Source organism: Tachypleus tridentatus, chromosome 13 (assembly GCF_004210375.1).
Source record: "Tachypleus tridentatus isolate NWPU-2018 chromosome 13, ASM421037v1, whole genome shotgun sequence".
Lineage (NCBI taxonomy): Eukaryota > Metazoa > Arthropoda > Merostomata > Xiphosura > Limulidae > Tachypleus > Tachypleus tridentatus.
The window spans coordinates 258,541,509-258,600,616 of record NC_134837.1 but is presented as its reverse complement, the minus strand read 5'-3'; the positions used below and the strand labels follow the sequence as shown (position 1 = coordinate 258,600,616).

The 59,108-nt window shown below is 31.7% G+C and overlaps 1 long non-coding RNA gene across 1 annotated transcript; it reads right to left on the bottom strand.

Moving 5' to 3' along the window:
• Window positions 1–545: 545 nt before the first annotated feature.
• On the bottom strand, window positions 546–28,861 carry LOC143240440 (uncharacterized). The gene is made up of 4 exons (XR_013021763.1): window positions 28,730–28,861; window positions 16,797–16,953; window positions 1,191–1,321; window positions 546–712 (listed from the first exon to the last, which is right to left on the bottom strand). It is a non-coding gene; the product is annotated as an uncharacterized LOC143240440 (long non-coding RNA).
• Between the last annotated feature and the right edge of the window lie 30,247 nt (window positions 28,862–59,108).

The following is a 59,108-nucleotide window of genomic DNA, read 5'->3' as shown; positions in this document are numbered from 1 at the left end:
ATCAATGGCCAAATGGCAAGTTATTGTTCATTGTTAAGCTTGAAACTAGAGAATACGCTATCTATATTTTGTCCACCGCTAATATCGAAACTCGACTTTTAGTGTCATAAACCCTGAAACTTACTGTTGAGCCACCAGGGAACTGCAAGGTCGCAGGAAGCTCAAGACGAATACATTTCTGTTATCTGTGATAAAAATTGACCTTATTGTCATATAGAAATATTAGGTTGACATGCTATTAAAAATATCGATAAATAATTATGAAAACTGTTTTACTGAATACGTGATGAAGTACCTCAATGAAGTACCTGAGGGCAAAATGTTCCAAGAAGATTTTTTTTTATAAATAAAGACAGGTTGAAAATACAAAATCTGGACCTTTTCCAGTTGTTTTGCAGAAAGTTCCTTGGCTTATAACTTCAAAATAAAATTAGAATTCGATTCCAGTGGTGGTACATCGTAGATACCCAATTGTGGAGCTTTGTACTTAACAACAAGCAAACTGCAAAACACAGATTTCGATAAATTTATTTATTATGATTGAAGACAGAGCAGATAAAAAAAATCACCATCGAGTGTCGTTTACGAAGTATGTGTATTAACAAAATGCCTCCCAGTGACTTAGCGGTGAGTTTGATAAGTTATAACGCTAGAAATTGGAGTTCGATCCCTTTTCTGAGAACAGCTTGGATAATTCTTTCTGTAACTCTACCTGTAACATAAAAGCAAGAAGAACAATTAATAAACGAAACAAATGCTCCAAAGTTACGGATATCTTATTTGTTTATTTGTAATTAAGAACAAATCTACACAATAAGCGATCTGTACTTTACTCACCACGGGTATCGAAACCCGATTTCAAGCAGTGTGAGTCCACAGACATACCGTTGTGCATCTGGGGGTACATTGTAAAGATCTACATGGCATCTTTGAAATGAAACATGTTCTGAGCTTCAGGTTCGAGATAAAAGTAACCTTAAAACCAGTTTAAATGAACCAAAGTGGTAACTAATCATAAAACTATTAAACTATAATTCCTGTTACTCTTATTTTATAATTTCTTTTGTACAAATGTTGCAATATTTTCAATTTAAATGAATTTGTTTAAGTCTATCAGCATTAGTAATTTCACACTGATAAAACCTGTCTAATAAATACATTATTATTGCAAATAAAACGTATTTTCGTACCTGAAAATGATAGTTAACGATACTGAACTGAAACAAATGAAAGTTGAGCTGTATATAAATCAGCTTTCGAAAGCTTCATGATATCATGTCAGTCATTCTCTCAAATCTCTAAATCTTTGGTTTAGCAGCTCCTGCGAACGAAGATGGATTGTAAGAATCTCGTATAAGAATTTTGCTTTAAGCAACACTTTAAAAAAATTTTTTTTTGTGGAGTTAACCTTGAGAGATCTCATTTGTACCCAAGGGATTTGGTGATCTGTTTTTTTAGATTAGATTCCTGTTATGGAATGTAGAAGACAAAATTTTCTCTTGAGCTTAGTGCAAACTTAACTCTTAAGATCAACACACCAATATAATTAATTCTCTCCATGTACCACAAAAAAAACGAAACTAACACTAAATAAACGAACACAATGTTCTATAGATGAATAAAAGCAACGAGATAAACTAACACTAACTAAACGAACACAATGTTCTATAGATCAATAAAAACAACGAAATAAACTAACACTAAACGAACGAACACAATGTTCTGTAGATCAATAAAAACAACGAAATAAACTAGCACTAAACGAACGAACACAATGTTCTATAAATCAACAAAAACAATGAAATCAACTAACACTAAATAAACGAACACCATGTTCTATAGATCAATAAAAACAACGATATCAAATAACACAATGATTGTTTCTGAATTCCGCGCAAAGCTATGCGAGGGCTATCTGCGGTAGCGGTACCTAATTTTGCAGTGTAAAACTGGAGGGAAGGCAGCTAACCATCACCACCCGCCGCCAATTTTGGGCTACTTTTTTTACCAACGAATAATGGAATTGACCGTAACAGTAGAATGCCCCACCGGCCGAAAGGGGAAGCATGTTTAATGTGACAAGGATTCGAACCCGTGACGTTCGGATTACGAGTCGAGTACCTTAACCACCTGACCATGCACTAAATGCATGACCCAATATCGTATGGAGCAACTAAAGCAACGAAACAAACCAGCATTATATGATAAATACATTATAATGATAATAAAACAGTGGTTCGACAGCATGTCAGTGTACTTTGGAGGCTGGTAATCGGATTTTATATCTGTAGTGGGTTGATCAGTTACAGTCCATTGAATAGCTTTGGTGTCAAACAATAGTAAAATCAAACCACGACTCGTATGTAATCCGAGGGTCGCGAGTTCGAATCCCCATCACACCAAACATGCTCACCCTTTCAGCCATAAGGGCGTTATAATGAGTCGGTGAATCCCACTATTCGTCGGTAAAAGAGTAGCCCAAGAGATAGCGGTGGGTAATGATGACTAGCTGCCTTGCCTCTAGTCTACTAAATTAGGGACAGCTAGCGCAAATAGCTCTCGTGTAGCTTTGCGCGATATTCAAAATAAAAAAAACAACAAATCAAACCAATAAGAAACTAAGATAAGAGACAAGAGAGTGAAACAAAAAACAACTTGATGAGCTTTGAAGTGAAGGAACTTGTTAACTTGCACTAAACTACACTCTCAAATAACAAGAGATTCGACAGGATTTTGGTAGTGTATTTCACACTGAAGTCTGAAGTCATATAGAAAGAAAATAATACAGTTATTGTGTTTAAAGCAAGCCAAGCTCAGAGAGAATGAAATTAGAATGAAGTAAATTTGTTTATTTGTTTTTTGAATTTTCACGCAAAGATACATGAGGGCTATCTAGGCTTTCCGTCCCTAATTTAGCAATGTAAGACTGCCAACTTTTGGGTTACTCTTCTATCAGCGAATAGTGGGATTCACCGTAACATTATGGCCCCCCTACGGGTGAAAAGGGAAGCATGTTTAGTGCGACGTGAATTCGAACGCGCGACCTTCAGAGTACGAGTCGAGCACCCCTAACCACCTGGCTGTGCCAGGAAGAGGTATTTGCTTCCGAAAATCTGAATTAGTAAGTAGGATCATGCTCTTGTTTAGATCAATTTCAATGTATTAATTGACAGCAGCGCCGCCTTAGATAGAGAAATTATAATCAAAAACAGAAAAATTGTTTATTTGTGATAGCTCAATTTGCCCATGTGAGTTCCCGTCGGCGACCTCACAAGGCCAATTTAATGGTCACTCTGACGCAACAGACCAGTGAGCAGACAGGCCGTCTAGATTTGCAGCAGGTGTACGGATACAAAAGGCACTAGCATTGTAGGTGTAAAAGATTAACACGGACTTGGTTCATATTAGTATAAACACAAGTAAATTTAGAAAACGTAAAGAAATTTTAATTTAAAGATATAGGAAGTTATAGTTTGTGGTCTACTGGGTTGTTTTATTTATTTATACTCGAATAAAACCTTGTGTGTATTTGGGCTAAACCAGCAGATCACAACTCCCTAGGATTCAGCTTTATCCGTCTCTAATTTTCAGTTACTGACTTAAAACAGAGTAGTCAATAAATAGTACGCACGGTCATGAGGGCTTGACTTTCAATTCTTACAAATTAAAGTGTGGCACATGTTCAGCGGCATCACGTCTCGAGCTTCGGTCCATTAAAGCTGGGTCCAATTATATTAATTTAATTCAAAACGGTCTCAGGATTAGCGAGTCTGTAATCCCCATGAATATAGGATTAGTAAGCCTGTAATATTCGTGATTACAAAATTGGCGAGTCTATAATCCTCATGACTACAGAACTAATAAGCCTGTAACTCTCATGACTACAGGATTAGTAAGGTTGTAATCCCTATGGTTACAGCATTAGTGTGTCTGTACTTCTCATGACTACAGGATTAGTGAGCATTTTATTCTCATGGCTACGGGATTAGTAATGCTGTAATCCCCAAGGCTACATCATTAGTGAACTTGTAATTCTAATGACTACAGGATTAGTAAGGCTGTAATTCTCATGGCTACAGGATTAATGAGTCTGTAATTTTCATGACTACGGGATTAGTAAGGCTATAATTCCCATGACTACTGGATTAGTAAGGCTATAATCCCCATGACTACAGGATTAGTGAGTCTGTAATCCTTATGACTACAGGATTAGTAAGACTGTAATCCACATGACTACAGGATTAGTGATTCTGTTAAGAAAACTGATTATTCCTAAACGATTTTTCTCATTCAGAAATATATATATATTCAAACATCTAAGCACGCCCTCTATATTCCTACACTCAGTTACACAACCCTCTTCAAACATGTGATCAGCCATTGGTCAGTTACCTCTTTCTTTCTTTGTGAACCTGACGATGACCGAAGAAGGTCGAAACGTTGTTCGCTCCTCTATATAAAAATTTTCTCAACCCAAACGAGCCGTTTTACACATAAATTTTACACTATAAGTGGGTTTTTCGTAATCACTGAAAACGTTTTCGTGTTGATTGGTTTTGTTTTTTAGAGCAAAGCCACATTAGGCTATCTGCTGTGTTCACGAGGGGAATCGAACTGCCAACTCTATCATTGCAAATCCGCTGCCCCACCGGGGTACTTGTTTGTTGAATATAGCACATATCTAATTGAAGGTAATCCAAGGGTTGCTCCTAATATTGAAGCGACACACTAGAAATCCATTGTTAACTCTTTACTAGCGAATTGACCAATCCATTATAGCGCGCCAACAGCTAGAAGGGCGAGCACGTTTGGTGATGGAATTCGAACGCATGAATAACAGATTTCGAGACGTGTGCCCTAACCACTAATCCAGGCTAGGTCCTATAGATAAAAAGCAATTATTTACTTTTTCAGTAGGGTTTTTGTTGGTTTTTCTTGTCCTTTAGATGCTAGATTTAATTTTTGTCATTACCTCACGCATTGCGAATAGTCTTACGCCACGGTGATCAGTTCCGAAATCACTTCTCTGAAACACAGCTCAAACTGTTGGGTAAACGTTCACATGAATTATGGGGCTCGTTATTCAAAGAAATACTAATTATAATTATAATAATTATACTTCTAATGTTTCATTATTAATTTAATTGTTCGAAACTTTCATTACTGGATTTTTTGAAAACAATTTAGCAAGCAAAGGCTGGTTTTGAAAATAGACAAAACAAGAAGAAAAAAAGATAAATGTTCATTTCCTCCCCTAAAGGCAACATAGACGTGCTGAAATACCAATTTTATCACGTGGTTAGAATTTTTATAGGTGACAAATAATTTTCATATAACTATGTAATTATCCACAACCTACTAATTAATCAAACAAGACAGAAAATAATACGTGTAGCCACGGGATATTTTCTGTCATTATCATAAAAGTATGTAACTGTTTCTTTTAAGATGAAAAGTTCTAAACTTGTTTTGGTTTGGTTTGTTTTTCCATCAGCAAAAGTGAAATTCAAGTAACACATTTGGCCTACTTTATACATAAGATATCTTATTCAAAACAAAAGGAATGTTCATAGACAATACTTCCAAATATGGTCCATCTATCTAATTTGTTATAAGTAAAGGAGGAAATCTTAGATTACACGTTGAGAAACCGATTTTAAGATATAAGAGCGAATTTATGTCAAAGTGTAAGAAATAAATGCTACCATTATTCAAATACCTATTAACTGAATCAGATATTAACTTTAGCTGGCGGTGTTGCTGCGGTTTATTGACCTCTTTGTATATCATGCATTCTAAGTTCAGTACACCAATAAGTAAATAAACACACACTCACACCAGAAATGGTTCGAGGCTACTTCTGGTATTTCAGTAGATCTTCCCTTATGATGTTTAAGGCATGTTAAACGCCGTATTGAAAAGATCTAAAATCTGGGTCAGTAATTCCTATGACTACGGGATTAGTGAGTTTGTCATTTTCATAAATACACAATTAGTGACTCTGTAATTCCCATGACTACAGGATTAGTGTTTGTTTTAGTTTTTTTTTTAATTTCGCGCATAGCTACACGAGGGCTATCTACACTAGCCGTCCCTAATTTAGCAGTGTAAGACTAGAGGGAAGGCTCTAGTCATCACCACCCACCACCAATTTTTGGGCTACTCTTTTACCAACAAATAGTGGGATTGAGCGTGACATTATAACGCCCTCACAGCTGAAAGGGAAAGCATGCTTTGTGTGACGGGGATTCGAACCTATGATCCTCGAATTACGAGTCGAACATCTTAACCACCTGGCCATGCCGGGCTTCAAGATTAGCAAGTTTGTAATTTTCACTACTACAGAATTAGTAAGTTCGTAACTTTCATGACTGCAGAATTAGTGAGTTTATAATCTCCATGACTGATTCAACTATCCGACTCCTGGAGACGAAATTGTATGATGATGTTAAAAAAACACCAACAACAATTGGTTCTTTGGGACGATAGAATTAATGTGTAGGATCAGTTCGACCACAAAACTGTGATGTTTTGATCCTCAAGTAGTTGTTCTGTGACTCGGGCTGAAAGAATCACGTCTTGCATGGAGACCCCGTCTCTCCTGGTAAACCAGTCATTGGTGCGGTCACTCATAAGGTCATATCTGATATGCTAAGCAGTAGCAGCCATTCCTTCCCACGCTACTAGTAGTTGTTAGCTATCACCATCCACCACGATAACGATACCAAGCTATACGTGTAACGACAAAACCGTTTCGCTCGTGGTGTGGTTTTTAGTATTCTGTGATATTTATCAAGCTACACGTTAAAGGACAACCTGTTACACCTGTAAACATTGCCTGCCTAATCTTAACTTAAACTTTAACAACTGACACCTCAAATATCGCACAATAACAAGCGTCGAAAATCAGATGTTTTATGATCTGTAAAAACAAATCATTCAAACATGGTTCAATGAACAGTTCTATAATTCCTCTATTCGACAACAAGACAGACGTATTTAAAACTATATGAAGTCTTTATAAAAAAAAACTGCTACTAGCACGGAAATACTGCACTTTGTGGTGTGTGTACAGAACCACCACCAACTAATGTATTAACGTCATTCGTTTAATCTGTAAGAGGAACAGTATGCACAAAATGGATTAAACGATCAGGTCATGGTGGTCATTACTAAAGTTTAGCCATAATGTTGAACCGTGAACCACCAGTTAGCATCATCCATTGCCTTAAGGCGGCTACTCTTAATATATAGTGGGATTGACGAATACTCTTATAACGCATCGAGTTGAAAACTTAAAGCGTGTTGGGTTGCACCAGTTTCGACTCCGAGATCTTCGGGTTTTCAGTACGATACGATGACCACTAGGCCAGGACTGAACTTGTTTATAACAGAAACTTGAAACTAATACATTTCAATATTTAGTTTCATTCATCATCAATATCTATCATTGGATTTGTATAAGTTTATTTATTGCGTCATTTTTACAAAACTTTCTGTCATACCTACCTTTGTAAAACAGGGATATAGTAGTAGCATAATTTCAAGATGCGTATAAATCGGTAGTCTGTGGACTTACAGCGTACAAATTCGGGTTTCGATACCCGTAATGGGCAGAGCACAAGTAGCTCATTGTGTTGCTTTGTGCTTAATTTCAAACAAGTCCCCCACGGTGAGACAGTGGTAAGTCTTCGGACTTACAACGCTAAAATTAGGGGTTCGATTCCCCTTAGTATCCACAAAAGATAGCCCGATATGGCTTTGCTATAATAAAAGATACACACACACAAACAAACAAATAAAGACGTATAAGGCCCGGCATGGCCAAGCGTGTTAAGGCGTGCGACTCGTAATCCGAATGCCGCGGATTCGATTCTGCATCACTCTAAACATGCTCGCCATTTCAGCCGTGGGGTCGTTATAATGTGAGGCCAATCCCACTATTTGTTGGTAAAAGAATAGCCCAAGAGTTGGCGGTGAGTGGTGATGACTAGCTGCCTGTCCTCTAGTCTTACACTGCTAAATTAGGGACAGCTAGCGCAGATTGTTCTCGAGTAGCTTTGCGCGAAATGGAAAGACGAACAAACTATAAGTCATTAAACTTAGCACTGACCTGCAAGGTGATTTTTATTTCAAACGTAAGTAAGGAAATACCAACATTACGTTGCCAACGTAGAGGGAAGGCGAATTAAGATTTACGAATAGTTTTGTTGTTTTTTTCAGCTGTCAAGAACAATAACCACATTGTACTGAGGGAGTTTATTGTTTTATATTCAAATTAAAGACCCGGTCTCTTTTGAACTTAACATTAAAACAGCAGTTTACAATGTACAGACACCCCTCTGAGTGAAAAATGTGCGACACGCCTGAACAATTAATTCTCTGTCACAAACCATGGACCTACCAGTAAGATTTAATTCGTGGTAATCGTCATTACTTATCCCAGAACGGCTCTCGAACAACGGGTTACATAAAACATTTGTCCTTGCTTTATTTAGTAATTTAAATGGTTACAGAGACGTATTATTCATATACGTGGGTATAAAGATGGTATAGGCCCAAAAAGAAATGTCATATATATGCGTAGACAATTTGTAATAAGCACGTTACATCCTCATAACTTAACAAGGATTAACACACAAGCTGATGTTCAACGGAGCGTAAGCTTCGTTGCCACGGGCGGGTTTTATAAAATCCCTGGAACATTTGATCGTGTTTCTTTACTTGCGAAAAAAATGTTATCTCTAATTATACTGGAAATAATATTTTAAATTACATAAATTCTTGAAGGTTTTTTTCTTTCTTCATGTTTTGTAAGAATGATTGATAAATTCATTCTTTGCTATCGATGTTCAAAGATTTTCATGTCGTTTTCGTTATTTATGGAGCCACAATATAACGAGCTATCTGCGCTATGTTACTTTAAAATTTCATAATTTAATTGTAAAAAAAACAACAACATAAGCGCATCGGTAGTTCTCCTTTTAACACTTTGTAAATACTTAACAGATGTTAATAACGTATTTGTTAAACATTTATAAAATGTGAACTGTAGATAACTGTAAAAGTTTATACAGCGGCAGTTCAAAAGACTTATAACCTTAAAAAACAGGTTTCGATACCCGTGATGGGAAGAACACAGATAACCTATTGTGTAGTTGTGCAATTAACAACAAACAAAACCAATGACTCAAATCCAAGAGAGCCAATGCAGTTTCCCCGTCGCACCAAACGTGCTCGCCCTTTCAGCCGTGGGGGCATTATAATGTGACAGTCAATCTCACTATTCGTTGGTAAAAGTGTAGCCCAAGAATTGGCGGTGAGTGGTGATGACTAGCTGCCTTCCCTCTTGTCTCACATTGCTAAGTTAGGAACGGCTAGCCCAGATAGCCCTCGTGTAGCTTTGCATGCAATTCAAATCAAGCCAAACCAATGCAGTTAGTAATTTATATATTTATAGATTGAACGATTTATTATAACAATACCCAGTTGTAGTCTATCCCGAAAATGCGCATGTGCAAAACGGATATAATTATACTTCCGAAGACATTTTGCAGAACAGTATATTACTTTGACCACAAATGTTTTGCGGGCTTCTGCTATTCAACACATATATAATAGTATTGTTTGTTGTATCTCCATGTAACTACTTATCTTCATAAATATGGTGGCACTGTATACTGTCTGTCGTGTCACTACTTATCTATATAAATGTAACAGTACCGTCTGTTGTCTGTCCATATAACTACTTATATATATAAATATACTGCAGTGGAACCCCTCTAAGCGGCCACCCCTCAGATTCGGCCACCCCTTGAAAGCGGACATTCAATCACAATCTCTTTTTTGTTTACATAATCCCTAATTACGTACAGTAGAACCCCTCTAATCAGGCCAGTTTGTCTCAGTCCCGAAGGTGGCAGCTTTAGAGGGGTTCCACTGTAGTAGTGTCTGTTGTAAGGATATGTCACCACTTTTCTACATAAATATAATAGTACTGTGTTGTCTGTCCACGTAATTACTTATATATATAAATACAATAGTACGGTCTGTTGTACACGAGAACTGCCAGGACAGCTAGCGCAGTTAGCTCGTGTGTACCTTTGCGCGAAATTCTAAAACAAACAAACAAACAAAACAAACAGTATAAAATTCTTTGAGACATAACTTTGGAACGCTATATAAAATGGGCCGCATCAATCCCTAAACGCTGCTGGCGAAATGAAAAAAAATACTTAGAATTCCGACCCGTCCTTGTCAAAATGTAGAATCTAGAAATAAAACCGCATCAGTCCTAAAGAGGCCTTATTTATCAGTTGATACAAATCTCAACCTGACGTCTCTGGTTTATAAAGCATGAGAGATCGTGAATTCCACATTATTTTCATTCTAAGACATCATCGCTAAGGCGAAGTTGAACTTTAGAGAAACGTTATTTCGAAGTGAAGAAGGCCTGAAATCATGAATTATGTTTCACGAGAACTCTATTATTAGCGGAATATTTTCATGTGAAACACTTTGATAACAACCACATTAACGCTTTATTTATTTTATCGTGAGACACTGATATTAGCGTAGTATCCGTAAGTACTGACTTAAGTCGTTATAGTGCGCCTTAATTGGTCGGTTTGGTTTCAATCTGGCGCAGAGCTACACGGGGGCTATCTATACTAACTTTCCCTAATTTAGTAGTGATAGGCGAGAGGAAGGACAGCTAACGTCACCCACAGCCAACTGTAGGGTTACTCTTTTACCGACGAAAAATGAGACTGGCCTTCGCCTTACAATGCCCCCACGGCTGAAAGGGCGAGAATATTCGGTGACGTGGGTTCGAACCAGTGATTGACACATTATAAGCCAAGCGATCTAACCACCAGATTAATCAAGCCCCATAAACTAAATAGATGGTAGCGAGAGTATATTTAAGTTTGTTTTTTTAAGTTCATGGCAATTTTTGTAAAAAAAATATCTGTGTTTAGATGTGTGGTGTATTTTGTATATCCATTTTCATTCACTTGTAAGATACTAAACGATAAAAAAAAATAATATTGTTTATAGCACCTTAAGTTTCTTTAGAAAAAACACACCGCGAAATTCTGGGCTAATTTAATTAAAGAGAGTAAGTTGACTGTCGCTTTTATAACACTCTCAAACCTTAACCTTACGACAATGAGACGCGAGCCACGAATCTTCGAATTCACAGTCTGTCATGCTAAATACTAGGATACGCCTGACCCGTAGTTAATATTCAGCAGAGGTTAAGATAAAATTATTTTCAATTATTCATCGTTAGAAATCTATACAATGAGCTTTAAGTAGCATTAACATTTGAACTAGAGTGTGTGTGTTTTCTTATAACAAAGCCACATCAAACTATCTGTTGAGCCCACCGAGGGGAATCGAACCCCTGATTTTAGTGTTGTAAATCCGTAGACTTACCGCTGTACTAGCGGGGGGCGAACTAGGGTGAAACTTTTATATCTATAAATCTACATATTGCGTTAATAGAGATCTTAGCTTTTGAACTGGAATCAAGGTGATATACCTTAAGTAAAAAACTGCTGGTATGGGTAGAGAAAGTACAATGTAGAGGAGCGAGCAACGTTTCAACCTCCTTTTGTCATCGTCAGGTTCACAAAAAAAGAAGGAATTAACTGACCAATAGCTGACCACATGTTTGAAGGTGGTTGTGTAATTGAGTGTAGGAATGTAAAGGGCGTGCTTAGATGTTTGATTATATTTATTAATGCAGATATAAAGCTGTTCCTTTGCATTGGTTTATTTTGGGCTTGAGTTGTTGTATAAATACACCCTTGTGCAAATTAATTGAAACAAATGGTCATTTTACAATATTTTCAGCATGGCGGGCGGTGTAGGCTCGCTGGACCCGCTGATTTCCTTTAATAGTCATTTTTTCACACAGACGGTGTTATTAGCTGTATTGTGCAGTGCGGTCGATCTATTTCTGGGGTATATGATGAAATTTTGAGGAATATTACGTCATTCGAAATTGCGTTAGAAGGGCAAGGAGACCAGTCAAAAAACAACTTCTTACCAACTCAATGAATAAAAAACGGTATCAACGGTCTAAAATACAAGAACTAGACGCAAGAACAATGGAGGAAGGTGTTATTCAGTGACGATACTCATTTCTTCGTACAGGGTCAAAGAAGTCTGCATGTTCGCAGATCTCCAGGTGGGAAACTTCGAGAATCTTACATCAATCAGTTCGTAAAACATCCCTTAGAGAAGATATTTTGGGGCTTTTTCAGCTACTATGGGGCCGGAGGCTTACATATCGTAGAAGGTATGATGCGAGGACCACAGTACATCGAAGTTTTGCAGAGAAGAGTCATTCCAGAATTGAAAAAAGAGATTTCCAGATGGATCTGGCATTTTTCAGCAAGATCTGGCTCCGTGCTACACATTAAAACTTGTGAAAAAATTTTTTTACTACAACACGAATAAAGGTGCTGGACTGGCCTGGAAACTCCCCGGACTTAAATCCTATTGAAAATCTTTGGGCGATTTGTAAAGAAAGACTTCGGGGAAAAGACTGTACTACGAAAGATAAGCTAATTGAGGTGTGGTACCACGATCCAAATATTAGTAATGATTGCAGTCAACTCGTGGACTCGATGCCAAAGCGGATTTTGCGTTTGTTTATGTTTGTTTCTTTATTTAGTATTTGAGTGTTTTCTGTAGTTATGTTGTGTTTATTTGACTTGCAGTGTTCAAAAACGTGTGAAGGTGACTTTTTATGTTCTTTGAATCTGGTTTCCATTTTTCTACTTGTTTCTCCAATATAGAAGTCGTGGCAGTTATCACATTGTATTTTATAAATAATGTTGGTGTGGTGTTTGTCAGTGTAGTTTTTACATAGTATAGACCTCAGTTTTGTGCCTGGATTTTGAATAAATTTGGTATTAACTGGAATGTCATATTTTGTTACTAGTTTTTGCCAAATGTTGGTTATTTTTATGTTGATGTCGAGAATATATGGTATGCAGCGGTATATGGTTTCATGATTTTTTAAATCATGGGGTATATTTACTTTTGTCAGTTGATTTTGCTTTCTGTCTAGGTGTGTGCATATAATGTTTTCTACGGTTTGTGGAGGAAACTTATTGATGTTGATGAAGTATTGTTTTATTTTGTGTAATTTATCGTTAATTTTATCTGGTGAGCATAGTTTTATGGCTGTGTTTATTTGGTTTCTTAGTATGTTGAGTTTTTGTTTTGTTTCATGTGCTGAGCCCCAAGGAATGTATAGTCCAGTAAGGGTGATTTTTCTGTGGATTTCTGTTTTAAATTGTGTATCGGTTCTTGTAATTTTGAGGTAAAAGAAATGATATTTGATTGCTTTCTTCCTGTTCACATGTAAAGTTAATGTTGGGATATATAGAGTTAATGTGATTGAAAAAATTAAGTACGTGTTCTGTATATCTGAATCCCGCAACCGTATCATCTACATATCTGTACCAGTATAGTGGTGGATGTAATGCTGTGTTAATTGCTTGTGTTTCAACTTGCGTCATAAAAATATTGGCTAGAAGTGGTCATAGTGGGTTGCCCATATTTAGGCCATTTGTTTGTATATAGTTGTGGTTGTTGAACATGAAATTTGTCTTCATCGTTGTGAATTCTATGAGGGTTGCTAATTGGTTGCTGAGAATGTCTATTGATGGGTTTGGGTCTCATAGAATTCTAAGGCTATTTTGCAGGCTTCAGCGGTTGGGACTTCTGTAAAGAGAGATATGACATCGAAGCTGGCCTTTGAGGATTTGTGATTAAGTTGATTTGGATTAGACTTGAAATTGAAAGAGTCCTTGATGAATGAGCTGGCTGATGTTACATATTTGGAGAATGCCCATGCTATGTATTTACCAAGATTGTAATTAAACGATTCATATGTGGACATTATTGGTCGTAATGGACAATCTGGTTTATGAGGTTTGGGGATGCCGTATAATTGTGGTGTGCGTGAGTCGGGTTTACGTAGGTAGGAATAAAGTGTTTGTGAAATTGTGTTGGCTTTTTTCATTTTTACTAGTATTTTGTTTAGTTGTGTCTCGTGTGTCTTTGTTGGATTTGTGTGTATTGGTTTAAATTTGTTCGTGTCTGATAGGATGTTCTTCATTTTTTCGATGTATTCATTCGTGTTCATTATGACTATAGCATTACCTTTATCCGCTTTCAGAATTTTTATGTTTTTGTCTTGTTTTAGGTTTTTAATAAAATTAATATCTCTTTTTGTAAGGTTGTTTTTTAGTTTTCTGTTTTGTGAAATTATGTTGATGGTTGTATGAGAAAATTCTTTGAAAAAATCGTTTAAGATGTTGTTTTTAGGTGTTTGTGGAAAATATAAATTTGTAATTTTACCTGGGAAGTTTGGCTGTTGGATGTCAATAAAATTATCTAAGTTGACTTCTTTCTGTTGGTTCGTTTTTGGTTGTTTCTTTGTTTTTGTTTTCTGTAGAAAGTATCACAAATCTCCTGGCTAGGTCTTCTAAACATGTTTTGATTTCTATGGTTGGAATGTACCTAGGTGCTATTGCGAAGTTGAGTCCTTTGTTAAGTAGATGTTTCTCGTCAGTGTTTAATTATCGGTCGGATCTGTTAATTATGAGGTTAGTCAACGGTTTGTTGTGGTGTCTTTTCTGTTGTTTGCATCTTAGTTTTTCTAGTTTTTTGTTGTGGCAGATGTTTTTGTCTCTGTAATTCCTAGTGTTGATTTGGTTTATGTTTCGTTGTATAAGTCCGTAAATCTCTGGTTTAATGCAGCAGAAAAACTAGTAACAAAATACTACATTCCACGTCCTTTTAATAATGAGTGAGACCTGTTAGGCTCTTAACGTGATTATTCATATTTGTATTAAATCGTTTATCTGGACTATCACCATGTTTTATTTTGTTTTTTTAATACACAGGTTGTTTATTAAACATCTCGCCCGTGGTGGGCAGAGCACCGCTATCCCATTGTTTAGCTTTGTGTTTAACATCAAAATAACAACCATTAATTGTCTCGCACATATAGAAGAGGCCCCAGCATGGCCAGATGGTTAAGGGACTCGACTAGTAATATGAGGGTCGCGGGTTCAAATCCCCGTCACACCAAACATGATCGCCCTTTCAGCCGTGGGGGCGGTATAATGTGACGGCCAATGCCGTTGGTAAAAGAGTAGCTCAAGAGTTGGCGGTGGGTGGTGATGACTAGCTGTCTTTCCTCTATCTCATATTGCTAGATTAAGGACGGCTAACCCAGATAGCCCTCGTGTAGCTTTGCGCGAAATTGGAAAACAAACCTGTAGAAGGCTTAGGTAATTAAGCCGAAAGCTAGTGCATTGAGAAAACAATTTAAAACATAATGGAAACACTTTAAATGACGTTTAATTGTGTTTTATCACTCGGAGTGAAAAAAAAATACACAAATAGTTAAGCGATCATACAGTATTAGTAGAACATTGTATTCTCGTCTTTTATAATTCAGTTATTTACACGTCCAGTGTCCAACGCTGTGCTCCCCTCACTCTGTTATCTTTTATGGTAATCCTGACAAAGGTCCATCCTAAATTCCTAATGCATACTTGAATATTTGAGAGCAGTTTAACGCTTCATTCCATGTGTACTTTTGATAATGACGGAAATTCGTTTACTGGTGAGTTTCAGAACCTTGGGCTATTTAATGTTTTGAAATATTACACTTTCGGATTTTTTTTATGAGAAATTCGAATCCGTTTATTCAAACATTCATATCATAAAGACGTTTTAATATTGGGAATCTCGAATTTCCAAGACGGGGATATCCCCTTGTAGATAATGATTTTAGAAACCAAAGGAATGTGGATCATCTTAGGGTACTAAAACCAGTCAGAAAGAGACCTACAAAAAGTCGTACCATACAAGTGGTAAGCAAAATTCGACGTTTTATAACTGGTGAAGAACCACTCATACAAACATCAGGGGCAAAAGACGATCACATGCCTATGGCAACAATGCACAACATAGTCAAGAATAACCTCCACCTGTAAAAGCGACACAAGTCACGTATACACAAATTGCTTCCATGGCATATTCGTTCAACCTTTGCATACCATAAGCAGCTTAAGAGTGAAATAGATATTTCTGCTATTCTTTATGAAGATATACCTGTCAAGTTGCCAATGGATTCCTCATCAAATAGATACTGAGGGAATCATCATCCTTGTACGCAATATGACTTGTGGAATGTTAGCAGGAAACAACTGTGTGCTTTGTACATGAAAGCCTTAAGACGAACGTTTTTTCGCAGTGGGATCTACTTTGTATGGCTGTTGTTAAGTATGTTCAATTTATTCATTTAGAACCAAAAACCCACATGAAAACTGTAATTTTTTAAAAGAAAGAAGACAGCAAGTCTTGCTGTTTTTTAACTCAAGTGTATCTAGTTTCGTTAATTCAGCTACAATATTCTATCTGTTTAGATTGATTATAGGTGACATTGTGAACCGTATAAACCATTAGATTCTACTTAAATAAGATAAAATCTAAGAGAAAAATTCCTCCAAGCTCGTAAACCAGGAAGAAAAAATATTTACATTAAAAAAAAGACACTTATCAAAGCGATAAAAAATAACAAGAAAGTTATTTGTTGTAATCCAGCGGGGTGAAATAGTTAGAACAAGCTATTTATATTGCTGATTTATCTTTCTTTAGAAACACATGGTCAAAACTTGAAATATTTCAGCACGTGGTCTGAAGAAATAGCAGATTTGTTCCGTAATTTAAATTTGTTTGAATAAATATTTTTATGTTACCTCCTGGGTGTTCCAACCCTGTCGACCTGAGGTTCGGTTTCCTGACCTTTTCACAGCAACAGGGGTCCTCCACCTTCATCCTTGTGTCCTGATGATCCTTCTAGTCATTTTGATAAGCCTTTTTTTGTTCTATGTTAATGAGGAAAACTTTGCGGGGCTGTAAATAATAATGATAATAATTCCATTAAAACGTGTTGTTTCTTTAAACTCTTAAGAGTTTTAGAGTTTAGGCTTAAGAACAGATATATTTCTCAAAGTAGAAAAATTCAAGAATTTACACTGAGATCAATCAATGATAGTAACATAAAATTCGAGGGTATAGATAGATAGACAGATAGAAAAAATCAATAATTTTTCCCCATGTGGCATTCATAGGACAGTTAAACAAGTTCGTCATATTACTCGGAAACCAGAACTCAATGAAATCCACGCTATTTGACAATCACTTGTTAAACAACTTAAGAATGGCAAAATAAGCATACAGTAACACAGTGGTATAACGTCATACTAAACCTACCAAGACTGAGTAAAACAATCAACAAAACAAGTACTCACTAAAGTCTTAACAATGGTAAAGAAAGCATTACAAATCTTAATGTTATAACGTGATTTTTAAACCTAATTAGATTAGAAATGGGCAGTTTGAAAAAAACAACATATAGACTACTTGCTAAAAATTAATTAAAAACATATAAAGCTCAATGGTTGTTTGTTTTTTGTAATTTCGCGCAAAGCTACTCGAGGGCTATTTGCGCTAGCCGTCCCCAATTTAGCAGTGTAAGACTAGAGGGAAGGCAGCTAGTTATCACCACCCACCGCCATCTCTTGGGCGACTCATTTACCAGCAAATAGTGGGATTGACCGTTACATTTTGACGCCCCCACGGCTGAAAGGGCGAGCATATTTGGTGCGACCGGGATTGAAACCCGCGACCCTCGGATTACGAGTCGAACGCCTTAACACACTTGGCCATGCCGGGCCCTCCTGAAGAAGGTGTACAGAGAAACGTTGAATGTCTATTTAAATAAAAACATTTTGTCGTTATAAGGTTGTTTATTTCTATTATTGACACGTCTTAAATACACCAATATGTACTACAGAAATTAAATAATGAATTGCCCAATGTATTATCAAACCCACGAGAATGTAAATATTATTAGTAGAAGAATACTATAAAAATAGTTGGATGTGTTTGCCTAATGATGCACGGGATGCTTACTTGTTTTAGTACTAATAACAGTTTGAAGTTATAGTACCTATAGTTTCTAAATCACATTCTAGGTATTAGTGTGTTGTGCTGTCGTAGCCGAGAAAAAAGGCTTAACAACTTGTACTTTTATTATATGGTATCTGTAAGTATAATGAGACATGCATGTCAATTTCACGAAATTATCGACAAGTACGAAGTTTTATTCTTATTAAACGCAATATATCGTAACCCTTCAACCCCTGTGGTAATACAGTATTTCTAACAACACCAAACTCATTACAGGGTATCTCGAGTATAATTCAGTTGGATTTCGAGACATTAGCCTTTCAATTAGTTTTACTTATTCACGTAATCACCTATTACTATTATATGTTTGTATTAGAAGCTTAACCCTAGTGAGGCTTAAATAACATAGGGAAAACGGGAGGTAGACTAGTTTAACATTGTAATAAGTATATGTCCAAGTTCTCTACAATAAAAATGTTAATTTGTCTTGCTTTGTATTCTCAGCCCCTGCCTTGTTTGACCTCTCCACCCTCTTAAGAAATGCATCATCCTTTAAGGTAGTCTAATACGTTATTAACCAGGTCAAATGTAAACTCAAGAAGAAAATAAAAACCGTAAAATGTTTTTCATTAAACGAAGACCTCGTGTAGGACGCTTCGAATGTCACGTTTCTCTTGATTTTGTCTTTGTTACAGAACATCCATCATTACGTTTAGAAAGTTAATTTGTTTAGTTATTTGTTTAGCTCCTCCTCTATGAATATTTCTTTCTCTTCTATTGGTTAGTTGGCCCGGCATGGCCAAGCGTGTCAAGGCGTTCGACTCGTAATACGAGGGTCGCGGGTTCGAATCCCGGTCGCACCAAATATGCTCACTCTCCCAGCCGTAGGGGCGTTATAATGTGACGGTCAATCCCACTATTCGTTGGTAAAAGAGTTGCCCAAGAGTTGGCGGTGGATGGTGATGACTAGCTGCCTTCCCTCTAGTCTTACACTGCTAAATTAGGGACGGCTAGCGCAGATAGCCCTCGAGTAGCTTTGCGCGAAATTCAAAAAGAACAACAACTGTTGGTTAATTCCATTTTGCTCATGTGGTTTGTCAGACTGGGAAAGAAAAAACGATATTTGCGATACTTGTACATTTTTTTTAATGAATTGTGAACGAAATGTTTGTTCTCAAGAGTCAAATAAACTGTAATATGTTCAGCCATTAAGAGACTTTAGGCTAGTTGTTACATGAATTCCTTTGTTTCAGACAACTGTGGAAACCTGAACGAGGGCCACCTACGAACGAACGTCAATAATATTGAACTGATGAGACCTGAGGGAAAACAGCCACCGCAAACTCTAGTCTAATAAAATAGTGGGATTTGGCTGTCACTCTTATAGCGCATCAAATATTTGAAGTGATTTATTCCTTAATCATTTCACATTTAGAGAACGTCTAACGGAAGTGTTTGACAGTAACGTTTACATATTTTAATATTTTCATTCGAAACGTAAACTTTAAATGTATTTAATACTCATGTAGGTATGATTTGAATGTTGAATAAGGGAAGTGGCACTTACCTCATGTATACATAACTCTTGTACTTTATTATTTATATCAAACTACTTTGTTGCTATGTCCTTTGTTTTCAGAGAGCAAGAAATACTCGTATTAGTTTCAGAAATAAAATAATTTATTTTGTAACATACAGGGTGGCTCGTAAGTTCCTACCCATCCATATATTATTATGTTATATTCAATAATACTAATGATGAGTTGAAGGCAGCTGTTACCGCGGCATTTGGAACAATAACCACTGCTTTGTTGAGGAAAATGTCTCACAGAACATGGAGTCGCATAATATTATGTAGCGAGAATGAGGGACAGCACAAAGATACACTGGATACATAAGATATATGGATGGGTAGGGACTTACGGGTCACCCTGTATATAAATTTTAAACAATTCATTATCGTGTGAGGCTCGGTTAGGGGGTTGACTTGCAGTCTGAGAATTGTGAATTCGAGTCCCCGTCACATCAAACATGCACACCCTTTCAACCGTGAGGACGTTGCATTGTCATGATCAATCCCGCTATTCGTTGGTAAAAGCGTAGCTCAAGTGTTGGCGGTGAGTGGTGATGACTAGCTGCCTTCCATCTGATCTTACACTGCTAAATTAGGGACGATTAGTGCAGATAACTCTCGTGTAGCTTTGCGCAACAAAAATTATCGTGTTTGTTTTGTTATAGCAAAGCAGCATGGAACTATGCCTTGCCACCTAGGGAAATTGAACAACTGATTTTAAGGTTGTAAATCCGAAGACTTACCGCTGTCCCACCAATTCATTAACGTTTTAAAGCTTTTACCACGTGTGCCTTAAAAAAAAATAGAGTTAAGTGGAGAGAAGTGTAAGAAAGAACTGACCAACTAAATGGACGAGACGTGTTATACTGAAACATATTCGAAGCAGGATGACATCTGTCCATTATCACCTTCTCCTGGCTCTGGCTTGCAAGATCCAAATTTTAGTTTCTAGAAGAAAACGTGCCAGACCCCTGTTGTTTGGAAGAAGGATTTTGAGATTTGGAAGATAACAATTTAAAGCTTATAGGACTATATTTGGGAGGGGCTTAAAGAGGGCGTGGTTTATTTACTACGTCAATTAAACAGCAAAACCACAATGAACCATATATATGCTGTGTCCAGCGTAAGAAATAGAACCTCGTATTTTAGCGTTGTAAGTCCGTACATTTACTGCCGTCCCACCGGAGAACAATTCACAATCCGAACGAGGCAATCTTACAGTTAATTACAATGTTTCTGCTCTTAGTTTTAAATATAAATAAAAAATCAGAAAGAGGTTCCGGATTTCAGACCCTGAGAGGTCTGACACTAAATAAATGTATCTAGAATAAAATTATTTCCTTATATTTTCATTATTTTTCATCTGATTGCTTGGACGATCGTTTTGCAATTTGCGTGTCGCGAGTTCGAATCCTGTCGCCGAGTATGCCTTCCCTCTAGTCTTACACTGCAAAATTAGGAACGGCTATCACAGATAGCCCTCGTGTAGCTTTGCGAGAAATTCAAAAACAAAACAAACATTATAATGTTACCACAGCTAAAAGGGCCAGCATACTCGGCGACAGCATACCCACCGCCAACTCTTGGGCTACTCTTTTACCAACGAATAATGGGATTGACCGTCACATTATATCGCCCCCCCCCTGCTGAAAGGACGAGCACGTTTGGTGTGAATGGGATTCGAACCCACAACCTCGGATTACGAGTCGAATGCCTTAACCGAGCCCATTAAAATGTTGATAAAAAGAGTAGCCCAAGAGTTAACGGTGGAAGATGTTGATTAACTTCCTTCTCTTCAGTGTATTACCTCTAAATTGGAGACGACTAGCACAAGTAACCTTCTTGTAGCTTTGTGCGAAATTCTTAAATCATATCAAACCATTAATGTTGAAGTTGTATTAATGCGGTACTGTGCTTGAATCATGTATCCAGGAAAAGGCTTGTTTCAAAAAGTAAATAAAACTGTGTTAGTAAAGGCCGAGACTGGTACTTCACGGAGATCTGTTTGTTTGTTTGTTTTTGAATTTCGCACAAAGTTACTCGAGGGCTATCTGTGCTAGCCGTCCCTAATTTTGCAGTGTAAGACTAGAGGGAAGGCAGCTAGTCATCATCACCCACCGCCAACTCTTGGGCTACTCTTTTACCAACGAATAGTGGGACTGATCGTCACATTATAACGCCCCCACGGCTGAAAGGGCGAGCGTATTTGGCGCGACGGGGATGCGAACCCGCGACCCTCGGATTACGAGTCGCACGCCTTAACGCGCTTGGCCATGCCGGGCAGATCTGTTTGTAGTTAAGCACAAAGCTACATGATGAGCTAGCTGCGCTGTGCCGATCACAGGTATCTAAATCCGATTTATAGCGTTAAAAATCTGCAGACTTACCGCTGTGCCACTAAGGGCGCTTTATGAAGAACAAATACATTTAAATCAAGATCGATAGTGATTGACACGTAAGAAAACTCCTGCTTGCAAAGTCAAATATTCACATTACCTGAATATTCGTTCAACTTATTTCTGAACAGAATTAAAAATACGTTTGGACTCTAAATTATTAAAGTTGCGGTAGCGGGTAAATCAAATGGACTATTTTTATTGACTTAATATAAGGTTACGAAGTGGGTCATTCTCGCTCTGTCTACCGCCGAAAATCAAGCCCCAGATTTTAGCATTGTAAGTTCATGAGTTTACCGCTGACCCACAAGGGAAATCAAATATACAAGAGCATTGGAACTACTGGTAATTGGTGTGTTTTTATATTAGTCCTCATATATATTCAGAATCCATAAATATATCCTATAGGAATTATAAGTCACACAACTTTTAACATCGGTTTTTCATGGAGTTATCACAGATATAAACATATATAGAACACTTAAAGAGTTCATTTATAAATAGATGTTAGCTGAGACTGGTTTATCTATTACTATGTTAGGATAAAGGATAGATGTTCGAGCTCTAGATATGTTTCTAAACATACCCCTGATATTAACCCCATTTCGTATAGGTGGCGGAAACTGCTGATGAGGTGTCAGCAGCACAAAATTAGAGACCGCTATGCCTGAAACGCGAGACCTTATCAGGTAAAATGGCTTTCAGGCTTAGAACACCAAATGCTTAAAATTACGATGTCAACTGTACAAGCAGAATGCACGTGGAACTTGGTATAGCCTGATGGTTAAGACACTCAACTCACAAAAGTAGGATCACAATATCGAAACCCTTCGTCAACTCGCTCATTAGCCGTGGAGACGTTATAGAGCGCTCGTGCAATCAGTGAATGGAACTACAATTTCTAACAAAGATTATCGTAAGCAAAAAGAAAAAAAGAAACTTGAACTCAGAACTGTCTGCTTACACTAATAATCGTAGCAACGTATGATGGTTAACCCCACTGTTTGCTGGTAGAAGAGTAGCCAAGAAACGGTGTTGTTGATTATATATATAGTTACCTTACTTTCCGTCACTTCAGAATTATTGACGGCTAGAGTGTATAGAGTATATGTAGTTCTCACTGATGACGTGTACGTTACTCGAACATATAATTAACGGCTGGGCTAACACAAAATAGAAGTACGGTGTAATTTGGAAGAATCTTCTTCCAAATATACAAATATGTACCAGGTCATAAGTAATGTCCAAAAAGTTAACATAGAAAGTGCATCATCATTTCTGTCTTTGTAGAAACTTTAATGAGTTATATATGTAGTAGGACGTCTATAAAAATGTTCAGACAAATAAAAGAAACTAACCAAACTCCACTTTTTCAGATCATTAATCAAATAAATCCTTATGAAGATGGATGTGTCTGAGGAGCACATTAGGCATATAATGATTTATGAGTTTAAGAAAGGCAACAGTGCAGCAGAAACTACATGAAACATTCAAGGTGTTTATGGAGCGGAGTTCCATAACTTATGCGCCACGTTCAGGTTGTCCTGTTGAGTTTAATGATGACTTGCTGCTGGTTGCACTTGATGAAGATTGTGCTATAACAGTTGAAGAACTATCACAGAAGCTTAATTCAATCCATTCAACAGTTCACCATCATCTGCAACAACTTGAAAAGGTGTAAAAACTTTGAAAATGGGTCCCCCAAGAGTTGACAGATGTCAACATTAGAGCAAGAGTGGACACTTGCACTTCTCTGCACTCTCGTGAACGTAACTCACCTTTTTTGGACAGGTTAGTGATTGGAGATGAAAAATGGATATTTTATAAAAATGTTAAGCGCTGCAGACAATGGCTCAGTGCAGGTAAACTGACTACAGTGCAGCCCGAAATGAACCTCCACTCTAGGAAAGTCTTGTTAAGAATTTGGTGGAATATTGTTGGTGTGATTCACTTTGAGTTGCTGCCACTAACTGTAAAAATTACATCAGACTTCTATTGTCAATAGTTAGAGTGCTTGAATGTTGCACTGAAAGAAAAGTGGCCTGCTTTGATCAATAGTATAGGTGTCGTGTTACAGCAGGATAATGCACAGCTCCATATATCAAGGATCACATCTGTAAAGACTGAAGAACTGGACTGGGAGAAACTTCCACATCCTCCTTATTCTCCAGACCTTGTCACATCTGATTATCATCTATTCTGAAGTTTGAAGAACTATATTAACAGAAAAGAGCTTGGAACTCATGAAGATGTCAAAACTACCCTCTCTACATTCTTTTCCTCCAAACCCCAAGAATTTTATAGAAGTGGAATTCAGAAGCTTGTGAATCATTAGCAGGAAGTAATTAATAATAATGATGGAACATACATTATTGATTAAATATCGTTAGAAGCAGTTAAAATCCTTTCTCTTTTCTCAAACTAAAACCAGACATTACTTAAAGGATGACCTGTTATATGTATAGATATTATGTAGCTGATAGTCAGCATAATGGCAAAAAAGGTATATAAAAATTTGCTTTTTTTTAATTTTGCGCGAAGCTACACGAGGGCTGTCTGCGCTAGCCGCCCCTAATTTAGTAGTGTAAGACTAGAGGGAAGGCAGCTACTCATCACTGTCCCCGCCAACTCTTGGGCTACTCTTTTACCAAAGAATAGTGGGATTGACACGTCACATTATAACGTCCCCACCGCTGAAAGGGCGAGCATGTTTGGTGTGACGGGAATTCAAACCTGCGACCCTCGGATCATGAGTTGAGTCCCTTAACCACCTGGCCATGCCGGGCCGCTGTATAAAAGACAATGTTAAAACAATGTCGCTTTTGCTTGTTTGTTTTGTTATAAAACCCTAATAACTGATTGCATCCTTGCTTCGTGGGGAATAATAATTGACTTATTTAGCTGGTCAAGTATTTGTGTTTTTAAACTCAAAGCGAAAGTCAGTTCTAATAAAGTGGAAATATGCCCTGCCTCAGGGTATATTTTATCACCTGAAACAAACTAGCTCCTGTACATCGCCGGACAGTTTCCACGTGTCATACAAAAGGTTACGGTAATCAAGATAACCAACAGTGGACAGTGTAAGCGAAAGGCTTGTTAAAGAAAATGTGGAAATTTGCCCCATTTCTTGGACCTCTCATGCTCATCTTTTCACGTAAAAATCATAAGATAAGATATATCACGCACACCTTTAAACAGTTTTCAGTTGCCATAGCAAAAATGGACTATCTGAGCTTCGCTCACCACAGGTATCGAAACCCGGATTCTAGTGTTTTAAATCCGCAGATATATCGCTGTGCCACTAGGGGCAATTTTTAGAATCAACATTGTGTATTTTTTTGGGATTAAGCACAAAACTACACAATGGGCCATCTGTGCTCTGCCTAACACGAGTATCGAAACCCGGTTTTTAGCGGTGTGATTTCGCAGACATATCGCTATGCCACTGAGGGTTGCAAATGTTTCGGTACTGGACAACATGCTCAGGTTGGCGGTTAACATACACACATAATGGGTTATCTTTATTGTACCATACTAACTATTATATTCATATACGTGTGTAACGATAAACAGTGTGTTCTATACTCTGTTGTAAAGTAGAAAGAATCAGTTGTATCAGTCATTTTAATGTGAAAGTAACGTAACTGTTTACTTCAAATCTTCTGTCCCGGAAAAACAGCCCAAAGGTTACCAATTACACACATTTAAACCCGCACATTGGTTCTTTATCCTGAAAATAACAATGTTTTTCTTTAATAACCTTAGTTATTGCGAGAGGGCGTTTTATATGATAAAAAACGCCGTTACGAGAGATTCTTATTTGGGTTTCTAGGACTAAAAAACACGTGTCAAATTACCCTACACTTTATCATTTGAGGTCAGACTGAGCATAAGTTAAAAGGCGGCACGTACCACGTGGCCACATTTTTACAGCAAAAATTACAACGAACAGTATAACAGTTGGTTTGGGGACTGCCATATGTGTATAGTTTTTCTTATCAGTGAATTCGAGTTTAATAATGACCTCTGAACACGTGGTTGTGCTATACAGAGATCTGTTTCCAGCTTCTAGATATAATTGTTATTAATTTATGTCGAGAAATCTAATGGATGAAAATAGCTTATAAACAACCGCATTCAGACACTCATTGGTTGAACACTATTAGCTTCTTTCTGTTATTGGTAACACTAGTTAAGAGTTAGGTTAATGGAACATGCTAGTAGACACTTCTTGGTTGAACACTACTAGGTTGTTGCTGATGTTGTTAGCTGTTGGTAATTAGCGTGCTCGGGTTGTGAACCTCACGATTCATACTTCTCGATTTCTTGCCTAATAAAGGAGCTCTGCAGTTTTGGGTTGTAGAGGGCGCTATAAGATCAGATTCCAACATTTGTTCAGACAAGAGTAACCCTAACGTTGGTGGAGAGTGCTGCTGAACTATACGCCTTTCGTCTAATCTATTATTTCAAAAGTATGCACAGATGTGGGCAGTTGAGCAATAACAATATTTCAAGTCTGCAGTAGTTTGTCAGAAAATCCAACCAGAATCACATAAAGCTTTTGTATAAACTCTCTGTTTTACTGACAATTCTCTACACTTTTTGGGTTGTGCCATGAGAACAAAACTTAATATATAGTGTTAAACACTATTTTTTATCAAGGTTTATATGTGCAGTGCTATTAAACTGATTTCTTCAAGCATATACCGGTACGATATGCTAGCTTCTTTCTGTATAGTTAAAACACTACATGAAGTATCGTGACAGTTGTTTCAGACCATAAGTTTGATCAGTATGTTCATTCAAGTAGAACCCGTATGACGTGCTCTTGGTACAAGTATATGGGAATTCTAAAGATTGCTAAATGTTCTCACCCTGACTCATTCAGTTGTCAACATGGATCAGTTAAACATTACTATAATGTTGAAGTTTACATTATGTGATGACATGGAAGAATTAGCCACATATGATGAATATAATTACAAAATATTCTCTTGTCCTAACACCTTTGCACAGTTCTACAACAACAGTTACTACACATTAAAGTTGGTCTTTCATTTTAAATAATTGTGAGGAAGTCCATAGAGAAAAAGTTTCGTTGGTTGTCAGCAGGAAAGTTACATAGGAATTACTTGTGTTGTATTAAAAGTTACACAGGGACTACTTGTGTTATGTTAAAAGTTACATAAGAACTACTTGTGTTATGTTAAAAGTTACACAGGGACTACTCGTGCTATATTAAAAGTTACACGGAGACTACTTGTGCTATATTAAAAGTTACACAGGGACTACTTGTGTCATATTAAAAGTTACACAGGGACTACTTGTGTTATGTTAAAAGTTACATAAGAACTACTTGTGTTATGTTAAAAGTTACACAGGGACTACTCGTGCTATATTAAAAGTTACACGGAGACTACTTGTGCTATATTAAAAGTTACACAGGGACTACTTGTGCTGCATTAAAACTAATTGATGAGAGAGAATTTCGCTGGTCGACAACACCTACTGCTAGTTCTTTAGCTATTCTAATCAAATAACAGAATTTTTTAATCGCTCTTACAGGTCACCCAGAGGCTCAAAATGTAGAACATAATTCTGCAGCAATAAAATAGAAACCCTGGTACCCACTGTCCTACATGCTAACAACTTAGCTCTTAAACCTTAAACTCAGTTATTTTTATTTTATCTACATCGAAAATAAATTTGTCGGATAATTGATTATTTCAATAGCAACAGAGTAGGAAGAGCTAAAATAGTATAAACTCTAAAAGTTATTTGCTATTTTTTTCGTTCCAGGTGTCGCTCATGTGTTTCTGAATATTGGTCACTTATTGTGATTTACTGTGCTTGTTTGGTTGAAATTTCGCGCAAAGTTATTTAAACCATCTCTAATTTCCAAGTGATAAACTAGGGTAAAGACAGCTAGTCAACATCACTCACCGCCAACTCTTCGGATACTCTTTCACCAATGAATAGTGGGATGAGCTGTAACATTATAAAGTTCAAGCGGCTGAAAGGGCGAACATGTTCGGTGACGGGATTCGAGAGTTTGAGTAGAGCGCCCTCTCCTGTCAGCCATGTTATGCACGTAAATATGTTAAAGGTGAATTTTACAGAAAAAATAAAACTTTGCAGTCAAAAGAACTACTCACACTGATTAATTTTGCAGGTTTACATTTTTTATAAAAAAATATGTGCTAATAAATGAAACATAGAACTTGGTGCAGAAAGAGCCCTTTCCGAGCGGCAATCCGAACGTTTTAGTTTTTACGTTTCCCGCTGGGAAAATTACTGTGACGTAATAGTTGCCAAACAAACCGCCAACGCCAGCGCGTTGAATGTAAATAAACATGGCCAGTGCATACGGAGAAGGCCCGGCATGGCCTAGCGCGTACGGCGTGCGACTCGTAATCCGAGGGTCGCGGGTTCGCGCCCCCGTCGCGCTAAACATGCTCGCCCTCCCAGCCGTGGGGGTGTATAATGTGACGGTCAATCCCACTATTCGTTGGTAAAAGAGTAGCCCAAGAGTTGGCGGTGGGTGGTGATGACTAGCTGCCTTCCCTCTAGTCTTACACTGCTAAATTAGGGACGGCTAGCACAGATAGCCCTCGAGTAGCTTTGTGCGAAATTCCAAAACAAACAAACAAACAAGCATACGGAGAAACAGAGGCGGAGTCTGTTTTGACTTTGTGTTCTGAACAGTGTCGAGTAGCGCCATATCAATTCGAACCTACTCTGAACGAACCTAGAACAGTTACTTTTGACACAGATCTGACAAGTTCTAGTCAGGATCAGCACCTTCATCATCACTCATATGAACATCATCAGCATCTGTCACTTGTGATACAGAGGACTTCTTAGCAGCAGGTGATGATTCTGCAAAAATCAGTGAAAGAATTACATGTATATAAATAATGTACTGCTTACCAGCAATAGTTTATAATAAATAATCAAAATAATATTAACAAGACTATTCTGACTATTGAATATTGATAAATCATGAATGAAAATGTCATATTCATGTTCAAACTAACCTACCAGTACCACAAGCAAAATCTGTTGTTGGAAGACAGTCTGGGTAGCTACAGTCTTCAAGCCAGATGGAAACACCTGTACACCTCTGGAAACAGAATACCAGCCAGCCTGTGTCCGTCTTGGAATATTTGGGTATAGGCTAAAACAATAGGTTTTTATTTAGTATTGAAATAATAACATTCTTTCATGGTTAGATTCAAATTAATGTAAATAACACTATACATCAATTATTACAACTTATGAATGTTTAATCTAACAATCATGATCTACTCACAAGAGTCTGAACAGACACACTCTGAAATGAGTCAGCTCTAGAGTCTTGGCAGTCATCATTAGGGGTGGGCTGAATCACAACTTCCTCTACAGAAGTAGGCACTGTGTCATCAGCAGCACTTTCCTCTAAAACTGAAGATATAAAATTATATATTAAAACATCATGCTTTATGAGGTTTATGATATTTACATTTAATATCACAATGTCAAAGTACTGTGTTAAGATTAATTTTATTATGATGAGTTATGGAAATATGTTATGGAGTTTATATTTGATTTTTACAAATCTACATTTTTTTTAAATACATAACATGTACTTGATTACTTCAACATGTTATAAATTGAACATGATCTTACTTCAATTTATCTTGAAATGTTAAATTTCAAAAATGGAATTCTTCAAACTTTTCCATATTTAAAAATGATAGAAAAACATCTAGAGAATGATCTACCAGCTTTTAAACTTGGAATATACTCTATTTGGAATACATTTATCCATTGTCTAGACTAAGAAATCGAGATTTCAGTGACTTTCAGGTGCCACAATTTCAAAACACGCTCATGAATGTGAAATGTGTATGTCTAGTTACATTCTTCAAAAACTTGTACTTTTTAAATTGTCATATTATACTAGTTATTGTTTATAGCTTTATACTGTACACATACCTTTAAGTTTGTTCTTTTCGTGATGGCAAGGGATGGCTTCAGAGGGGTGGAACCTGTACGCTGCAGGTTGAGATCAGTCCTTAGCTCTACACGAGGAAAAATGGTGGGGACGATCCTGTCTACTGCCGATGGTTTTTTTCAGTTTCAACCTGCTTGGCTTGAAACCCACGGAATCCAAAACAGTAGAATCCGACACAAAACATGAGAGTTCAAAGTGATCTTGACAAAGCTTTGCATGGTATGAAGGTGTCCAGTTCTTCCTATTGACTATCCGCACCCACTGTCGCCACCTTGCCTGTTCCTTAAGGCTCCTTGCACGGAAACGAAAACAAGCTTTTGCCCGATGCCGAACCGTTTTTACAACCATAAGCAACGCAGTAAACCATGTTATCATAAAACAAACATAAAGTAGCAATATGAAGACAAAAAATAGTCTCACAAAGTATGTAATCCGAAAAGAGCACCGATAGATTTACATAAAACACCAGCACTGAAAGGAACAAAATGGTCGGCGCGCAACAAAGCGTGTTTGGCAACTATTACGTCATAGTTGTAAAACGTCACGGAAACAGCCGAACGACCGAGAGAAACTTGAGTTAGAGGACCCGCATTTTTTGTTTCATTTTTCACTCAAAAACTAAAAAACCACACAGGAATTATACCTAACCAAAGTACAGTTTCTAAGGCAATTATTAAATTTGTTGAAAATTCACCTTTAAGCTTTTTCAGATTAGTTTTATGGGTTTTACACAATTACTAGCAATAAATTACAATTTTCCTAACTGATGAAAGCCTTATTTTTGACCATCTTCGGTTAGGGCTTAAGTATTCACTCAGAAACTAAATTTTAACGAGTTTCATTAGAATTCTCTGCATCAGGACCACAAGAAACGTGGCACCAGGCCAGGAGTTAAAATATATTTTGAAAACTTAAGAAAAAGTTTGTGTCTTATATCTCTTTACACTAACAAAGAAAAAGCTGACAGTTTTGTTTGCTTCAGGATTTTCTAGTAAAACAATTCATGGAGTTCATGCATAGCTCTACCTAGCTTGAAACTGGTAGACAAAAGGGTGTGTGTATGTATGTATGTTTCCTTATAGCAAAGTCACATAGGGGCTATCTGCTGAGTCCAGCGAGGGGAATAGACAAAAGTAAAGCGGATAGTCAACAACACCAAATGGACTGCTTTTATCTGTTCAGCGAGGGGAATAGACAAAAGTAAAGCGGATAGTCAACAACACCAAATGGACTGCTTTTATCTGATGGAATACAAGGATTTGACTGTCTTTTCTACAACACACCACGGTCCCAAAATCCCAAGTAAATTTCTGCGGTAATGAATCATTAACCATCAATGTTTGTATTCACAATCCAGGCGTACTAACTCTTAGAATATGCTTGAATCAAATAAATACAGATGCTTAGGAAGTGTATTTTTAAAAAGTAAATGATTGTGTTTTATAACGTATAAACTTAAAAAAATTATTTGTAAGAATAGGCCTTAAAACATATATGCTACATTGTCTTTCTCAGTATCATTTGTTCAAAACCGAACAACGCTCTATCATAGCACTCGAAAGTTACTTACAATTTTCATATATAAATCTTTTTAAAAAAACCTAAAAATATTGAATTTCTAAGATGTTAATCGAGTATTTATTGATTAAATCTACTGTTAATAATGTATACAAGGTTAAATCATTTGATAAATATTTTACAAGATAAAAAAAATTTCGTGTTAGGATTGCTAATGAACAATAGCTCTCACACACGCGGTGTCTGTCAAACATGCACGCGCACATAAATCTAACGTCAGATGCCGAAAATTAATTTATTTTGAGCTCCATTCATTAATACGGCTTTCGTTGAGTAAGGCTACAAAGATGTCATAACGTTACCAAAAGGTTACATGATACATAGTAATAAAATTAGATTTACTTTGGATGTTTCCTCAGAGAAAGTTCTTACATCAAAAACCAATCAAACCTTTAAATTGCTTATTTTAAAGAAGGCTTTTTGTTTCTGTTTTTTGTTGTTGAACAGAACTCTACAAAATGGAATATCTGTGCTTAGTCCACCACGAGTAAAAAAACGCGACTTTTAGTGTCATGTCTTCAGACTTAACACTGAATTGTTACGGAGGCGTGTGTAATGTTTTTCCAATGTATTTATTATATTAACAGGAAGATTGCCTTGTTCTGCCTCTACAAACTCAATATGTGTTCATTAATGTAATCAAAAATAATTTCAAGTATTATTATGGCCACTTATTCAATAATTAACATTGTTTATACTAGTATTACTATGGCAAATGTTCTAATAATTAACATTGTTTATACAAGTATTATTATGGCAAATTTTCTAATAATTAACATTGTTTATACAAGCATTATTATGGCAAATGTTCTAATAATTAACATTGTTTATACAAGTATTATTATGGCAAATTTTCTAATAATTAACATTGTTTATACAAGCATTATTATGGCAAATTTTCTAATAATTAACATTGTTTATACAAGTATTATTATGGCAAATTTTCTAATAATTAACATTGTTTATACAAGCATTATTATGGCAAATTTTCTAATAATTAACATTGTTTATACAAGTATTATTATGGCAAATTTTCTAATAATTAACATTGTTTATACAAGCATTATTATGGCAAATTTTCTAATAATTAACATTGTTTATACAAGTATTATTATGGCCACTTATTCAATAATTAACATTGTTTATACAAGTATTATTATGGCAAATGTTCTAATAATTAACATTGTTTATACAAGTATTATTATGGCAAATTTTCTAATAATTAACATTGTTTATACAAGCATTATTATGGCAAATTTTCTAATAATTAACATTGTTTATACAAGTATTATTATGGCCACTTTGAAAATTAACACTGTTTATATAAGGCCTTCCGATCTGTGTCGTCACTTAGCAGCTTCAAACAGATCTTATTTTGGGAGTATTAACAAAACTTATATAATATCTCATCCATGACGTCACTTGGCGATGTTTAAAAGTATTCAACTTTAAATTGTCTTAATCTTAGTTGTTACAGATAGTCTGTGTTTTTTGAGTAATCTAATGTTACAATATTTGACTTATTTTATATGAACGACATCTGGTGGCAAAATAACATTTTAATATCTAACGTTTCTCTTCTTCTTTCTTTTTTTATATACGGACTAGTGGTTAGCCTAGCTGGTCGTGGATTCTGTAGTTCAGGCGTTTTACCACTCCATCATAAAACCGTGTTCCTCACTCTGGGATCGTAGGTGCGTTATGAGGGTGATTTGTAAATCCCACTATTGGATTAAAAGTAGTCCACGAGTTGGCGGTGGGTACTATTGACTAGCTGTCTCTCCTCTTGTCTCTCACTTCAAAACATAACGCGAAGTTCAATAAGCAACAACGTTCTGTGTGCTAGTCGCACCTCATGCCTAATTATAGCTGTAAACTTATAGGACTGTTCAAGCTTTAGCATGACATGGTTTTCAAAACCACAGTATGGTTGGTTTGTTACAGAACTTTAGAGCAAGGCTATAAACAGCTGTCTCTAAATCTGAACTGACCGACTACCATCAGATAATATTGCCTGTCCGACGTAGTGCCCAAAGCGTCGAATTCGTTTTAGCATGAACAGGTCGCGAATCATGGACTCAGCGATTCACAATTCGAACACCGTCAAAACTGATCCTTTTTGTTTTAATGTTAGCATAACCAGATTCAAATTGTAAGAGTTTCTTTCCATTCATTTTTAACGTATTTTTAATTGTTGCAAAAATAAAGTTCAACATATTACAATCTTTGTGAGTGTTTCACATTCGAATGTAAAAATTAGTAGTTTAGTAATTGTGTTTAATATTGTACGTGTCTTAATTTCTATGCCATTAAAAATTCAAATAATTAGTCTACTTTCCTCAGAAATATATTTTTCAAATCATTAACAAGATGTAGTCAATATTATGACTAAAAAGTTTCAAAGCTACCTGGAAGTTCTACGATAAATATATTTTTTAATTATTATTCACTCCACATTTTATCCGGGTTCGCATCCCCGTCGCACCAAACGTGCTCGCCCTTTCAGCCGTGGGGGCGTTATAATGTGACGATCAATCCCACTATTCGTTGGTAAAAGAGTAGCCCAAGAGTTGGCGGTGGGTGATGATGACTAACTGCCTTCTCTCTAGTCTTACAGTGCTAAATTAAGGACGGCTAGCGCCCTCGTGTAGCTTTGCGCGAAATTAAAAAACAACAACATTTTATTATCACGCACCAAGTAACTATATCTTACTTCTGATGTAGCTATTAGGTAGTAATTCATAATAGTGATCGCAAGGAATTACACAAAACCCTAAATATCATTCTAGCAACACGTACCTAAAACAGTAAAGATTCAGCTAAAACAACACTTTAAAATATGTGCTATTGACTATTAAGGCTGTACACCTCAAAAAATGTTAGAGTTACAAGGACAAGTAAATTCGCTGAAAACGGCCAATTAGTAATTTTTGTTATTCTCTTGCTATTCTACAACAAAAACGCCTTGGTCAGTTGCACCCCAGTCTTTCATAGAATATTAAATAAGGTACAGTGAATGTCGACTTGTTTCTTGTATATTTTAAATAAGCGAAAACACATTATAATTCTGATGTAAATCTCAAGAATTAGATTTGTTACAAATATCTGGTGATCCTTTAAAAAGCTTAACTACAAGGTGAAGCAGGAATTACAAGCCAGTATCAGATGGCTGTGATATGTACATACTCAATGCTTTGTACACTATACAGTTAAAGTCGTTAGGAAGGTAACCACTATATTATATATGAATTGAGGATTAAAAACAATGAATACACATAATATTACATTTTATTATACACATTCATAGAATAATTACTTTAAACGACACAAAAATTATTTAAACAATGTTTTATTTGAAAAGGTTACTATTCTACTGGAAAATATTTATACGTTTTTTTATTGGAGTTTGTATCTTATTACAGGTGTATATATGCTTATTGCAATGTATTATTTCTATAAAATTTAGTTGCATAGAACTATAAATGCTCACTAAATTCTCAAATAAATCTCCATGACAATCTCCATCTGCGCTTTAACACCTTACGTCTCGAACTAAAGCGATCAAATAGTCAATAGTTGTAGTAAATCATCACGAACTGCATCAACCAGTAACTAGGTACGTTTATTATTGTTACAACATAGTACAGGTGTATATATGCCTATTGCGATGCATTATTTCTATAATGAAATTATAAGAATAGTAAATAAACGAATATGTAAGTTTAATGACAAATACTGAACTGAGTCTTGTTTACTTGATCACGCGCACGGCTAACGTGACGTAGTCATACATTATGGTGTGTTTAAAATTCTCGCTAGGGAACCTCGCTGGTTAACAAACCAAGACTACAACTAAATGGGTTCAAGAGTTCGTTCGCTGGTGAGAATATGAGTCATGTTTAATTAAGTAAAGGGTCTTAGAATGTACAGAAAATACACGTTGTGATTGGACATGCTTGAAGTATTGCCATACTAGTAAATGATTGATACACGACAACGTAGGTCTAGCTAGAAGAACTGAAAGTAACGAATAAAATAGCCACTCTATTTCAAAACAGAAAAAAAATATTGATAAAGTATAAAAAAAATGTTTAAAAACATCAAGTAATCCAAGACCTTACTTCACCCTAAACGTGGTAAGTGTAGGGAGGGTTGGTTGTTCTCCACAATTATCTTGCCACGTATTAAAGACTGATTAGACTGTTATTTAATAATAGAAATAGAAGTAAAAAAAAGCTGAAACAAGCCAATAACATTCACGCACGTGCAGTTCGTTTGGTTTGGGTGGTAGTTTAGGTTTTTTATATGTCCTATAGAGGTCAGGTCGAGCAGGCTGGCAGCTTAATTTCTATAATGATATCCAAAGTGTTGTGATGTTGTAAGTCTCCTAACTGTATGGAACTGGCTGTATAAACTGATTACAGCAGAGAGGGTGAAACTCCTGTCAAATAAAATCGATTGAGGTTTGAAAAACAGTGTGAGGTTCACCCAAAGCTTATTGGATAGAAGCTAGAACAACAAAAAACGCTGCTATTGGATAAAAAGCTAGAACAACAACAAAAAACGCTGTGAAGACCCTCTAAAATAACCGTGGCTTCGATGTGGCTCAAATGTATGTCAGTTTTGTCCCAAGGCACCCAATTATAATTAATTATATTTATGTTTTCAAACTGGGTAATGACATAGTTTGCTAACTGTAAAGTTGGTACGAATATGCTTCCCTCCGTGTACAAACACCCTCTACTACTGGAATGAACCAGTTAAGTCTTTTTAAAGAGATACAAAGAGATCACAGGTCTCTGCAAAGATAATCGAGATAGTTCGAACGGCCTGAGTTCTTCATCTTTTGAGGACTTACAAATTCGTTCGACAATTTTAACACGTAACAGGACTCTTATCCATTGAGGCGAGAAATGGTATAATTCTATTCTTTCACGAATTTCTGCTGTTTTTAATCTGTTTTGAAAGTTTGTTCAAAGTTGAGATTAATAATAAAAAAAACGAAATGTATGGAGTACCGCTGAGATGTTGTTTAAATCCTTTAAACTAAAGATAAGGCGTATTTTAGTAAAGAGGTGATTCAGGTTGATAAAAGAAAGAGGTTATTTTCATTGTCGAGTTTTATATCGTCAATTCTTAAACTCATGATTTTGTTGTTTTTTGTAGCACCTCCATTTAACACAACTATTAAGCGGTGTGATATTATATAAGCAGCTGTAGGGGGCACCTCTGTTGAAATTTAATTTGTATGGATTTATTTGTTGTTAACATCGAAACTTCGCAAGAGGCTATCAGTAATGTACACCCTGCAGATATCGAAAGCCTATTCTTAGCGTCTTAATCCTCCAGAAGTATCGCTGAGCCATCAGTGGGATCTTCCTGTTGGGCGGCGTAAGGTCTACGAACTAACAACTCTAAGATCCGGGGTTCGATTTGTTGCGGTTAACACAACAGATAACCCAATGTGGCTTTGGTTTAAAACAAACACATCACCGGTAAGGCTTATAATTAGAAAGCAGGAAAAAAAACATATTTTTCAAACTGAAAATATGGAAGACAAAATACTTACTGTTCCTTCTCGCTGTGAAGTTTAACACACAAGTCAGAAAAAAAAAAAAGTTTAAGAATGAAGCGTTTTTATGTAATAATTTGGTGGGTTTTAAATAGTGTTCAGGTTGTGAAATAATAATCACTTGTAAAGAAAATTTTCCATGTAGAAACGGCTCGTTTGTGAACCTGACGATGACCGAAGAAGGTCGAAACGTTGTTCGCTCCTCTACGTAAAAAAATGTTCTCAACCCAAACAAGCCGTTTTTACATATATAAGTGTTCAGGTTGAGTGAATAATAACCAGATAAAAATATTAAAGAAACACATGTAAACAAATGATAATTACAGCAAAATCAGTAGCGCGCTATGGAACCGAAATCCAAAATCAAGACAAACAAACAACACACATTTGTTAACTCGTTCTTTATTGGAGTACATTGATTAAAAGCTATTATGCAAAGTCTGTGCTCATTATGCCCTCTGGCGAGAGCTTTATTTATTTATTTTTCTTCTAACTTCGTTACATTCGCTTACCACATGAAGTTATATGGTGGATATTTACATGTTTTCATACGCGAATTTAGAGCCACCTGGTAAAACACATAAATATAGTAAAATATAATACAATGGCTACATAAAGAACACTTCAAACTATCATAGAATCAGGAGTTTAGTCCCCAAGAAACTTGTGTTTCACAACAAGAATTAATGTACAATTTTGTTAAGTATTCTGTAAATAAGATAACATTTTAATCACTTCCATGGGTCACTGTGTTGTATGCAGGCGACACCAATTAAAAATTATTTCTCTTGAATATATTTAGTTTTTAGTGACGTGTTACACTTACCTTTGTTGTTGTCTAAAGATAATACCTTCTGCTGCTACACCCATAACAGATACTGCTGCATTGCAGAGTCCTTCACTGATAAGGCAGTTGATATGCAGAGGTTATGGCTATTCCTATGCTGAATAAGAATGACCAGTCACCAGGTTAGCGCTAGTCACTATTGGCAAAATTCAACACTTCCAATTAAGTAAGAAACGTTAGACTAAATTTGGTCATTAGTACACAGGATCTCAAGTGAGCCAATTGATGGAAAGACATCTGCTGATCGGTTCACAATATTAATAGTAGGTGTTCTAATGCAACTATGTACATTTTGAATGTGTCCAATCTCTTTAGTTCTTTGCTCATGCTCAGTCAGTTTAGTTAAATGCTGGTTTCGTAACTTATCCTAGCTATAATATTCTAACAGAATTATTGGCATTGTATCTTTAAGCATTACAGTTTTTATTTGGTTCCAGAAGGCCTATAAACACGGTAATGAATGAAATATGTTATCAGTAACAGATGTAAAAGACTTGAGGGGTGTTGAAATATTATTATACAGTCTTCTTCTCGAATAAACCTTCAAGTAAAAAAAGCACTAACACCATTATAGCATTAAGTACAATATTCTAATCGTTGTAGTAAGGCAACAAAATGGTACCTCTATGGTGTGACATTTGTCTTAATTCGTTTTCCACGCCTCCACATATTATGACACTAATGTACCTTCTGTCTAAAGTAAGGTTAAAATACTTCTTGTAGACTGAAAACTTTTGTTAAAGTAATATAAAAATGTCTAAAGATGTTCTACAATTAAGTGTTTATATGGCATCACGATGGACTTCTTTGGATACAGATAAGAGTGGGAAAATACGTCTATTGGACAGACAAGACTGATATTGTGGTTATAGGGAGCTAGAATGTGACTCGAAAAGTCAAAGGTTTAAGGTGTAATACTCTTCCTATTTTCAGCTGTGAGAGCGTGATGAAAGTGACAAACAGTTCTGATATTTGATTCACAGAGCAAGTCAAAGCTTGCAGCGATAGAAGCTGTTGCCGGGCGCTCGATGAAAGGTTAAAAACCTATATATTAGGGCTGTCTGGGGGCTTAGCCCATTCGGGTTGAAAATTCCAGTACGGTGGTTATTGAAATAAGTTATTTAAGGTAACAGTGTTGTAAGCTTGACTGTGTTCTTCTGTGTTTTTTAAGCGCAGATCCTAACAGTGGGGTATACAGTATATCTCTTGTATGATGTGCACACTTCAAAACGTGGCCTAGCTAAACATAAAAATTATAATAGCTGATTGTTACTTCTAGAAAAACATAAATATTATAATAGCTGATTGTTACTTCTAGAAAAACATAAATATTATAATAGCTGATTGTTACTTCTAGCTAAACATAAATATTATAATAGCTGATTGTTACTTCTACCTAAACATAAATATTATAATAGCCGATTGTTACTTCTAGCTAAACATAAATATTATAATAGCTGATTGTTACTTCTAGAAAAACATAAATATTATAATAGCTGATTGTTACTTCTAGAAAAACATAAATATTATAATAGCTGAGTGTTACTTCTAGAAAAACATAAATATTATAATAGCTGATTGTTACTTCTAGAAAAACATAAATATTATAATAGCTGATTGTTACTTCTAGCTAAACATAAATATTATAATAGCTGATTGTTACTTCTAGCTAAACATAAATATTATAATAGCCGATTGTTACTTCTAGCTAAACATAAATATTATAATAGCTGATTGTTACTTCTAGCTAAACATAAATATTATAATAGCTGATTGTTATTTCTAGCTAAACATAAATATTATAATAGCCGATTGTTACTTCTAGCTAAACATAAATATTATAATAGCTGATTGTTACATCTAGCTAAACATAAATATTATAATAGCTGATTGTTACTTCTAGCTAAACATAAATATTATAATAGCCGATTGTTACTTCTAGCTAAACATAAATATTATAATAGCTGATTGTTACTTCTAGAAAACATAAATATTATAATAGCTGATTGTTACTTCTAGAAAACATAAATATTATAATAGCTGAGTGTTACTTCTAGAAAAACATAAATATTATAATAGCTGATTGTTACTTCTAGCTAAACATAAATATTATAATAGCTGATTGTTACTTCTAGCTAAACATAAATATTATAATAGCTGATTGTTACTTCTAGCTAAACATAAATATTATAATAGCTGATTGTTACTTCTAGAAAAACATAAATATTATAATAGCTGATTGTTACTTCTAGAAAAACATAAATATTATAATAGCTGAGTGTTACTTCTAGAAAACATAAATATTATAATAGCTGATTGTTACTTCTAGAAAAACATAAATATTATAATAGCTGATTGTTACTTCTAGAAAAACATAAATATTATAATAGCTGATTGTTACTTCTAGCTAAACATAAATATTATAATAGCCGATTGTTACTTCTAGCTAAACATAAATATTATAATAGCTGATTGTTACTTCTAGCTAAACATAAATATTATAATAGCTGATTGTTATTTCTAGCTAAACATAAATATTATAATAGCTGATTGTTACTTCTAGCTAAACATAAATATTATAATAGCTGATTGTTACTTCTAGCTAAACATAAATATTATAATAGCTGATTGTTACTTCTAGCTAAACATAAATATTATAATAGCCGATTGTTACTTCTAGCTAAACATAAATATTATAATAGCTGATTGTTACTTCTAGAAAAACATAAATATTATAATAGCTGATTGTTACTTCTAGAAAAACATAAATATTATAATAGCTGAGTGTTACTTCTAGAAAAACATAAATATTATAATAGCTGATTGTTACTTCTAGAAAAACATAAATATTATAATAGCTGATTGTTACTTCTAGCTAAACATAAATATTATAATAGCTGATTGTTACTTCTAGCTAAACATAAATATTATAATAGCTGATTGTTACTTCTAGCTAAACATAAATATTATAATAGCTGATTGTTACTTCTAGCTAAACATAAATATTATAATAGCTGATTGTTACTTCTAGCTAAACATAAATATTATAATAGCTGATTCTTACTTCTAGCTAAACATAAATATTATAATAGCTGATTGTTACTTCTAGCTAAACATAAATATTATAATAGCCGATTGTTACTTATAGCTAAACATAAATATTATAATAGCTGATTGTTACTTCTAGAAAAACATAAATATTATAATAGCTGATTGTTACTTCTAGAAAAACATAAATATTATAATAGCTGATTGTTACTTCTAGAAAAACATAAATATTATAATAGCTGATTGTTACTTCTAGAAAAACATAAATATTATAATAGCTGATTGTTACTTCTAGAAAAACATAAATATTATAATAGCTGATTGTTACTTCTAGCTAAACATAAATATTATAATAGCTGATTGTTACTTCTAGCTAAACATAAATATTATAATAGCTGATTGTTACTTCTAGCTAAACATAAATATTATAATAGCTGATTGTTACTTCTAGCTAAACATAAATATTATAATAGCTGATTGTTACTTCTAGCTAAACATAAATATTATAATAGCTGATTGTTACTTCTAGCTAAACATAAATATTATAATAGCTGATTGTTACTTCTTGCTAAACATAAATATTATAATAGCTGATTGTTACTTCTAGAAAAACATAAATATTATAATAGCTGATTGTTACTTCTAGCTAAACATAAATATTATAATAGCTGATTGTTACTTCTAGAAAAACATAAATATTATAATAGCTGATTGTTCCTTCTAGCTAAACATAAATATTATAATAGCTGATTGTTACTTCTAGCTAAACATAAATATTATAATAGCTGATTCTTACTTCTAGCTAAACATAAATATTATAATAGCTGATTCTTACTTCTAGCTAAACATAAATATTATAATAGCTGATTGTTACTTCTAGCTAAACATAAATATTATAATAGCTGATTGTTACTTCTAGCTAAACATAAATATTATAATAGCTGATTGTTACTTCTAGCTAAACATAAATATTATAATAGCTGATTGTTACTTCTAGCTAAACATAAATATTATAATAGCTGATTGTTACTTCTAGAAAAACATAAATATTATAATAGCTGATTGTTACTTCTAGAAAAACATAAATATTATAATAGCTGAGTGTTACTTCTAGAAAAACATAAATATTATAATAGCTGATTGTTACTTCTAGAAAAACATAAATATTATAATAGCTGATTGTTACTTCTAGCTAAACATAAATATTATAATAGCTGATTGTTACTTCTAGCTAAACATAAATATTATAATAGCTGATTGTTACTTCTAGCTAAACAAAAATATTATAATAGCTGATTGTTACTTCTAGCTAAACATAAATATTATAATAGCTGATTGTTACTTCTAGAAAAACATAAATATTATAATAGCTGATTGTTCCTTCTAGCTAAACATAAATATTATAATAGCTGATTGTTACTTCTAGAAAAACATAAATATTATAATAGCTGATTGTTACTTCTAGAAAAACATAAATATTATAATAGCTGATTGTTACTTCTAGCTAAACATAAATATTACAATAGCTGATTGTTACTTCTAGCTAAACATAAATATTATAATAGCTGATTGTTACTTCTAGCTAAACATAAATATTATAATAGCTGATTCTTACTTCTAGCTAAACATAAATATTATAATAGCTGATTGTTACTTCTAGCTAAACATAAATATTATAATAGCTGATTGTTACTTCTCGCTAAACATAAATATTATAATAGCTGATTGTTACTTCTAGCTAAACATAAATATTATAATAGCCGATTGTTACTTCTAGCTAAACATAAATATTACAATAGCTGATTGTTACTTCTAGAAAAACATAAATATTATAATAGCTGATTGTTACTTCTAGAAAAACATAAATATTATAATAGCTGAGTGTTACTTCTAGAAAACATAAATATTATAATAGCTGATTGTTACTTCTAGAAAAACATAAATATTATAATAGCTGATTGTTACTTCTAGAAAAACATAAATATTATAATAGCTGATTGTTACTTCTAGCTAAACATAAATATTATAATAGCTGATTGTTACTTCTAGCTAAACATAAATATTATAATAGCTGATTGTTACTTCTAGCTAAACATAAATATTATAATAGCTGATTGTTACTTCTAGCTAAACATAAATATTATAATAGCTGATTGTTACTTCTAGCTAAACATAAATATTATAATAGCTGATTGTTACTTCTAGCTAAACATAAATATTATAATAGCTGATTGTTACTTCTAGCTAAACATAAATATTATAATAGCTGATTGTTACTTCTAGAAAACATAAATATTATAATAGCTGATTGTTACTTCTAGCTAAACATAAATATTATAATAGCTGATTGTTACTTCTAGAAAACATAAATATTATAATAGCTGATTGTTCCTTCTAGCTAAACATAAATATTATAATAGCTGATTGTTACTTCTAGAAAACATAAATATTATAATAGCTGATTGTTACTTCTAGAAAACATAAATATTATAATAGCTGATTGTTACTTCTAGCTAAACATAAATATTACAATAGCTGATTGTTACTTCTAGCTAAACATAAATATTATAATAGCTGATTGTTACTTCTAGCTAAACATAAATATTATAATAGCTGATTGTTACTTCTAGCTAAACATAAATATTATAATAGCTGATTGTTACTTCTAGAAAAACATAAATATTATAATAGCTGATTGTTACTTCTAGCTAAACATAAATATTATAATAGCTGATTGTTACTTCTAGAAAAACATAAATATTATAATAGCTGATTGTTACTTCTAGCTAAACATAAATATTATAATAGCTGATTGTTACTTCTAGCTAAACATAAATATTATAATAGCTGATTGTTACTTCTAGCTAAACATAAATATTATAATAGCTGATTGTTACTTCTAGCTAAACATAAATATTATAATAGCTGATTGTTACTTCTAGCTAAACATAAATATTATAATAGCTGATTGTTACTTCTAGCTAAACATAAATATTATAATAGCCGATTGTTACTTCTAGCTAAACATAAATATTATAATAGCTGATTGTTACTTCTAGAAAAACATAAATATTATAATAGCTGATTGTTACTTCTAGAAAAACATAAATATTATAATAGCTGAGTGTTACTTCTAGAAAAACATAAATATTATAATAGCTGATTGTTACTTCTAGAAAAACATAAATATTATAATAGCTGATTGTTATTTCTAGCTAAACATAAATATTATAATAGCTGATTGTTACTTCTAGCTAAACATAAATATTATAATAGCTGATTGTTACTTCTAGCTAAACATAAATATTATAATAGCTGATTGTTACTTCTAGCTAAACATAAATATTATAATAGCTGATTGTTACTTCTAGCTAAACATAAATATTATAATAGCTGATTGTTACTTCTAGAAAACATAAATATTATAATAGCTGATTGTTACTTCTAGCTAAACATAAATATTATAATAGCTGATTGTTACTTCTAGCTAAACATAAATATTATAATAGCTGATTGTTACTTCTAGCTAAACATAAATATTATAATAGCTGATTGTTACTTCTAGCTAAACATAAATATTATAATAGCTGATTGTTACTTCTAGCTAAACATAAATATTATAATAGCTGATTGTTACTTCTAGCTAAACATAAATATTATAATAGCTGATTGTTACTTCTAGCTAAACATAAATATTATAATAGCTGATTGTTACTTCTTGCTAAACATAAATATTATAATAGCTGATTGTTACTTCTAGAAAACATAAATATTATAATAGCTGATTGTTACTTCTAGCTAAACATAAATATTATAATAGCTGATTGTTACTTCTAGAAAACATAAATATTATAATAGCTGATTGTTCCTTCTAGCTAAACATAAATATTATAATAGCTGATTGTTACTTCTAGCTAAACATAAATATTATAATAGCTGATTGTTACTTCTAGCTAAACATAAATATTATAATAGCTGATTGTTACTTCTAGCTAAACATAAATATTATAATAGCTGATTGTTACTTCTAGCTAAACATAAATATTATAATAGCTGATTGTTACTTCTAGCTAAACATAAATATTATAATAGCTGATTGTTACTTCTAGCTAAACATAAATATTATAATAGCTGATTGTTACTTCTAGCTAAACATAAATATTATAATAGCTGATTGTTACTTCTAGAAAACATAAATATTATAATAGCTGATTGTTACTTCTAGAAAAACATAAATATTATAATAGCTGATTGTTACTTCTAGAAAACATAAATATTATAATAGCTGATTGTTACTTCTAGAAAAACATAAATATTATAATAGCTGATTGTTACTTCTAGCTAAACATAAATATTATAATAGCTGATTGTTACTTCTAGCTAAACATAAATATTATAATAGCTGATTGTTACTTCTAGCTAAACATAAATATTATAATAGCTGATTGTTACTTCTAGCTAAACATAAATATTATAATAGCTGATTGTTACTTCTAGAAAAACATAAATATTATAATAGCTGATTGTTCCTTCTAGCTAAACATAAATATTATAATAGCTGATTGTTACTTCTAGAAAAACATAAATATTATAATAGCTGATTGTTACTTCTAGAAAACATAAATATTATAATAGCTGATTGTTACTTCTAGCTAAACATAAATATTATAATAGCTGATTGTTACTTCTAGCTAAACATAAATATTATAATAGCTGATTGTTACTTCTAGCTAAACATAAATATTATAATAGCTGATTGTTACTTCTAGCTAAACATAAATATTATAATAGCTGATTGTTACTTCTAGCTAAACATAAATATTATAATAGCTGATTGTTACTTCTAGCTAAACATAAATATTATAATAGCTGATTGTTACTTCTAGCTAAACATAAATATTATAATAGCTGATTGTTACTTCTAGCTAAACATAAATATTATAATAGCTGATTGTTACTTCTAGAAAACATAAATATTATAATAGCTGATTGTTACTTCTAGAAAAACATAAATATTATAATAGCTGATTGTTACTTCTAGAAAACATAAATATTATAATAGCTGATTGTTACTTCTAGAAAACATAAATATTATAATAGCTGATTGTTACTTCTAGAAAAACATAAATATTATAATAGCTGATTGTTACTTCTAGCTAAACATAAATATTATAATAGCTGATTGTTACTTCTAGCTAAACATAAATATTATAATAGCTGATTGTTACTTCTAGCTAAACATAAATATTATAATAGCTGATTGTTACTTCTAGCTAAACATAAATATTATAATAGCTGATTGTTACTTCTAGCTAAACATAAATATTATAATAGCTGATTGTTACTTCTAGCTAAACATAAATATTATAATAGCTGATTGTTACTTCTAGCTAAACATAAATATTATAATAGCTGATTGTTACTTCTAGAAAAACATAAATATTATAATAGCTGATTGTTACTTCTAGCTAAACATAAATATTATAATAGCTGATTGTTACTTCTAGAAAAACATAAATATTATAATAGCTGATTGTTACTTCTAGCTAAACATAAATATTATAATAGCTGATTGTTACTTCTAGAAAAACATAAATATTATAATAGCTGATTGTTACTTCTAGAAAAACATAAATATTATAATAGCTGATTGTTACTTCTAGCTAAACATAAATATTATAATAGCTGATTGTTACTTCTAGCTAAACATAAATATTATAATAGCTGATTGTTACTTCTAGCTAAACATAAATATTATAATAGCTGATTGTTACTTCTAGCTAAACATAAATATTATAATAGCTGATTGTTACTTCTAGCTAAACATAAATATTATAATAGCTGATTGTTACTTCTAGAAAAACATAAATATTATAATAGCTGATTGTTACTTCTAGCTAAACATAAATATTATAATAGCTGATTGTTACTTCTAGAAAACATAAATATTATAATAGCTGATTGTTACTTCTAGCTAAACATAAATATTATAATAGCTGATTGTTACTTCTAGCTAAACATAAATATTATAATAGCTGATTGTTACTTCTAGCTAAACATAAATATTATAATAGCTGATTGTTACTTCTAGAAAAACATAAATATTATAATAGCTGATTGTTACTTCTAGCTAAACATAAATATTATAATAGCTGATTGTTACTTCTAGAAAAACATAAATATTATAATAGCTGATTGTTACTTCTAGAAAAACATAAATATTATAATAGCTGATTGTTACTTCTAGCTAAACATAAATATTATAATAGCTGATTGTTACTTCTAGCTAAACATAAATATTATAATAGCTGATTGTTACTTCTAGCTAAACATAAATATTATAATAGCTGATTGTTACTTCTAGCTAAACATAAATATTATAATAGCTGATTGTTACTTCTAGCTAAACATAAATATTATAATAGCTGATTGTTACTTCTAGCTAAACATAAATATTATAATAGCTGATTGTTACTTCTAGCTAAACATAAATATTATAATAGCTGATTGTTACTTCTAGCTAAACATAAATATTATAATAGCTGATTGTTACTTCTAGAAAACATAAATATTATAATAGCTGATTGTTACTTCTAGAAAAACATAAATATTATAATAGCTGATTGTTACTTCTAGAAAACATAAATATTATAATAGCTGATTGTTACTTCTAGAAAAACATAAATATTATAATAGCTGATTGTTATTTCTAGCTAAACATAAATATTATAATAGCTGATTGTTACTTCTAGCTAAACATAAATATTATAATAGCTGATTGTTACTTCTAGCTAAACATAAATATTATAATAGCTGATTGTTACTTCTAGCTAAACATAAATATTATAATAGCTGATTGTTACTTCTAGCTAAACATAAATATTATAATAGCTGATTGTTACTTCTAGAAAACATAAATATTATAATAGCTGATTGTTACTTCTAGAAAACATAAATATTATAATAGCTGAGTGTTATTTCTAGAAAACATAAATATTATAATAGCTGATTGTTACTTCTAGAAAACATAAATATTATAATAGCTGATTGTTACTTCTAGCTAAACATAAATATTATAATAGCTGATTGTTACTTCTAGCTAAACATAAATATTATAATAGCTGATTGTTACTTCTAGCTAAACATAAATATTATAATAGCTGATTGTTACTTCTAGCTAAACATAAATATTATAATAGCTGATTGTTACTTCTAGCTAAACATAAATATTATAATAGCTGATTGTTACTTCTAGCTAAACATAAATATTATAATAGCTGATTGTTACTTCTAGCTAAACATAAATATTATAATAGCTGATTGTTACTTCTAGCTAAACATAAATATTATAATAGCTGATTGTTACTTCTAGAAAAACATAAATATTATAATAGCTGATTGTTACTTCTAGAAAAACATAAATATTATAATAGCTGATTGTTACTTCTAGAAAAACATAAATATTATAATAGCTGATTGTTACTTCTAGAAAAACATAAATATTATAATAGCTGATTGTTACTTCTAGAAAACATAAATATTATAATAGCTGATTGTTACTTCTAGCTAAACATAAATATTATAATAGCTGATTGTTACTTCTAGCTAAACATAAATATTATAATAGCTGATTGTTACTTCTAGCTAAACATAAATATTATAATAGCTGATTGTTACTTCTAGCTAAACATAAATATTATAATAGCTGATTGTTACTTCTAGCTAAACATAAATATTATAATAGCTGATTGTTACTTCTAGCTAAACATAAATATTATAATAGCTGATTGTTACTTCTAGCTAAACATAAATATTATAATAGCTGATTGTTACTTCTAGCTAAACATAAATATTATAATAGCTGATTGTTACTTCTAGAAAACATAAATATTATAATAGCTGATTGTTACTTCTAGCTAAACATAAATATTATAATAGCTGATTGTTACTTCTAGAAAACATAAATATTATAATAGCTGATTGTTACTTCTAGAAAAACATAAATATTATAATAGCTGATTGTTACTTCTAGAAAAACATAAATATTATAATAGCTGATTGTTACTTCTAGAAAACATAAATATTATAATAGCTGATTGTTACTTCTAGAAAACATAAATATTATAATAGCTGATTGTTACTTCTAGCTAAACATAAATATTATAATAGCTGATTGTTACTTCTAGCTAAACATAAATATTATAATAGCTGATTGTTACTTCTAGCTAAACATAAATATTATAATAGCTGATTGTTACTTCTAGCTAAACATAAATATTATAATAGCTGATTGTTACTTCTAGCTAAACATAAATATTATAATAGCTGATTGTTACTTCTAGCTAAACATAAATATTATAATAGCTGATTGTTACTTCTAGCTAAACATAAATATTATAATAGCTGATTGTTACTTCTAGAAAAACATAAATATTATAATAGCTGATTGTTACTTCTAGCTAAACATAAATATTATAATAGCTGATTGTTACTTCTAGAAAACATAAATATTATAATAGCTGATTGTTACTTCTAGCTAAACATAAATATTATAATAGCTGATTGTTACTTCTAGAAAACATAAATATTATAATAGCTGATTGTTACTTCTAGAAAAACATAAATATTATAATAGCTGATTGTTACTTCTAGCTAAACATAAATATTATAATAGCTGATTGTTACTTCTAGCTAAACATAAATATTATAATAGCTGATTGTTACTTCTAGCTAAACATAAATATTATAATAGCTGATTGTTACTTCTAGCTAAACATAAATATTATAATAGCTGATTGTTACTTCTAGCTAAACATAAATATTATAATAGCTGATTGTTACTTCTAGAAAAACATAAATATTATAATAGCTGATTGTTACTTCTAGCTAAACATAAATATTATAATAGCTGATTGTTACTTCTAGAAAACATAAATATTATAATAGCTGATTGTTACTTCTAGCTAAACATAAATATTATAATAGCTGATTGTTACTTCTAGCTAAACATAAATATTATAATAGCTGATTGTTACTTCTAGCTAAACATAAATATTATAATAGCTGATTGTTACTTCTAGAAAACATAAATATTATAATAGCTGATTGTTACTTCTAGCTAAACATAAATATTATAATAGCTGATTGTTACTTCTAGAAAAACATAAATATTATAATAGCTGATTGTTACTTCTAGAAAAACATAAATATTATAATAGCTGATTGTTACTTCTAGCTAAACATAAATATTATAATAGCTGATTGTTACTTCTAGCTAAACATAAATATTATAATAGCTGATTGTTACTTCTAGCTAAACATAAATATTATAATAGCTGATTGTTACTTCTAGCTAAACATAAATATTATAATAGCTGATTGTTACTTCTAGCTAAACATAAATATTATAATAGCTGATTGTTACTTCTAGCTAAACATAAATATTATAATAGCTGATTGTTACTTCTAGCTAAACATAAATATTATAATAGCTGATTGTTACTTCTAGCTAAACATAAATATTATAATAGCTGATTGTTACTTCTAGAAAAACATAAATATTATAATAGCTGATTGTTACTTCTAGAAAAACATAAATATTATAATAGCTGAGTGTTACTTCTAGAAAAACATAAATATTATAATAGCTGATTGTTACTTCTAGAAAACATAAATATTATAATAGCTGATTGTTACTTCTAGCTAAACATAAATATTATAATAGCTGATTGTTACTTCTAGCTAAACATAAATATTATAATAGCTGATTGTTACTTCTAGCTAAACATAAATATTATAATAGCTGATTGTTACTTCTAGCTAAACATAAATATTATAATAGCTGATTGTTACTTCTAGCTAAACATAAATATTATAATAGCTGATTGTTACTTCTAGAAAACATAAATATTATAATAGCTGATTGTTACTTCTAGAAAACATAAATATTATAATAGCTGATTGTTATTTCTAGAAAACATAAATATTATAATAGCTGATTGTTACTTCTAGAAAACATAAATATTATAATAGCTGATTGTTACTTCTAGCTAAACATAAATATTATAATAGCTGATTGTTACTTCTAGCTAAACATAAATATTATAATAGCTGATTGTTACTTCTAGCTAAACATAAATATTATAATAGCTGATTGTTACTTCTAGCTAAACATAAATATTATAATAGCTGATTGTTACTTCTAGCTAAACATAAATATTATAATAGCTGATTGTTACTTCTAGCTAAACATAAATATTATAATAGCTGATTGTTACTTCTAGCTAAACATAAATATTATAATAGCTGATTGTTACTTCTAGCTAAACATAAATATTATAATAGCTGATTGTTACTTCTAGAAAAACATAAATATTATAATAGCTGATTGTTACTTCTAGAAAACATAAATATTATAATAGCTGATTGTTACTTCTAGAAAACATAAATATTATAATAGCTGATTGTTACTTCTAGAAAACATAAATATTATAATAGCTGATTGTTACTTCTAGAAAAACATAAATATTATAATAGCTGATTGTTACTTCTAGAAAAACATAAATATTATAATAGCTGATTGTTACTTCTAGCTAAACATAAATATTATAATAGCTGATTGTTACTTCTAGCTAAACATAAATATTATAATAGCTGATTGTTACTTCTAGCTAAACATAAATATTATAATAGCTGATTGTTACTTCTAGCTAAACATAAATATTATAATAGCTGATTGTTACTTCTAGCTAAACATAAATATTATAATAGCTGATTGTTACTTCTAGAAAACATAAATATTATAATAGCTGATTGTTACTTCTAGCTAAACATAAATATTATAATAGCTGATTGTTACTTCTAGAAAACATAAATATTATAATAGCTGATTGTTACTTCTAGCTAAACATAAATATTATAATAGCTGATTGTTACTTCTAGCTAAACATAAATATTATAATAGCTGATTGTTACTTCTAGCTAAACATAAATATTATAATAGCTGATTGTTACTTCTAGAAAACATAAATATTATAATAGCTGATTGTTACTTCTAGCTAAACATAAATATTATAATAGCTGATTGTTACTTCTAGAAAACATAAATATTATAATAGCTGATTGTTACTTCTAGAAAACATAAATATTATAATAGCTGATTGTTACTTCTAGCTAAACATAAATATTATAATAGCTGATTGTTACTTCTAGCTAAACATAAATATTATAATAGCTGATTGTTACTTCTAGCTAAACATAAATATTATAATAGCTGATTGTTACTTCTAGCTAAACATAAATATTATAATAGCTGATTGTTACTTCTAGCTAAACATAAATATTATAATAGCTGATTGTTACTTCTAGCTAAACATAAATATTATAATAGCTGATTGTTACTTCTAGCTAAACATAAATATTATAATAGCTGATTGTTACTTCTAGCTAAACATAAATATTATAATAGCTGATTGTTACTTCTAGAAAACATAAATATTATAATAGCTGATTGTTACTTCTAGAAAACATAAATATTATAATAGCTGATTGTTACTTCTAGAAAAACATAAATATTATAATAGCTGATTGTTACTTCTAGAAAACATAAATATTATAATAGCTGATTGTTATTTCTAGCTAAACATAAATATTATAATAGCTGATTGTTACTTCTAGCTAAACATAAATATTATAATAGCTGATTGTTACTTCTAGCTAAACATAAATATTATAATAGCTGATTGTTACTTCTAGCTAAACATAAATATTATAATAGCTGATTGTTACTTCTAGCTAAACATAAATATTATAATAGCTGATTGTTACTTCTAGAAAACATAAATATTATAATAGCTGATTGTTACTTCTAGAAAACATAAATATTATAATAGCTGATTGTTACTTCTAGAAAACATAAATATTATAATAGCTGATTGTTACTTCTAGAAAAACATAAATATTATAATAGCTGATTGTTACTTCTAGCTAAACATAAATATTATAATAGCTGATTGTTACTTCTAGCTAAACATAAATATTATAATAGCTGATTGTTACTTCTAGCTAAACATAAATATTATAATAGCTGATTGTTACTTCTAGCTAAACATAAATATTATAATAGCTGATTGTTACTTCTAGCTAAACATAAATATTATAATAGCTGATTGTTACTTCTAGCTAAACATAAATATTATAATAGCTGATTGTTACTTCTAGCTAAACATAAATATTATAATAGCTGATTGTTACTTCTAGCTAAACATAAATATTATAATAGCTGATTGTTACTTCTAGAAAACATAAATATTATAATAGCTGATTGTTACTTCTAGAAAAACATAAATATTATAATAGCTGATTGTTACTTCTAGAAAACATAAATATTATAATAGCTGATTGTTACTTCTAGAAAACATAAATATTATAATAGCTGATTGTTACTTCTAGAAAAACATAAATATTATAATAGCTGATTGTTACTTCTAGCTAAACATAAATATTATAATAGCTGATTGTTACTTCTAGCTAAACATAAATATTATAATAGCTGATTGTTACTTCTAGCTAAACATAAATATTATAATAGCTGATTGTTACTTCTAGCTAAACATAAATATTATAATAGCTGATTGTTACTCTAGCTAAACATAAATATTATAATAGCTGATTGTTACTTCTAGCTAAACATAAATATTATAATAGCTGATTGTTACTTCTAGCTAAACATAAATATTATAATAGCTGATTGTTACTTCTAGCTAAACATAAATATTATAATAGCTGATTGTTACTTCTAGAAAAACATAAATATTATAATAGCTGATTGTTACTTCTAGCTAAACATAAATATTATAATAGCTGATTGTTACTTCTAGAAAAACATAAATATTATAATAGCTGATTGTTACTTCTAGAAAAACATAAATATTATAATAGCTGATTGTTACTTCTAGAAAAACATAAATATTATAATAGCTGATTGTTACTTCTAGAAAAACATAAATATTATAATAGCTGATTGTTACTTCTAGAAAAACATAAATATTATAATAGCTGATTGTTACTTCTAGCTAAACATAAATATTATAATAGCTGATTGTTACTTCTAGCTAAACATAAATATTATAATAGCTGATTGTTACTTCTAGCTAAACATAAATATTATAATAGCTGATTGTTACTTCTAGCTAAACATAAATATTATAATAGCTGATTGTTACTTCTAGCTAAACATAAATATTATAATAGCTGATTGTTACTTCTAGCTAAACATAAATATTATAATAGCTGATTGTTACTTCTAGCTAAACATAAATATTATAATAGCTGATTGTTACTTCTAGAAAACATAAATATTATAATAGCTGATTGTTACTTCTAGCTAAACATAAATATTATAATAGCTGATTGTTACTTCTAGAAAAACATAAATATTATAATAGCTGATTGTTACTTCTAGCTAAACATAAATATTATAATAGCTGATTGTTACTTCTAGAAAACATAAATATTATAATAGCTGATTGTTACTTCTAGAAAACATAAATATTATAATAGCTGATTGTTACTTCTAGCTAAACATAAATATTATAATAGCTGATTGTTACTTCTAGCTAAACATAAATATTATAATAGCTGATTGTTACTTCTAGCTAAACATAAATATTATAATAGCTGATTGTTACTTCTAGCTAAACATAAATATTATAATAGCTGATTGTTACTTCTAGCTAAACATAAATATTATAATAGCTGATTGTTACTTCTAGAAAAACATAAATATTATAATAGCTGATTGTTACTTCTAGCTAAACATAAATATTATAATAGCTGATTGTTACTTCTAGCAAAACATAAATATTATAATAGCTGATTGTTACTTCTAGCTAAACATAAATATTATAATAGCTGATTGTTACTTCTAGCTAAACATAAATATTATAATAGCTGATTGTTACTTCTAGCTAAACATAAATATTATAATAGCTGATTGTTACTTCTAGAAAACATAAATATTATAATAGCTGATTGTTACTTCTAGCTAAACATAAATATTATAATAGCTGATTGTTACTTCTAGAAAACATAAATATTATAATAGCTGATTGTTACTTCTAGAAAACATAAATATTATAATAGCTGATTGTTACTTCTAGCTAAACATAAATATTATAATAGCCGATTGTTACTTCTAGCTAAACATAAATATTATAATAGCTGATTGTTACTTCTAGCTGAACATAAATATTATAATAGCTGATTGTTACTTCTAGCTAAACATAAATATTATAATAGCTGATTGTTACTTCTAGCTAAACATAAATATTATAATAGCTGATTGTTACTTCTAGCTAAACATAAATATTATAATAGCTGATTGTTACTTCTAGCTAAACATAAATATTATAATAGCCGATTGTTACTTCTAGCTAAACATAAATATTATAATAGCTGATTGTTACTTCTAGAAAAACATAAATATTATAATAGCTGATTGTTTCTTCTAGAAAAACATAAATATTATAATAGCTGAGTGTTACTTCTAGAAAAACATAAATATTATAATAGCTGATTGTTACTTCTAGAAAACATAAATATTATAATAGCTGATTGTTATTTCTAGCTAAACATAAATATTATAATAGCTGATTGTTACTTCTAGCTAAACATAAATATTATAATAGCTGATTGTTACTTCTAGCTAAACATAAATATTATAATAGCTGATTGTTACTTCTAGCTAAACATAAATATTATAATAGCTGATTGTTACTTCTAGCTAAACATAAATATTATAATAGCTGATTGTTACTTCTAGAAAACATAAATATTATAATAGCTGATTGTTACTTCTAGAAAACATAAATATTATAATAGCTGAGTGTTATTTCTAGAAAACATAAATATTATAATAGCTGATTGTTACTTCTAGAAAAACATAAATATTATAATAGCTGATTGTTACTTCTAGCTAAACATAAATATTATAATAGCTGATTGTTACTTCTAGCTAAACATAAATATTATAATAGCTGATTGTTACTTCTAGCTAAACATAAATATTATAATAGCTGATTGTTACTTCTAGCTAAACATAAATATTATAATAGCTGATTGTTACTTCTAGCTAAACATAAATATTATAATAGCTGATTGTTACTTCTAGCTAAACATAAATATTATAATAGCTGATTGTTACTTCTAGCTAAACATAAATATTATAATAGCTGATTGTTACTTATAGCTAAACATAAATATTATAATAGCTGATTGTTACTTCTAGAAAACATAAATATTATAATAGCTGATTGTTACTTCTAGAAAACATAAATATTATAATAGCTGATTGTTACTTCTAGAAAAACATAAATATTATAATAGCTGATTGTTACTTCTAGAAAACATAAATATTATAATAGCTGATTGTTACTTCTAGAAAACATAAATATTATAATAGCTGATTGTTACTTCTAGCTAAACATAAATATTATAATAGCTGATTGTTACTTCTAGCTAAACATAAATATTATAATAGCTGATTGTTACTTCTAGCTAAACATAAATATTATAATAGCTGATTGTTACTTCTAGCTAAACATAAATATTATAATAGCTGATTGTTACTTCTAGCTAAACATAAATATTATAATAGCTGATTGTTACTTCTAGCTAAACATAAATATTATAATAGCTGATTGTTACTTCTAGCTAAACATAAATATTATAATAGCTGATTGTTACTTCTTGCTAAACATAAATATTATAATAGCTGATTGTTACTTCTAGAAAACATAAATATTATAATAGCTGATTGTTACTTCTAGCTAAACATAAATATTATAATAGCTGATTGTTACTTCTAGAAAACATAAATATTATAATAGCTGATTGTTACTTCTAGCTAAACATAAATATTATAATAGCTGATTGTTACTTCTAGCTAAACATAAATATTATAATAGCTGATTCTTACTTCTAGCTAAACATAAATATTATAATAGCTGATTGTTACTTCTAGCTAAACATAAATATTATAATAGCTGATTGTTACTTCTAGCTAAACATAAATATTATAATAGCTGATTGTTACTTCTAGCTAAACATAAATATTATAATAGCTGATTGTTACTTCTAGCTAAACATAAATATTATAATAGCTGATTGTTACTTCTAGCTAAACATAAATATTATAATAGCTGATTGTTACTTCTAGAAAACATAAATATTATAATAGCTGATTGTTACTTCTAGAAAACATAAATATTATAATAGCTGATTGTTACTTCTAGAAAAACATAAATATTATAATAGCTGATTGTTACTTCTAGAAAACATAAATATTATAATAGCTGATTGTTACTTCTAGCTAAACATAAATATTATAATAGCTGATTGTTACTTCTAGCTAAACATAAATATTATAATAGCTGATTGTTACTTCTAGCTAAACATAAATATTATAATAGCTGATTGTTACTTCTAGCTAAACATAAATATTATAATAGCTGATTGTTACTTCTAGAAAAACATAAATATTATAATAGCTGATTGTTACTTCTAGCTAAACATAAATATTATAATAGCTGATTGTTACTTCTAGAAAACATAAATATTATAATAGCTGATTGTTACTTCTAGAAAACATAAATATTATAATAGCTGATTGTTACTTCTAGCTAAACATAAATATTATAATAGCTGATTGTTACTTCTAGCTAAACATAAATATTATAATAGCTGATTGTTACTTCTAGCTAAACATAAATATTATAATAGCTGATTCTTACTTCTAGCTAAACATAAATATTATAATAGCTGATTGTTACTTCTAGCTAAACATAAATATTATAATAGCTGATTGTTACTTCTCGCTAAACATAAATATTATAATAGCTGATTGTTACTTCTAGCTAAACATAAATATTATAATAGCTGATTGTTACTTCTAGCTAAACATAAATATTATAATAGCTGATTGTTACTTCTAGAAAAACATAAATATTATAATAGCTGATTGTTACTGCTAGAAAAACATAAATATTATAATAGCTGAGTGTTACTTCTAGAAAAACATAAATATTATAATAGCTGATTGTTACTTCTAGAAAACATAAATATTATAATAGCTGATTGTTACTTCTAGAAAACATAAATATTATAATAGCTGATTGTTACTTCTAGCTAAACATAAATATTATAATAGCTGATTGTTACTTCTAGCTAAACATAAATATTATAATAGCTGATTGTTACTTCTAGCTAAACATAAATATTATAATAGCTGATTGTTACTTCTAGCTAAACATAAATATTATAATAGCTGATTGTTACTTCTAGCTAAACATAAATATTATAATAGCTGATTGTTACTTCTAGCTAAACATAAATATTATAATAGCTGATTGTTACTTCTAGCTAAACATAAATATTATAATAGCTGATTGTTACTTCTAGAAAAACATAAATATTATAATAGCTGATTGTTACTTCTAGCTAAACATAAATATTATAATAGCTGATTGTTACTTCTAGAAAAACATAAATATTATAATAGCTGATTGTTACTTCTAGCTAAACATAAATATTATAATAGCTGATTGTTACTTCTAGAAAACATAAATATTATAATAGCTGATTGTTACTTCTAGAAAACATAAATATTATAATAGCTGATTGTTACTTCTAGCTAAACATAAATATTATAATAGCTGATTGTTACTTCTAGCTAAACATAAATATTATAATAGCTGATTGTTACTTCTAGCTAAACATAAATATTATAATAGCTGATTGTTACTTCTAGCTAAACATAAATATTATAATAGCTGATTGTTACTTCTAGCTAAACATAAATATTATAATAGCTGATTGTTACTTCTAGAAAACATAAATATTATAATAGCTGATTGTTACTTCTAGCTAAACATAAATATTATAATAGCTGATTGTTACTTCTAGAAAACATAAATATTATAATAGCTGATTGTTACTTCTAGCTAAACATAAATATTATAATAGCTGATTGTTACTTCTAGAAAACATAAATATTATAATAGCTGATTGTTACTTCTAGCTAAACATAA